Below are 70,771 nucleotides of genomic sequence, written 5' to 3'. Positions count from 1 at the left end.
TCAAGGTGCGCATGTAGGTGTGTTAAAAATTCTGGAGGCACTGGGTATTGGTCCCAGTACCTCTCGCATACAAAGCGAGCGCTCTACCATCTGAGCTACGCCCCCCCCCCCCCCCCCCCCCGAAGATTAGTGGTGCTACATACAGCCATATAGGCGACACAGACCCTTGCACTCGCAGTATTCAGCAGACAAACACTACTCGCTATGTATCCGTTAGGGTGTCTTTCAGGTTTCGTGCATTCTGTATCGAATCGTAGTTGGCCACAATGAAAGTGGCACGTATAACGTCGAAAATAGAATTCGGACACCGCTCTGAGTAAAACCAACGTGTTGTCCACCCTCTAGACTTCAATGAGGTTAAGCCGCGATACCTAAGACAGATCTGCACTCGATGACACCTCGATAAAAGCCGGTCCCCACACTTACAACTTGCTCTCCTTACGTCAGTATACATCATATCAGTCTGTGACGCTGGCTTTGCAACATCTTGCGTGCCTTTAGGTTCGCCGCGACCAACACTTACCATGCACTGCCCACAAAAAATGGAGGCGCCGCGGCTTGAACCCTGGACGTTTCACATGGCAAGCGAACGCTCTACCAACTGAGCTACGCCCCATGCACGAGCAAACTGCGCTATTCCCCATTCTTTGCGACTCAGATGCGCACGGACACGATGGTTGGTTGGTTTGTAGCGGTGAAAGGAGCAGAGTACAAAGGCGCAGGCCCGTTCATATACACAAAAGTTCCAAGTAGTTTCGATGCTCTGGTATTACAAATGCAAATTCCGTCTGTTTTTAACGTCTTAAATTGAAAGAGCCGTCACAAATTGCTCCGTTTTCACTCCTTGTCGACAATCATACAGCACCTGAGGTAACAAACACATCTCGAGCCCCATTGTGCACTCCATTATTCATGCCAACTCAGTGCCTCGCTCTTTACTACTGTGTACCAATCTTGTCGTCCAACTGCAAAACACTGGGCCACAACAAGTTTCCGCGTCTCCATTGCACTGCGCATACTACGAAACGCTCCCCAAACTTGGCACTCACCCTCGCAGCCGACTTTTCCGACTTTCCACGACGCTCACGCTAGTGACAGCATTATTTATAGTTCGACGTCGCGCCAAAGCGAATGAGCACATTTCGCAAACGGCTTAGGCCGCCCCCCTTGTGTGGCTGCTCCGTGTCTGCAGGCAGCGAGGGTCTGCAAGCTTCCTGTGTTCGCACCTATGTCACCTGTGCTTGCTTGTCAGAGACAGACTATCGCAAAACATACAACTCACTCCATGAATTGATTGCTACGGCATCTGTTATCAGCAGTCACAACTAGCAACACCAGTAGCAGCTGACTGCACGCAAAGAATAGGAATGTGCAGTGGGATTTACGTGAACTCGGCGCAAGCTTGTATCTTCCTAGACACATCTGCTGGCTGTGAATTATTCCACTTTCATATCAAGGTGCTCATGTAGGTGTGTTAAAAATTCTACAGGCACTGGGTATTGATACCAGTACCTCTCGCATACCAAGCAAGCGCTCTACCATCTGAGCTACCCCCGGCCCCCCCGAAGACTAATGGTGCTACATACAGCCATATAGACGACACAGACCCTTGCACTCCCATTATTCAGCAGACAAACACTACTCTCTATGTATCCGTTAGGGTGTCTTTCAGGTTTCGTGCATTCTGTATCGAATCGTAGTTGGCCACAATGAAAGTGGCACGTATAACGTCGAAAATAGAATTCGGACACCGCTCTGAGTAAGACCAACGTGTTGTCCACCCTCTAGACTTCAATGAGGTTAAGCCGCGATACCTAAGACAGATCTGCACTCGATGACACCTCGATAACAGCCGGTCCCCACACTTACATCTTGCTCTCCTTACGTCAGTATACATCATATCAGTCTGTGACGCTGGCTTTGCAACATCTTGCGTGCCTTTAGGTTCGCCGCGACCAACACTTACCATGCACTGACCACAAAAAATGGAGGCGCCGCGGCTTGAACCCTGGACCTTTCACAAATGCGAAGCGAACGCTCTACCAACTGAGCTACGCCCCATGCACGAGCAAACTGCGCTATTCCCCATTCTTTGCGACTCAGATGCGCACGGACACGATGGTTGGTTGGTTTGTAGCGGTGAAGGGAGCAGAGTACAAATGCGCGGACCCGTTCATATACACAAAAGTTCCAAGTAGTTTCGATGCTCTGGTATTACAAATGCAAATTCCGTCTGTTTTTAACGTCTTAAATTGAAAGAGCCGTCACAAATTGCTCCGTTTTCACTCCTTGTCGACAATCATACAGCACCTGAGGTAACAAACACAACTCGAGCCCCATTGTGCACTCCATTATTCATGCCAACTCAGTGCCTCGCTCTTTACTACTGTGTACCAATCTTGTCGTCCAACTGCAAAACACTGGGCCACAACAAGTTTCCGCGTCTCCATTGCACTGCGCATACTACGAAACGCTCCCCAAACTTGGCACTCACCCTCGCAGCCGACTTTTCCGACTTTCCACGACGCTCACGGAACGCTCACGCTGGTGACAGCATTATTTATAGTTCGACGTCGCGCCAAAGCGAATGAGCACATTTCGCCAACGGCTTAGGCCGCCCTCCTAGTGTGGCTGCTCGGTGTCTGCAGGCAGCGAGGGTCTGCAAGCTTCCTGTGTTCGCACCTATGTCACCTGTGCTTGCTTGTCAGAGACAGTCTATCGCAAAACATACAACTCACTCCATGAATTGATTGCTACGGCATCTGTTATCAGCAGTCGCAACTAGCAACACCAGTAGCAGCTGACTGCACGCAAAGAATAGGAATGTGCAGTGGGATTTACGTGGTCTCGGCGCAAGCTTGTATCTTCCTAGACACATCTGCTGGCTGTGAATTATTCCACTTGCATATCAAGGTGCTCATGTAGGTGTGTTAAAAATTCTGGAGGCACTGGGTATTGATCCCAGTTCCTCTCGCATACTAAACGAGCGCTGTACCATCTGAGCTACGCCCGCCCCCCCCCGAAGACTAATGGTGCTACATACAGCCATATAGACGACACAGACCCTTGCACTCCCATTATTCAGTAGACAAACACTACTCTCTATGTATCCGTTATGGTGTCTTTCAGGTTTCGTGCATTCTGTACCGAATCGTAGTTGGCCACAATGAAAGTGGCACGTATAACGTCGAAAATAGAATTCGGACACCGCTCTGAGTAAGACCAACGTGTTGTCCACCCTCTAGACTTCAATGAGGTTAAGCTGCGATACCTAAGACAGATCTGCACTCGATGACACCTCGATAACAGCCGGTCCCCACACTTACATCTTGCTCTCCTTACGTCAGTATACATCATATCAGTCTGTGACGCTGGCTTTGCAACATCTTGCGTGCCTTTAGGTTCGCCGCGACCAACACTTACCATGCACTGACCACAAAATATAGAGGCCCCGCGGCTTGAACCCTGGACCTTTCACATGCCAAGCGAACGCTCTACCAACTGAGCTACGCCCCATGCACGAGCAAACTGCGCTATTCCCCATTCTTTGCGACTCAGATGCGCACGGACACGATGGTTGGTTGGTTTGTAGCGGTGAAGGGAGCAGAGTACAAAGGCGCGGACCCGTTCATATACACAAAAGTTCCAAGTAGATTCGATGCTCTGGTATTACAAATGCAAATTCCGTCTGTTTTTAACGCCTTAAATTGAAAGAGCCGTCACAAATTGCTCCGTTTTCACTCCTTGTCCACAATCATACAGCACCTGAGGTAACAAACACATCTCGAGCACCATTGTGCACTCCATTATTCATGTCAACTCAGTGCCTCGCTCTTTACTACTGTGTACCAATCTTGTCGTCCAACTGCAAAACACTGGGCCACAACAAGTTTCCGCGTCTCCATTGCACTGCGCATACTACGAAACGCTCCCCAAACTTGGCACTCACCCTCGCAGCCGACTTTTCCGACTTTCCACGACGCTCTCGCAACGCTCACGCTAGTGACAGCATTATTTATAGTTCGACGACGCGCCAAAGCGAATGAGCACATTTCGCCTACGGCTTAGGCCGGCCTCCCAGTGTGGCTGCTCGGTGTCTGCAGGCAGCGAGGGTCTGCAAGCTTCCTGTGTTCGCACCTATGTCACCTGTGCTTGCTTGTCAGAGACAGACTATCGCAAAACATACAACTAACTCCATGAATTGATTGCTACGGCATCTGTTATCAGCAGTCACAACTAGCAACACCAGTAGCAGCTCACTGCACGCAAAGAATAGGAATGTGCAGTGGGATTTACGTGATCTCGGCGCAAGCTTGTATCTTCCTAGACACTTCTGCTGGCTGTGAATTATTCCACTTGCATATCAAGGTGCGCATGCAGGTGTGTTAAAAATTCTGGAGGCACTGGGTATTGATCCCAGTACCTCTCGCATACTAAGCAAGCGCTCTACCATCTGAGCTACGCCCGCCCCCCCGAAGACTAATGGTGCTACATACAGCCATATAGACGACACAGACCCTTGCACTCCCATTATTCAGCAGACAAACACTACTCTCTATGTATCCGTTAGGGTGTCTTTCAGGTTTCGTGCATTCTGTATCGAATCGTAGTTGGCCACAATGAAAGTGGCACGTATAACGTCGAAAATAGAATTCGGACACCGCTCTGAGTAAGACCAACGTGTTGTCCACCCTCTAGACTTCAATGAGGTTAAGCCGCGATACCTAAGACAGATCTGCACTCGATGACACCTCGATAACAGCCGGTCCCCACACTTACATCTTGCTCTCCTTACGTCAGTATACATCATATCAGTCTGTGACGCTGGCTTTGCAACATCTTGCGTGCCTTTAATTTCGCCGCGACCAACACTTACCATGCACTCACCACAAAAAATGGAGGCGCCGCGGCTTGAACCCTGGGCCTTTCACCTGCCAACCGAACGCTCTACCAACTGAGCTACGCCCCATGCACGAGCAAACTACGCTATTCCCCATTCTTTGCGACTCAGATGCGCACGGACACGATGGTTGGTTGGTTTGTAGCGGTGAAGGGAGCAGAGTACAAAGGCGCGGACCCGTTCATATACGCAAAAGTTCCAAGTAGTTTCGATGCTCTGGTATTACAAATGCAAATTCCGTCTGTTTTTAACGTCTTAAATTGAAAGAGCCGTCACAAATTGCTCCGTTTTCACTCCTTGTCGACAATCATACAGCACCTGAGGTAACAAACACATCTCGATCCCCATTTTGCACTCCTTTATTCATGCCAACTCAGTGCCTCGCTCTTTACTACTGTGTACCAATCTTGTCGTCCAACTGCAAAACACTGGGCCACAACAAGTTTCCGCGTCTCCAATGCACTGCGCATACTACGAAACGCTCCCCAAACTTGGCACTCACCCTCGCAGCCGACTTTTCCGACTTACCACGACGCCCTCGCAACGCTCACGCTAGTGACAGCATAATTTATAGTTCGACGACGCGCCAAAGCGAATGAGCACATTTCGCCTACGGCTTAGGCCGGCCTCCCAGTGTGGCTGCTCGGTGTCTGCAGGCAGCGAGGGTCTGCAAGCTTACTGTGTTCGCACCTATGTCACCTGTGCTTGCTTGTCAGAGACAGACTATCGCAAAACATACAACTCACTCCATGAATTGATTGCTACGGCATCTGATATCAAAAGTCACAACTAGCAACACCAGTAGCAGCTGACTGCACGCAAAGAATAGGAATGTGCAGTGGGATTTACGTGAACTCTGTGCAAGCTTGTATCTTCCTAGACACATCTGCTGGCTGTGAATTATTCCACTTGCATATCAAGCTGCGCATGTAGGTGTGTTAAAAGTTCTGGAGGCACTGGGTATTGATCCCAGTACCTCTTGCATACTAAGCAAGCGCTCTACCATCTGAGCTACGCCCGCCCCCCCGAAGACTAATGGTGCTACATACAGCCATATAGACGACACAGACCCTTGCACTCCCATTATTCAGCAGACAAACACTACTCTCTATGTATCCGTTAGGGTGTCTTTCAGGTTTCGTGCATTCTGTATCGAATCGTAGTTGGCCACAATGAAAGTGGCACGTATAACGTCGAAAATAGAATTCGGACACCGCTCTGAGTAAGACCAACGTTTTGTCCACCCTCTAGACTTCAATGAGGTTAAGCCGCGATACCTAAGACAGATCTGCACTCGATGACACCTCGATAACAGCCGGTCCCCACACTTACATCTTGCTCTCCTTACGACAGTATACATCATATCAGTCTGTGACGCTGGCTTTGCAACATCTTGCGTGCCTTTAGGTTCGCCGCGACCAACACTTACCATGCACTGACCACAAAAAATGGAGGCGCCGCGGCTTGAACCCTGGACGTTTGACATGGCAAGCGAACGCTCTACCAACTGAGCTACGCCCCATGCACGAGCAAGCTGCGGTATTCCCCATTCTTTGCGACTCAGATGCGTATGGACACGATGGTTGGTTGGTTTGTAGCGGTGAAGGGAGCAGAGTACAAAGGCGCGGACCCGTTCATATACACAAAAGTTCCAAGTAGTTTCGATGCTCTGGTATTACAAATGCAAATTCCGTCTGTTTTTAACGTCTTAAAATGAAAGAGCCGTCACAAATTGCTCCGTTTTCACTCCTTGTCGACAATCATACAGCACCTGAGGTAACAATTACATCTCGAGCCCCATTGTGCACTCCATTATTCATGCCAACTCAGTGCCTCGCTCTTTACTACTGTGAACCAATATTGTCGTCCAACTGCAAAACACTGGGCCACAACAAGTTTCCGCGTCTCCATTGCACTGCGCATACTACGAAACGCTCCCCAAACTTGGCACTCACCCTCGCAGCCGACTTTTCCGACTTTCCACGACGCTCACGCAACGCTCACGCTAGTGACAGCATTATTTATAGTTCGACGTCGCGCCAAAGCGAATGAGCACATTTCGCCTACGGCTTAGGCCGCCCTCCTAGTGTGGCTGCTCGGTGTCTGCAGGCAGCGAGGGTCTGCAAGCTTCCCGTGTTCACACCTATGTCACCTGTGCTTGCTTGTCAGAGACAGACTATCGCAAAACATACAACTCACTCCATGAATTGATTGCTACGGCATCTGTTATCAGCAGTCACAACTAGCAACACCAGTAGCAGCTGACTGCACGCAAAGAATAGGAATGTGCAGTGGGATGTACGTGAACTCGGCGCAAGCTTGTATCTTCCTAGACACTTCTGCTGGCTGTGAATTATTCCACTTGCATATCAAGGTGCGCATGTAGGTGTGTTAAAAACTCTGGAGGTACTGGGTATTGATCCCAGTACCTCTCGCATACTAAGCGAGCGCTCTACCATCTGAGCAACGCCCACCCCCCCCCCCCCCCCCCCCGAAGACTAATGGTGCTACATACAGCCATATAGACGACACAGACCCTTGCACTCCCATTATTCAGCAGACAAACACTACTCTCTATGTATCTGTTAGGGTGTCTTTCAGGTTTCGTGCATTCTGTATCGAATCGTAGTTGGCCACAATGAAAGTGGCACGTATAACGACGAAAATAGCATTCGGACACCGCTCTGAGTAAGACCAACGTGTTGTCCACCCTCTAGACTTCAATGAGGTTAAGCCGCGATACATAAGACAGATCTGCACTCGATGACACCTCGATAACAGCCGGTCCCCACACTTACATCTTGCTCTCCTTACGTCAGTATACATCATTTCAGTCTGTGACGCTGGCTTTGCAACATCTTGCGTGCCTTTAGGTTCGCCGCGACCAACACTTACCATGCACTCACCACAAAAAATGGAGGCGCCGCGGCTTCAACCCTGGACCTTTCACCAATGCGAAGCGAACGCTCTACCAACTGAGCTACGCCCCATGCACGAGCAAACTGCGTATTCCCCATTCTTTGCGACTCAGATGCGCACGGACACGATGGTTGGTTGGTTTGTAGCGGTGAAGGGAGCAGAGTACAAAGGCGCGGACCCGTTCATATACACAAAAGTTCCAAGTAGTTTCGATGCTCTGGTATTACAAATGCAAATTCCGTCTGTTTTTAACGTCTTAAATTGAAAGAGCCGTCTCAAATTGCTCCGTTTTCACTCCTTGTCGACAATCATACAGCACCTGAGGTAACAAACACATCTCGAGCCCCATTGTGCACTCCATTATTCATGCCAACTCAGTGCCTCGCTCTTTACTACTGTGTACCAATCTTGTCGTCCAACTGCAAAACACTGGGCCACAAGTTTCCGCGTCTCCATTGCACTGCGCATACTACGAAACGCTCCCCAAACTTGGCACTCACCCTCGCAGCCGACTTTTCCGACTTTCCACGACGCTCACGCTAGTGACAGCATTATTTATAGTTCGACGTCGCGCCAAAGCGAATGAGCACATTTCGCCTACGGCTTAGGCCGCCCTCCTAGTGTGGCTGCTCGGTATCTGCAGGCAGCGACTGTCTGCAAGCTTCCCGTGTTCACACCTATGTCACCTGTGCTTGCTTGTCAGAGACAGACTATCGCAAAACATACAACTCACTCCATGAATTGATTGCTACGGCATCTGTTATCAGCAGTCACAACTAGCAACACCAGTAGCAGCTGACTGCACGCAAAGAATAGGAATGTGCAGTGGGATTTACGTGAACTCGGCGCAAGCTTGTATCTTCCTAGACACTTCTGCTGGCTGTGAATTATTCCACTTGCATATCAAGGTGCGCATGTAGGTGTGTTAAAAATTCTGGAGGCACTGGGTATTGATCGCAGTACCTCTCACATACTAAGCGAGCGCTCTACCATCTGAGCAACGCCCACCCCCCCGAAGACTGATGGTGCTACATACAGCCATATAGACGACACAGACCCTTGCACTCCCATTATTCAGCAGACAAACACTACTCTCTATGTATCCGTTAGGGTGTCTTTCAGGTTTCGTGCATTCTGTATCGAATCGTAGTTGGCCACAATGAAAGTGGCACGTATAACGTCGAAAATAGCATTCGGACACCGCTCTGAGTAAGACCAACGTGTTGTCCACCCTCTAGACTTCAATGAGGTTAAGCCGCGATACCTAAGACAGATCTGCACTCGATGACACCTCGATAACAGCCGGTCCCCACACTTACATCTTGCTCTCCTTACGTCAGTATACATCATATCAGTCTGTGACGCTGGCTTTGCAACATCTTGCGTGCCTTTAGGTTCGCCGCGACCAACACTTACCATGCACTGACCACAAAAAATGGAGGCGCCGCGGCTTGAACCCTGGACCTTTCACATCGAAGCGAACGCTCTACCAACTGAGCTACGCCCCATGCACGAGCAAACTGCGCTATTCCCCATTCTTTGCGACTCAGATGCGCACGGATACGATGGTTGGTTGGTTTGTAGCGGTGAAGGGAGCAGAGTACAAAGGCGCGGACCCGTTCATATACACAAAAGTTCCAAGTAGTTTCGATGCTCTGGTATTACAAATGCAAATTCCGTCTGTTTTTAACGTCTTAAATTGAAAGAGCCGTCACAAATTGCTCCGTTTTCACTCCTTGTCGACAATCATACAGCACCTGAGGAAACAAACACATCTCGAGCCCCATTGTGCACTCCATTATTCATGCCAACTCAGTGCCTCGCTCTTTACTACTGTGTACCAATATTGTCGTCCAACTGCAAAACACTGGGCCACAACAAGTTTCCGCGTCTCCATTGCACTGCGCATACTACGAAACGCTCCCCAAACTTGGCACTCACCCTCGCAGCCGACTTTTCCGACATTCCACGACGCTCACGCAACGCTCACGCTAGTGACAGCATTATTTATAGTTCGACGTCGCGCCAAAGCGAATGAGCACATTTCGCCTACGGCTTAGGCCGCCCTCCTAGTGTGGCTGCTCGGTGTCTGCAGGCAGCGAGGGTCTGCAAGCTTCCCGTGTTCACACCTATGTCACCTGTGCTTGCTTGTCAGAGACAGACTATCGCAAAACATACAACTCACTCCATGAATTGATTGCTACGGCATCTGTTATCAGCAGTCACAACTAGCAACACCAGTAGCAGCTGACTGCACGCAAAGAATAGGAATGTGCAGTGGGATGTACGTGAACTCGGCGCAAGCTTGTATCTTCCTAGACACTTCTGCTGGCTGTGAATTATTCCACTTGCATATCAAGGTGCGCATGTAGGTGTGTTAAAAATTCTGGAGGTACTGGGTATTGATCCCAGTACCTCTCGCATACTACGCGAGCGCTCTACCATCTGAGCAACGCCCCCCCCCCCCCCCCCCCCCCCGAAGACTAATGGTGCTACATACAGCCATATAGACGACACAGACCCTTGCACTCCCATTATTCAGCAGACAAACACTACTCTCTATGTATCTGTTAGGGTGTCTTTCAGGTTTCGTGCATTCTGTATCGAATCGTAGTTGGCCACAATGAAAGTGGCACGTATAACGTCGAAAATAGCATTCGGACACCGCTCTGAGTAAGACCAACGTGTTGTCCACCCTCTAGACTTCAATGAGGTTAAGCCGCGATACCTAAGACAGATCTGCACTCGATGACACCTCGATAACAGCCGGTCCCCACACTTACATCTTGCTCTCCTTACGTCAGTATACATCATATCAGTCTGTGACGCTGGCTTTGCAACATCTTGCGTGCCTTTAGGTTCGCCGCGACCAACACTTACCATGCACTGACCACAAAAAATGGAGGCGCCGCGGCTTCAACCCTGGACCTTTCACCAATGCGAAGCGAACGCTCTACCAACTGAGCTACGCCCCATGCACGAGCAAACTGCGCTATTCCCCATTCTTTGCGACTCAGATGCGCACGGACACGATGGTTGGTTGGTTTGTAGCGGTGAAGGGAGCAGAGTACAAAGGCGCGGACCCGTTCATATACACAAAAGTTCCAAGTACTTTCGATGCTCTGGTATTACAAATGCAAATTCCGTCTGTTTTTAACGTCTTAAATTGAAAGAGCCGTCACAAATTGCTCCGTTTTCACTCCTTGTCGACAATCATACAGCACCTGAGGTAACAAACACATCTCGAGCCCCATTGTGCACTCCATTATTCATGCCAACTCAGTGCCTCGCTCTTTACTACTGTGTACCAATCTTGTCGTCCAACTGCAAAACACTGGGCCACAACAAGTTTCCGCTTCTCCATTGCACTGCGCATACTACGAAACGCTCCCCAAACTTGGCACTCACCCTCACAGCCGACTTTTCCGACTTTCCACGACGCTCACGCTAGTGACAGCATTATTTATAGTTCGACGTCGCGCCAAAGCGAATGAGCACATTTCGCCTACGGCTTAGGCCGCCCTCCTAGTGTGGCTGCTCGGTGTCTGCAGGCAGCGAGGGTCTGCAAGCTTCCCGTGTTCACACCTATGTCACCTGTGCTTGCTTGTCAGAGACAGACTATCGCAAAACATACAACTCACTCCATGAATTGATTGCTACGGCATCTGTTATCAGCAGTCACAACTAGCAACACCAGTAGCAGCTGACTGCACGCAAAGAATAGGAATGTGCAGTGGGATTTACGTGAACTCGGCGCAAGCTTGTATCTTCCTAGACACTTCTGCTGGCTGTGAATTATTCCACTTGAATATCAAGGTGCGCATGTAGGTGTGTTAAAAATTCTGGAGGCACTGGGTATTGATCACAGTACCTCTCACATACTAAGCGAGCGCTCTACCATCTGAGCAACGCCCACCTCCCCGAAGACTAATGGTGCTACATACAGCCATATAGACGACACAGACCCTTGCACTCCCATTATTCAGCAGACAAACACTACTCTCTATGTATCCGTTAGGGTGTCTTTCAGGTTTCGTGCATTCTGTATCGAATCGTAGTTGGCCACAATGAAAGTGGCACGTATAACGTCGAAAATAGAATTCGGACACCGCTCTGAGTAAGACCAACGTTTGTCCACCCTCTAGACTTCAATGAGGTTAAGCCGCGATACCTAAGACAGATCTGCACTCGATGACACCTCGATAACAGCCGGTCCCCACACTTACATCTTGCTCTCCTTACGTCAGTATACATCATATCAGTCTGTGACGCTGGCTTTGCAACATCTTGCGTGCCTTTAGGTTCGCCGCGACCAACACTTACCATGCACTGACCACAAAAAATGGAGGCGCCGTGGCTTGAACCCCGGACCTTTCACATCGAAGCGAACGCTCTACCAACTGAGCTACGACCCATGCACGAGCAAACTGCGCTATTCCCCATTCTTTGCGACTCAGATGCGCACGGACACGATGGTTGGTTGGTTTGTAGCGGTGAAGGGAGCAGAGTACAAAGGCGCGGACCCGTTCATATACACAAAAGTTCCAAGTAGTTTCGATGCTCTGGTATTACAAATGCAAATTCCGTCTGTTTTTAACGTCTTAAATTGAAAGAGCCGTCACAAATTGCTCCGTTTTCACTCCTTGTCGACAATCATACAGCACCTGAGGTAACAAACACATCTCAAGCCCAATTGTGCACTCCATTATTCATGCCAACTCAGTGCCTCGCTCTGTACTACTGTGTACCAATCTTGTCGTCCAACTGCAAAACACTGGGCCACAACAAGTTTCCGCGTCTCCATTGCACTGCGCATACTACAAACGCTCCCCAAACTTGGCACTCACCCTCGCAGCCGACTTTTCCGACTTTCCACGACGCTCACGCAACGCTCACGCTAGTGACAGCATTATTTATAGTTCGACGTCGCGCCAAAGCGAATGAGCACATTTCGCCTACGGCTTAGGCCGCCCTCCTAGTGTGGCTGCTCGGTGTCTGCAGGCAGCGAGGGTCTGCAAGCTTCCCGTGTTCACACCTATGTCACCTGTGCTTGCTTGTCAGAGACAGACTATCGCAAAACATACAACTCACTCCATGAATTGATTGCTACGGCATCTGTTATCAGCAGTCACAACTAGCAACACCAGTAGCAGCTGACTGCACGCAAAGAATAGGAATGTGCAGTGGGATGTACGTGAACTCGGCGCAAGCTTGTATCTTCCTAGACACTTCTGCTGGCTGTGAATTATTCCACTTGCATATCAAGGTGCGCATGTAGGTGTGTTAAAAATTCTGGAGGTACTGGGTATTGATCCCAGTACCTCTCGCATACTACGCGAGCGCTCTACCATCTGAGCAACGCCCACCCCCCCCCCCCCCCCCCCCCCGAAGACTAATGGTGCTACATACAGCCATATAGACGACACAGACCCTTGCACTCCCATTATTCAGCAGACAAACACTACTCTCTATGTATCTGTTAGGGTGTCTTTCAGGTTTCGTGCATTCTGTATCGAATCGTAGTTGGCCACAATGAAAGTGGCACGTATAACGTCGAAAATAGCATTCGGACACCGCTCTGAGTAAGACCAACGTGTTGTCCACCCTCTAGACTTCAATGAGGTTAAGCCGCGATACCTAAGACAGATCTGCACTCGATGACACCTCGATAACAGCCGGTCCCCACACTTACATCTTGCTCTCCTTACGTCAGTATACATCATATCAGTCTGTGACGCTGGCTTTGCAACATCTTGCGTGCCTTTAGGTTCGCCGCGACCAACACTTACCATGCACTGACCACAAAAAATGGAGGCGCCGCGGCTTCAACCCTGGACCTTTCACCAATGCGAAGCGAACGCTCTACCAACTGAGCTACGCCCCATGCACGAGCAAACTGCGCTATTCCCCATTCTTTGCGACTCAGATGCGCACGGACACGATGGTTGGGTGGTTTGTAGCGGTGAAGGGAGCAGAGTACAAAGGCGCGGACCCGTTCATATACACAAAAGTTCCAAGTACTTTCGATGCTCTGGTATTACAAATGCAAATTCCGTCTGTTTTTAACGTCTTAAATTGAAAGAGCCGTCACAAATTGCTCCGTTTTCACTCCTTGTCGACAATCATACAGCACCTGAGGTAACAAACACATCTCGAGCCCCATTGTGCACTCCATTATTCATGCCAACTCAGTGCCTCGCTCTTTACTACTGTGTACCAATCTTGTCGTCCAACTGCAAAACACTGGGCCACAACAAGTTTCCGCTTCTCCATTGCACTGCGCATACTACGAAACGCTCCCCAAACTTGGCACTCACCCTCACAGCCGACTTTTCCGACTTTCCACGACGCTCACGCTAGTGACAGCATTATTTATAGTTCGACGTCGCGCCAAAGCGAATGAGCACATTTCGCCTACGGCTTAGGCCGCCCTCCTAGTGTGGCTGCTCGGTGTCTGCAGGCAGCGAGGGTCTGCAAGCTTCCCGTGTTCACACCTATGTCACCTGTGCTTGCTTGTCAGAGACAGACTATCGCAAAACATACAACTCACTCCATGAATTGATTGCTACGGCATCTGTTATCAGCAGTCACAACTAGCAACACCAGTAGCAGCTGACTGCACGCAAAGAATAGGAATGTGCAGTGGGATTTACGTGAACTCGGCGCAAGCTTGTATCTTCCTAGACACTTCTGCTGGCTGTGAATTATTCCACTTGAATATCAAGGTGCGCATGTAGGTGTGTTAAAAATTCTGGAGGCACTGGGTATTGATCACAGTACCTCTCACATACTAAGCGAGCGCTCTACCATCTGAGCAACGCCCACCTCCCCGAAGACTAATGGTGCTACATACAGCCATATAGACGACACAGACCCTTGCACTCCCATTATTCAGCAGACAAACACTACTCTCTATGTATCCGTTAGGGTGTCTTTCAGGTTTCGTGCATTCTGTATCGAATCGTAGTTGGCCACAATGAAAGTGGCACGTATAACGTCGAAAATAGAATTCGGACACCGCTCTGAGTAAGACCAACGTTTGTCCACCCTCTAGACTTCAATGAGGTTAAGCCGCGATACCTAAGACAGATCTGCACTCGATGACACCTCGATAACAGCCGGTCCCCACACTTACATCTTGCTCTCCTTACGTCAGTATACATCATATCAGTCTGTGACGCTGGCTTTGCAACATCTTGCGTGCCTTTAGGTTCGCCGCGACCAACACTTACCATGCACTGACCACAAAAAATGGAGGCGCCGTGGCTTGAACCCCGGACCTTTCACATCGAAGCGAACGCTCTACCAACTGAGCTACGACCCATGCACGAGCAAACTGCGCTATTCCCCATTCTTTGCGACTCAGATGCGCACGGACACGATGGTTGGTTGGTTTGTAGCGGTGAAGGGAGCAGAGTACAAAGGCGCGGACCCGTTCATATACACAAAAGTTCCAAGTAGTTTCGATGCTCTGGTATTACAAATGCAAATTCCGTCTGTTTTTAACGTCTTAAATTGAAAGAGCCGTCACAAATTGCTCCGTTTTCACTCCTTGTCGACAATCATACAGCACCTGAGGTAACAAACACATCTCAAGCCCAATTGTGCACTCCATTATTCATGCCAACTCAGTGCCTCGCTCTGTACTACTGTGTACCAATCTTGTCGTCCAACTGCAAAACACTGGGCCACAACAAGTTTCCGCGTCTCCATTGCACTGCGCATACTACAAACGCTCCCCAAACTTGGCACTCACCCTCGCAGCCGACTTTTCCGACTTTCCACGACGCTCACGCAACGCTCACGCTAGTGACAGCATTATTTATAGTTCGACGTCGCGCCAAAGCGAATGAGCACATTTCGCCTACGGCTTAGGCCGCCCTCCTAGTGTGGCTGCTCGGTGTCTGCAGGCAGCGAGGGTCTGCAAGCTTCCCGTGTTCACACCTATGTCACCTGTGCTTGCTTGTCAGAGACAGACTATCGCAAAACATACAACTCACTCCATGAATTGATTGCTACGGCATCTGTTATCAGCAGTCACAACTAGCAACACCAGTAGCAGCTGACTGCACGCAAAGAATAGGAATGTGCAGTGGAATGTACGTGAACTCGGCGCAAGCTTGTATCTTCCTAGACACTTCTGCTGGCTGTGAATTATTCCACTTGCATATCAAGGTGCGCATGTAGGTGTGTTAAAAATTCTGGAGGTACTGGGTATTGATCCCAGTACCTCTCGCATACTAAGCGAGCGCTCTACCATCTGAGCAACGCCCACCCCCCCCGAAGACTAATGGTGCTACATACAGCCATATAGACGACACAGACCCTTGCACTCCCATTATTCAGCAGACAAACACTACTCTCTATGTATCTGTTAGGGTGTCTTTCAGGTTTCGTGCATTCTGTATCGAATCGTAGTTGGCCACAATGAAAGTGGCACGTATAACGTCGAAAATAGCATTCGGACACCGCTCTGAGTAAGACCAACGTGTTGTCCACCCTCTAGACTTCAATGAGGTTAAGCCGCGATACCTAAGACAGATCTGCACTCGATGACACCTCGATAACAGCCGGTCCCCACACTTACATCTTGCTCTCCTTACGTCAGTATACATCATATCAGTCTGTGACGCTGGCTTTGCAACATCTTGCGTGCCTTTAGGTTCGCCGCGACCAACACTTACCATGCACTGACTACGAAAAATGGAGGCGCCGCGGCTTCAACCCTGGACCTTTCACCAATGCGAAGCGAACGCTCTACCAACTGAGCTACGCCCCATGCACGAGCAAACTGCGCTATTCCCCATTCTTTGCGACTCAGATGCGCACGGACACGATGGTTGGTTGGTTTGTAGCGGTGAAGGGAGCAGAGTACAAAGGCGCGGACCCGTTCATATACACAAAAGTTCCAAGTAGTTTCGATGCTCTGGTATTACAAATGCAAATTCCGTCTGTTTTTAACGTCTTAAATTGAAAGAGCCGTCACAAATTGCTCCGTTTTCACTCCTTGTCGACAATCATACAGCACCTGAGGAAACAAACACATCTCGAGCCCCATTGTGCACTCCATTATTCATGCCAACTCAGTGCCTCGCTCTTTACTACTGTGTACCAATCTTGTCGTCCAACTGCAAAACGCTGGGCCACAACAAGTTTCCGCTTCTCCATTGCACTGCGCATACTACGAAACGCTCCCCAAACTTGGCACTCACCCTCGCAGCCGACATTTCCGACTTTCCACGACGCTCACGCTAGTGACAGCATTATTTATAGTTCGACGTCGCGCCAAAGCGAATGAGCACATTTCGCCTACGGCTTAGGCCGTCCTCCTAGTGTGGCTGCTCGGTGTCTGCAGGCAGCGAGGGTCTGCAAGCTTCCCGTGTTCACACCTATGTCACCTGTGCTTGCTTGTCAGAGACAGACTATCGCAAAACATACAACTCACTCCATGAATTGATTGCTACGGCATCTGTTATCAGCAGTCACAACTAGCAACACCAGTAGCAGCTGACTGAACGCAAAGAATAGGAATGTGCAGTGGGATTTACGTGAACTCGGCGCAAGCTTGTATCTTCCTAGACACTTCTGCTGGCTGTGAATTATTCCACTTGAATATCAAGGTGCGCATGTAGGTGTGTTAAAAATTCTGGAGGCACTGGGTATTGATCACAGTACCTCTCACATACTAAGCGAGCGCTCTACCATCTGAGCAACGCCCACCTCCCCGAAGACTAATGGTGCTACATACAGCCATATAGACGACACAGACCCTTGCACTCCCATTATTCAGCAGACAAACACTACTCTCTATGTATCCGTTAGGGTGTCTTTCAGGTTTCGTGCATTCTGTATCGAATCGTAGTTGGCCACAATGAAAGTGGCACGTATAACGTCGAAAATAGAATTCGGACACCGCTCTGAGTAAGACCAACGTTTGTCCACCCTCTAGACTTCAATGAGGTTAAGCCGCGATACCTAAGACAGATCTGCACTCGATGACACCTCGATAACAGCCGGTCCCCACACTTACATCTTGCTCTCCTTACGTCAGTATACATCATATCAGTCTGTGACGCTGGCTTTGCAACATCTTGCGTGCCTTTAGGTTCGCCGCGACCAACACTTACCATGCACTGACCACAAAAAATGGAGGCGCCGCGGCTTGAACCCCGGACCTTTCACATCGAAGCGAACGCTCTACCAACTGAGCTACGCCCCATGCACGAGCAAACTGCGCTATTCCCCATTCTTTGCGACTCAGATGCGCACGGACACGATGGTTGGTTGGTTTGTAGCGGTGAAGGGAGCAGAGTACAAAGGCGCGGACCCGTTCATATACACAAAAGTTCCAAGTAGTTTCGATGCTCTGGTATTACAAATGCAAATTCCGTCTGTTTTTAACGTCTTAAATTGAAAGAGCCGTCACAAATTGCTCCGTTTTCACTCCTTGTCGACAATCATACAGCACCTGAGGTAACAAACACATCTCAAGCCCAATTGTGCACTCCATTATTCATGCCAACTCAGTGCCTCGCTCTGTACTACTGTGTACCAATCTTGTCGTCCAACTGCAAAACACTGGGCCACAACAAGTTTCCGCGTCTCCATTGCACTGCGCATACTACAAACGCTCCCCAAACTTGGCACTTACCCTCGCAGCCGACTTTTCCGACTTTCCACGACGCTCACGCTAGTGACAGCATTATTTATAGTTCGACGTCGCGCCAAAGCGAATGAGCACATTTCGCCTACGGCTTAGGCCGCCCTCCTAGTGTGGCTGCTCGGTGTCTGCAGGCAGCGAGGGTCTGCAAGCTTCCCGTGTTCACACCTATGTCACCTGTGCTTGCTTGTCAGAGACAGACTATCGCAAAACATACAACTCACTCCATGAATTGATTGCTACGGCATCTGTTATCAGCAGTCACAACTAGCAACACCAGTAGCAGCTGACTGCACGCAAAGAATAGGAATGTGCAGTGGAATGTACGTGAACTCGGCGCAAGCTTGTATCTTCCTAGACACTTCTGCTGGCTGTGAATTATTCCACTTGCATATCAAGGTGCGCATGTAGGTGTGTTAAAAATTCTGGAGGTACTGGGTATTGATCCCAGTACCTCTCGCATACTAAGCGAGCGCTCTACCATCTGAGCAACGCCCACCCCCCCCGAAGACTAATGGTGCTACATACAGCCATATAGACGACACAGACCCTTGCACTCCCATTATTCAGCAGACAAACACTACTCTCTATGTATCTGTTAGGGTGTCTTTCAGGTTTCGTGCATTCTGTATCGAATCGTAGTTGGCCACAATGAAAGTGGCACGTATAACGTCGAAAATAGCATTCGGACACCGCTCTGAGTAAGACCAACGTGTTGTCCACCCTCTAGACTTCAATGAGGTTAAGCCGCGATACCTAAGACAGATCTGCACTCGATGACACCTCGATAACAGCCGGTCCCCACACTTACATCTTGCTCTCCTTACGTCAGTATACATCATATCAGTCTGTGACGCTGGCTTTGCAACATCTTGCGTGCCTTTAGGTTCGCCGCGACCAACACTTACCATGCACTGACTACGAAAAATGGAGGCGCCGCGGCTTCAACCCTGGACCTTTCACCAATGCGAAGCGAACGCTCTACCAACTGAGCTACGCCCCATGCACGAGCAAACTGCGCTATTCCCCATTCTTTGCGACTCAGATGCGCACGGACACGATGGTTGGTTGGTTTGTAGCGGTGAAGGGAGCAGAGTACAAAGGCGCGGACCCGTTCATATACACAAAAGTTCCAAGTAGTTTCGATGCTCTGGTATTACAAATGCAAATTCCGTCTGTTTTTAACGTCTTAAATTGAAAGAGCCGTCACAAATTGCTCCGTTTTCACTCCTTGTCGACAATCATACAGCACCTGAGGAAACAAACACATCTCGAGCCCCATTGTGCACTCCATTATTCATGCCAACTCAGTGCCTCGCTCTTTACTACTGTGTACCAATCTTGTCGTCCAACTGCAAAACGCTGGGCCACAACAAGTTTCCGCTTCTCCATTGCACTGCGCATACTACGAAACGCTCCCCAAACTTGGCACTCACCCTCGCAGCCGACATTTCCGACTTTCCACGACGCTCACGCTAGTGACAGCATTATTTATAGTTCGACGTCGCGCCAAAGCGAATGAGCACATTTCGCCTACGGCTTAGGCCGTCCTCCTAGTGTGGCTGCTCGGTGTCTGCAGGCAGCGAGGGTCTGCAAGCTTCCCGTGTTCACACCTATGTCACCTGTGCTTGCTTGTCAGAGACAGACTATCGCAAAACATACAACTCACTCCATGAATTGATTGCTACGGCATCTGTTATCAGCAGTCACAACTAGCAACACCAGTAGCAGCTGACTGAACGCAAAGAATAGGAATGTGCAGTGGGATTTACGTGAACTCGGCGCAAGCTTGTATCTTCCTAGACACTTCTGCTGGCTGTGAATTATTCCACTTGAATATCAAGGTGCGCATGTAGGTGTGTTAAAAATTCTGGAGGCACTGGGTATTGATCACAGTACCTCTCACATACTAAGCGAGCGCTCTACCATCTGAGCAACGCCCACCTCCCCGAAGACTAATGGTGCTACATACAGCCATATAGACGACACAGACCCTTGCACTCCCATTATTCAGCAGACAAACACTACTCTCTATGTATCCGTTAGGGTGTCTTTCAGGTTTCGTGCATTCTGTATCGAATCGTAGTTGGCCACAATGAAAGTGGCACGTATAACGTCGAAAATAGAATTCGGACACCGCTCTGAGTAAGACCAACGTTTGTCCACCCTCTAGACTTCAATGAGGTTAAGCCGCGATACCTAAGACAGATCTGCACTCGATGACACCTCGATAACAGCCGGTCCCCACACTTACATCTTGCTCTCCTTACGTCAGTATACATCATATCAGTCTGTGACGCTGGCTTTGCAACATCTTGCGTGCCTTTAGGTTCGCCGCGACCAACACTTACCATGCACTGACCACAAAAAATGGAGGCGCCGCGGCTTGAACCCCGGACCTTTCACATCGAAGCGAACGCTCTACCAACTGAGCTACGCCCCATGCACGAGCAAACTGCGCTATTCCCCATTCTTTGCGACTCAGATGCGCACGGACACGATGGTTGGTTGGTTTGTAGCGGTGAAGGGAGCAGAGTACAAAGGCGCGGACCCGTTCATATACACAAAAGTTCCAAGTAGTTTCGATGCTCTGGTATTACAAATGCAAATTCCGTCTGTTTTTAACGTCTTAAATTGAAAGAGCCGTCACAAATTGCTCCGTTTTCACTCCTTGTCGACAATCATACAGCACCTGAGGTAACAAACACATCTCAAGCCCAATTGTGCACTCCATTATTCATGCCAACTCAGTGCCTCGCTCTGTACTACTGTGTACCAATCTTGTCGTCCAACTGCAAAACACTGGGCCACAACAAGTTTCCGCGTCTCCATTGCACTGCGCATACTACAAACGCTCCCCAAACTTGGCACTTACCCTCGCAGCCGACTTTTCCGACTTTCCACGACGCTCACGCTAGTGACAGCATTATTTATAGTTCGACGTCGCGCCAAAGCGAATGAGCACATTTCGCCTACGGCTTAGGCCGCCCTCCTAGTGTGGCTGCTCGGTGTCTGCAGGCAGCGAGGGTCTGCAAGCTTCCCGTGTTCACACCTATGTCACCTGTGCTTGCTTGTCAGAGACAGACTATCGCAAAACATACAACTCACTCCATGAATTGATTGCTACGGCATCTGTTATCAGCAGTCACAACTAGCAACACCAGTAGCAGCTGACTGCACGCAAAGAATAGGAATGTGCAGTGGGATTTACGTGAACTCGGCGCAAGCTTGTATCTTCCTAGACACTTCTGCTGGCTGTGAATTATTCCACTTGCATATCAAGGTGCGCATGTAGGTGTGTTAAAAATTCTGGAGGCACTGGGTATTGATCCCAGTACCTCTCGCATACTAAGCGAGCGCTCTACCATCTGAGCAACGCCCCCCCCCCCCCCCCCCCCGAAGACTAATGGTGCTACATACAGCCATATAGACGACACAGACCCTTGCACTCCCATTATTCAGCAGACAAACACTACTCTCTATGTATCCGTTAGGGTGTCTTTCAGGTTTCGTGCATTCTGTATCGAATCGTAGTTGGCCACAATGAAAGTGGCACGTATAACGTCGAAAATAGAATTCGGACCCCGCTCTGAGTAAGACCAACGTGTTGTCCACCCTCTAGACTTCAATGAGGTTAAGCCGCGATACCTAAGACAGATCTGCACTCGATGACACCTCGGTAACAGCCGGTCCCCACACTTACATCTTGCTCTCCTTACGTCAGTATACATCATATCAGTCTGTGACGCTGGCTTTGCAACATCTTGCGTGCCTTTAGGTTCGCCGCGACCAACACTTACCATGCACTGACCACAAAAAATGGAGGCGCCGCGGCTTTAACCCTGGACCTTTCACAAATGCGAAGCGAACGCTCTACCAACTGAGCTACGCCCCATGCACGAGCAAACTGCGCTATTCCCCATTCTTTGCGACTCAGATGCGCACGGACACGATGGTTGGTTGGTTTGTAGCGGTGAAGGGAGCAGAGTACAAAGGCGCGGACCCGTTCATATACACAAAAGTTCCAAGTACTTTCGATGCTCTGGTATTACAAATGCAAATTCCGTCTGTTTTTAACGTCTTAAATTGAAAGAGCCGTCACAAATTGCTCCGTTTTCACTCCATGTCGACAATCATACAGCACCTGAGGTAACAAACACATCTCGAGCCCCATTGTGCACTCCATTATTCATGCCAACTCAGTGCCTCGCTCTTTACTACTGTGTACCAATCTTGTCGTCCAACTGCAAAACACTGGGCCACAACAAGTTTCCGCGTCTCCATTCCACTGCGCATACTACGAAACGCTCCCCAAACTTGGCACTCACCCTCGCAGCCGACTTTTCCGACTTTCCACGACGTTCACGCTAGTGACAGCATTATTTATAGTTCGACGTCGCGCCAAAGCGAATGAGCACATTTCGCCTACGGCTTAGGCCGCCCTCCTAGTGTGGCTGCTCGGGGTCTGCAGGCAGCGAGGGTCTGCAAGCTTCCCGTGTTCACACCAATGTCACCTGTGCTTGCTTGTCAGAGACAGACAATCGCAAAACATACAACTCACTCCATGAATAGATTGCTGCGGCATCTGTTATCAGCAGTCACAACTAGCAACACCAGTAGCAGCTGACTGCACGCAAAGAATAGGAATGTGCAGTGGGATGTACGTGAACTCGGCGCAAGCTTGTATCTTCCTAGACACTTCTGCTGGCTGTGAATTATTCCACTTGCATATCAAGGTGCGCATGTAGGTGAGTTAAAAATTCTGGAGGTACTGGGTATTGATCCCAGTACCTCTCGCATACTAAGCGAGCGCTCTACCATCTGAGCAACGCCCACCCCCCCCGAAGACTAATGGTGCTACATACAGCCATATAGACGACACAGGCCCTTGCACTCCCATTATTCAGCAGACAAACACTACTCTCTATGTATCTGTTAGGGTGTCTTTCAGGTTTCGTGCATTCTGTATCGAATCGTAGTTGGCCACAATGAAAGTGGCACGTATAACGTCGAAAATAGCATTCGGACACCGCTCTGAGTAAGACCAACGTGTTGTCCACCCTCTAGACTTCAATGAGGTTAAGCCGCGATACCTAAGACAGATCTGCACTCGATGACACCTCGATAACAGCCGGTCCCCACACTTACATCTTGCTCTCCTTACGTCAGTATACATCATATCAGTCTGTGACGCTGGCTTTGCAACATCTTGCGTGCCTTTAGGTTCGCCGCGACCAACACTTACCATGCACTGACTACAAAAAATGGAGGCGCCGCGGCTTCAACCCTGGACCTTTCACCAATGCGAAGCGAACGCTCTACCAACAGAGCTACGCCCCATGCACGAGCAAACTGCGCTATTCCCCATTCTTTGCGACTCAGATGCGCACGGACACGATGGTTGGTTGGTTTGTAGCGGTGAAGGGAGCAGAGTACAAAGGCGCGGACCCGTTCATATACACAAAAGTTCCAAGTACTTTCGATGCTCTGGTATTACAAATGCAAATTCCGTCTGTTTTTAACGTCTTAAATTGAAAGAGCCGTCACAAATTGCTCCGTTTTCACTCCTTGTCGACAATCATACAGCACCTGAGGAAACAAACACATCTCGAGCCCCATTGTGCACTCCATTATTCATGCCAACTCAGTGCCTCGCTCTTTACTACTGTGTACCAATCTTGTCGTCCAAGTGCAAAACGCTGGGCCACAACAAGTTTCCGCTTCTCCATTGCACTGCGCATACTACGAAACGCTCCCCAAACTTGGCACTCACCCTCGCAGCCGACTTTTCCGACTTTCCACGACGCTCACGCTAGTGACAGCATTATTTATAGTTCGACGTCGCGCCAAAGCGAATGAGCACATTTCGCCTACGGCTTAGGACGTCCTCCTAGTGTGGCTGCTCGGTGTCTGCAGGCAGCGAGGGTCTGCAAGCTTCCCGTGTTCACACCTATGTCACCTGTGCTTGCTTGTCAGAGACAGACTATCGCAAAACATACAACTCACTCCATGAATCGATTGCTACGGCATCTGTTATCAGCAGTCACAACTAGCAACACCAGTAGCAGCTGACTGCACGCAAAGAATAGGAATGTGCAGTGGGATTTACGTGAACTCGGCGCAAGCTTGTATCTTCCTAGACACATCTGCTGGCTGTGAATTATTCCACTTGCATATCAAGGTGCGCATGTAGGTGTGTTAAAAATTCTGCAGGCACTGGGTATTGATCCCAGTACCTCTCGCAAACTAAGCGAGCGCTCTACCACCTGAGCTACGCCCACCTCCCCGAAGACTAATGGTGCTACATGCAGCCATATAGACGACACAGACCCTTGCACTCCCATTATTCAGCAGACAAACACTACTCTCTATGTATCCGTTAGGGTGTCTTTCAGGTTTCGTGCATTCTGTATCGAATCGTAGTTGGCCACAATGAAAGTGGCACGTATAACGTCGAAAATGGAATTCGGACACCGCTCTGAGTAAGACCAACGTTTGTCCACCCTCTAGACTTCAATGAGGTTAAGCCGCGATACCTAAGACAGATCTGCACTCGATGACACCTCGATAACAGCCGGTCCCTACACTTACATCTTGCTCTCCTTACGTCAGTATACATCATATCAGTCTGTGACGCTGGCTTTGCAACATCTTGCGTGCCTTTAGGTTCGCCGCGACCAACACTTACCATGCACTGACCACAAAAAATGGAGGCGCCGCGGCTTGAACCCCGGACCTTTCACATCGAAGCGAACGCTCTACCAACTGAGCTACGCCCCATGCACGAACAAACTGCGCTATTCCCCATTCTTTGCGACTCAGATGCGCACGGACACGATGGTTGGTTGGTTTGTAGCGGTGAAGGGAGCAGAGTACAAAGGCGCGGACCCGTTCATATACACAAAAGTTCCAAGTAGTTTCGATGCTCTGGTATTACAAATGCAAATTCCGTCTGTTTTTAACGTCTTAAATTGAAAGAGCCGTCACAAATTGCTCCGTTTTCACTCCTTGTCGACAATCATACAGCACCTGAGGTAACAAACACATCTCAAGCCCAATTGTGCACTCCATTATTCATGCCAACTCAGTGCCTCGCTCTGTACTACTGTGTACCAATCTTGTCGTCCAACTGCAAAACACTGGGCCACAACAAGTTTCCGCGTCTCCATTGCACTGCGCATACTACAAACGCTCCCCAAACTTGGCACTCACCCTCGCAGCCGACTTTTCCGACTTTCCACGACGCTCACGCAACGCTCACGCTAGTGACAGCATTATTTATAGTTCGACGTCGCGCCAAAGCGAATGAGCACATTTCGCCTACGGCTTAGGCCGCCCTCCTAGTGTGGCTGCTCGGTGTCTGCAGGCAGCGAGGGTCTGCAAGCTTCCCGTGTTCACACCTATGTCACCTGTGCTTGCTTGTCAGAGACAGACTATCGCAAAACATACAACTCACTCCATGAATTGATTGCTACGGCATCTGTTATCAGCAGTCACAACTAGCAACACCAGTAGCAGCTGACTGCACGCAAAGAATAGGAATGTGCAGTGGGATTTACGTGAACTCGGCGCAAGCTTGTATCTTCCTAGACACTTCTGCTGGCTGTGAATTATTCCACTTGCATATCAAGGTGCGCATGTAGGTGTGTTAAAAATTCTGGAGGCACTGGGTATTGATCCCAGTACCTCTCGCATACTAAGCGAGCGCTCTACCATCTGAGCAACGCCCACCCCCCCCGAAGACTAATGGTGCTACATACAGCCATATAGACGACACAGACCCTTGCACTCCCATTATTCAGCAGACAAACACTACTCTCTATGTATCCGTTAGGGTGTCTTTCAGGTTTCGTGCATTCTGTATCGAATCGTAGTTGGCCACAATGAAAGTGGAACGTATAACGTCGAAAATAGAATTCGGACCCCGCTCTGAGTAAGACCAACGTGTTGTCCACCCTCTAGACTTCAATGAGGTTAAGCCGCGATACCTAAGACAGATCTGCACTCGATGACACCTCGGTAACAGCCGGTCCCCACACTTACATCTTGCTCTCCTTACGTCAGTATACATCATATCAGTCTGTGATGCTGGCTTTGCAACATCTTGCGTGCCTTTAGGTTCACCGCGACCAACACTTACCATGCACTGACCACAAAAAATGGAGGCGCCGCGGCTTTAACCCTGGACCTTTCACAAATGCGAAGCGAACGCTCTACCAACTGAGCTACGTCCCATGCACGAGCAAACTGCGCTATTCCCCATTCTTTGCGACTCAGATGCGCACGGACACGATGGTTGGTTGGTTTGTAGCGGTGAAGGGAGCAGAGTACAAAGGCGCGGACCCGTTCATATACACAAAAGTTCCAAGTAGTTTCGATGCTCTGGTATTACAAATGCAAATTCCGTCTGTTTTTAACGTCTTAAATTGAAAGAGCCGTCACAAATTGCTCCGTTTTCACTCCTTGTCGACAATCATACAGCACCTGAGGTAACAAACACATCTCGAGCCCCATTGTGCACTCCATTATTCATGCCAACTCAGTGCCTCGCTCTTTACTACTGTGTACCAATCTTGTCGTCCAACTGCAAAACACTGGGCCACAACAAGTTTCCGCGTCTCCATTCCACTGCGCATACTACGAAACGCTCCCCAAACTTGGCACTCACCCTCGCAGCCGACTTTTCCGACTTTCCACGACGTTCACGCTAGTGACAGCATTATTTATAGTTCGACGTCGCGCCAAAGCGAATGAGCACATTTCGCCTACGGCTTAGGCCGCCCTCCTAGTGTGGCTGCTCGGGGTCTGCAGGCAGCGAGGGTCTGCAAGCTTCCCGTGTTCACACCAATGTCACCTGTGCTTGCTTGTCAGAGACAGACTATCGCAAAACATACAACTCACTCCATGAATAGATTGCTGCGGCATCTGTTATCAGCAGTCACAACTAGCAACACCAGTAGCAGCTGACTGCACGCAAAGAATAGGAATGTGCAGTGGGATTTACGTGAACTCGGCGCAAGCTTGTATCTTCCTAGACACTTCTGCTGGCTGTGAATTATTCCACTTGCATATCAAGGTGCGCATGTAGGTGTGATAAAAATTCGGGAGGCACTGGGTATTGATCCCAGTACCTCTCGCATACGAAGCGAGCGCTCTACCATCTGAGCAACGCCCACCCGCCCGAAGACTAATGGTGCTACATACAGCCATATAGACGACACAGACCCTTGCACTCCCATTATTCAGTAGACAAACACTACTCTCTATGTATCCGTTAAGGTGTCTTTCAGGTTTCGTGCATTCTGTATCGAATCGTAGTTGGCCACAATGAAAGTGGCACGTATAACGTCGAAAATAGAATTCGGACACCGCTCTGAGTAAGACCAACGTGTTGTCCACCCTCTAGACTTCAATGAGGTTAAGCCGCGATACCTAAGACAGATCTGCACTCGATGACACCTCGATAACAGCCAGTCCCCACACTTACATTTTGCTCTCCTTACGTCAGTATACATCATATCAGACTGTGACGCTGGCTTTGCAACAACTTGCGTGCCTTTAGGTTCGCCGCGACCAACACTTACCATGCACTGACCACAAAAAATGGAGGCGCCGCGGCTTGAACCCTGGACCTTTCACATCGAAGCGAACGCTCTACCAACTGAGCTACGCCCATGCACGAGCAAACTGCGCTATTCCCCATTGTTTGCGACTCACTTCCGCACGGACACGATGGTTGGTTGGTTTGTAGCGGTGAAGGGAGCAAGGTACAAAGGCGCGGACCCGTTCATATACACAAAAGTTCCAAGTAGTTTCGATGCTCTGGTTTTACAAATGCAAATTCCGACTGTTTTTAACGTCTTAAATTGAAAGAGCCGTCACAAATTGCTCCGTTTTCACACCTTGTCGACAATCATTCAGCACCTGAGGTAACAAACACATCTCGAGCCCCATTGTGCACTCCATTATTCATGCCAACTCAGTGCCTCGCTCTTAACTACTGTGTACCAATCTTGTCGTCCAACTGCAAAACACTGGGCCACAACAAGTTTCCGCGTCTCCATTGCACTGCGGATACTACGAAACGCTCCCCAAACATGGCACTCACCCACGCAACCGACTTTTCCGACTTTCCACGACGTTCACGCTAGTGACAGCATTATTTATAGTTCGACGTCGCGCCAAAGCGAATGAGCACATTTCGCCTACGGCTTAGGCCGCCCTCCTAGTGTGGCTGCTCGGGGTCTGCAGGCAGCGAGGGTCTGCAAGCTTCCCGTGTTCACACCAATGTCACCTGTGCTTGCTTGTCAGAGACAGACAATCGCAAAACATACAACTCACTCCATGAATAGATTGCTGCGGCATCTGTTATCAGCAGTCACAACTAGCAACACCAGTAGCAGCTGACTGCACGCAAAGAATAGGAATGTGCAGTGGGATTTACGTGAACTCGGCGCAAGCTTGTATCTTCCTAGACACTTCTGCTGGCTGTGAATTATTCCACTTGCATATCAAGGTGCGCATGTAGGTGTGATAAAAATTCGGGAGGCACTGGGTATTGATCCCAGTACCTCTCGCATACGAAGCGAGCGCTCTACCATCTGAGCAACGCCCACCCGCCCGAAGACTAATGGTGCTACATACAGCCATATAGACGACACAGACCCTTGCACTCCCATTATTCAGCAGACAAACACTACTCTCTATGTATCCGTTAAGGTGTCTTTCTGGTTTCGTGCATTCTGTATCGAATCGTAGTTGGCCACAATGAAAGTGGCACGTATAACGTCGAAAATAGAATTCGGACACCGCTCTGAGTAAGACCAACGTGTTGTCCACCCTCTAGACTTCAATTAGGTTAAGCCGCGATACCTAAGACAGATCTGCACTCGATGATACCTCGATAACAGCCGGTCCCCACACTTACATCTTGCTCTCCTTACGTCAGTGTACATCATTTCAGTCTGTGACGCTGGCTTTGCAACATCTTGCGTGCCTTTAGGTTCGCCGCGACCAACACTTACCATGCACTGACCACAAAAAATGGAGGCGCCGCGGCTTGAACCCTGGACCTTTCACATGCCAAGCGAACGCTCTACCAACTGAGCTACGCCCCATGCACGAGCAAACTGCGCTATTCCCCATTCTTTGCGACTCAGATGCGCACGGACACGACGGTTGGTTTGTAGCGGTGAAGGGTACAGAGTACAAAGGCGAGGACCCGTTCATATACACAAAAGTTCCAAGTAGTTTCGATGCTCTGGTATTACAAATGCAAATTCCGTCTGTTTTTAACGTCTTAAATTGAAAGAGCCGTCACAAATTGCTCCGTTTTCACTCCTTGTCGACAATCATACAGCACCTGAGGTAACAAACACATCTCGAGACCCATTGTGCACTCCATTATTCATGCCAACTCAGTGCCTCGCTCTTTACTACTGTGTACCAATGTTGTCGTCCAACTGCAAAACACTGTGCCACAACAAGTTTCCGCGTCTCCATTGCACTGCGCATACTACGAAACGCTCCCCGTACTTGGCACTCACCCTCACAGCCGACTTTTCCGACTTTCCACGACGCTCACGCTAGTGACAGCATTATTTATAGTTCGACGTCGCGCCAAAGCGAATGAGCACATTTCGCCTACGGCTTAGGCCGCCCTCCTAGTGTGGCTGCTCGGTGTCTGCAGGCAGCGACTGTCTGCAAGCTTCCCGTGTTCACACCTATGTCACCTGTGCTTGCTTGTCAGAGACAGACTATCGCAAAACATACAACTCACTCCATGAATTGATTGCTACGGCATCTGTTATCAGCAGTCACAACTAGCAACACCAGTAGCAGCTGACTGCACGCAAAGAATAGGAATGTACAGTGGGATTTACGTGAACTCGGCGCAAGCTTGTATCTTCCTAGACACTTCTGCTGGCTGTGAATTATTCCACTTGCATATCAAGGTGCGCATGTAGGTGCGTTAAAAATTCTGGAGGCACTGGGTATTGATCCCAGTACCTCTCGCATACTAATCGAGCGCTCTACCATCTGAGCTACGACCGCCCCCCCCGAAGACTAATGGTGCTACATACAGCCATATAGACGACACAGACCCTTGCACTCCCATTATTCAGTAGACAAACACTACTCTCTATGTATCCGTTAAGGTGTCTTTCAGGTTTCGTGCATTCTGTATCGAATCGTAGTTGGCCACAATGAAAGTGGCACGTATAACGTCGAAAATAGAATTCGGACACCGCTCTGAGTAAGACCAACGTGTTGTCCACCCTCTAGACTTCAATGAGGTTAAGCCGCGATACCTAAGACAGATCTGCACTCGATGACACCTCGATAACAGCCAGTCCCCACACTTACATTTTGCTCTCCTTACGTCAGTATACATCATATCAGTCTGTGACGCTGGCTTTGCAACAACTTGCGTGCCTTTAGGTTCGCCGCGACCAACACTTACCATGCACTGACCACAAAAAATGGAGGCGCCGCGGCTTGAACCCTGGACCTTTCACATCGAAGCGAACGCTCTACCAACTGAGCTACGCCCATGCACGAGCAAACTGCGCTATTCCCCATTGTTTGCGACTCAGATCCGCACGGACACGATGGTTGGTTGGTTTGTAGCGGTGAAGGGAGCAAGGTACAAAGGCGCGGACCCGTTCATATACACAAAAGTTCCAAGTAGTTTCGATGCTCTGGTTTTACAAATGCAAATTCCGTCTGTTTTTAACGTCTTAAATTGAAAGAGCCGTCACAAATTGCTCCGTTTTCACACCTTGTCGACAATCATTCAGCACCTGAGGTAACAAACACATCTCGAGCCCCATTGTGCACTCCATTATTCATGCCAACTCAGTGCCTCGCTCTTAACTACTGTGTACCAATCTTGTCGTCCAACTGCAAAACACTGGGCCACAACAAGTTTCCGCGTCTCCATTGCACTGCGGATACTACGAAACGCTCCCCAAACATGGCACTCACCCACGCAACCGACTTTTCCGACATTTCACGACGCTCACGCAACGCTCACGCTAGTGACAGCATTATTTATAGTTCGACGTCGCGCCAAAGCGAATGAGCACATTTCGCCTACGGCTTAGGTCGCCCTCCTAGTGTGGCTGCTCGGTGTCTGCAGGCAGCGAGGGTCTGCAAGCTTCCCGTGTTCACACCTATGTCACCTGTGCTTGCTTGTCAGAGACAGACTATCGCAAAACATACAACTCACTCCATGAATTGATTGCTACGGCATCTGTTATCAGCAGTCACAACTAGCAACACCAGTAGCAGCTGACTGCACGCAAAGAATAGGAATGTGCAGTGGGATTTACGTGAACTCGGCGCAAGCTTGTATCTTCCTAGACACTTCTGCTGGCTGTGAATTATTCCACTTGCATATCAAGATGCGCATGTAGGTGTGTTAAAAATTCTGGAGGCACTGGGTATTGATCCCAGTACCTCTCGCATACTAAGCGAGCGCACTACAATCTGAGCAACGCCCACCCCCCCCCGAAGACTAATGGTGCTACATACAGCCATATAGACGACACAGACCCTTGCACTCCCATTATTCAGCAGACAAACACTACTCTCTATGTATCCGTTAGGGTGTCTTTCAGGTTTCGTGCATTCTGTATCGAATCGTAGTTGGCCACAATGAAAGTGGCACGTATAACGTCGAAAATAGAATTCGGACCCCGCTCTGAGTAAGTCCAACGTGTTGTCCACCCTCTAGACTTCAATGAGGTTAAGCCGCGATACCTAAGACAGATCTGCACTCGATGACACCTCGATAACAGCCGGTCCCCACACTTACATCTTGCTCTCCTTACGTCAGTATACATCATAACAGTCTGTGACGCTGGCTTTGCAACATCTTGCGTGCCTTTAGGTTCGCCGCGACCAACACTTACCATGCACTGACCACAAAAAATGGAGACGCCGCGGCTTGAACCCTGGACCTTTCACATGCCAAGCGAACGCTCTACCAACTGAGCTACGCCCCATGCACGAGCAAACTGCGCTATTCCCCATTCTTTGCGACTCAGATGCGCACGGACACGATGGTTGGTTGGTTTGTAGCGGTGAAGGGAGCAGAGTACAAAGGCGCGGACCCGTTCATATACACAAAATTTCCAAGTAGTTTCGATGCTCTGGTATTACAAATGCAAATTCCGTCTGTTTTTAACGTCTTAAATTGAAAGAGCCGTCACAAATTGCTCCGTTTTCACTCCTTGTCGACAATCATACAGCACCTGAGGTAACAAACACATCTCGAGCCCCATTGTGCACTCCATTATTCATGCCAACTCAGTGCCTCGCTCTTTACTACTGTGTACCAATGTTGTCGTCCAACTGCAAAACACTGTGCCACAACAAGTTTCCGCGTCTCCATTGCACTGCGCATACTACGAAACGCTCCCCGTACTTGGCAGTCACCCTCGCAGCCGACTTTTCCGACTTTCCACGACGCTCACGCTAGTGACAGCATTATTTATAGTTCGACGTCGCGCCAAAGCGAATGAGCACATTTCGCCTACGGCTTAGGCCGCCCTCCTAGTGTGGCTGCTCGGTGTCTGCAGGCAGCGACTGTCTGCAAGCTTCCCGTGTTCACACCTATGTCACCTGTGCTTGCTTGTCAGAGACAGACTATCGCAAAACATACAACTCACTCCATGAATTGATTGCTACGGCATCTGTTATCAGCAGTCACAACTAGCAACACCAGTAGCAGCTGACTGCACGCAAAGAATAGGAATGTACAGTGGGATTTACGTGAACTCGGCGCAAGCTTGTATCTTCCTAGACACTTCTGCTGGCTGTGAATTATTCCACTTGCATATCAAGGTGCGCATGTAGGTGTGTTAATAATTCTGGAGGCACTGGGTATTGATCCCAGTACCTCTCGCATACTAAGCGAGCGCTCTACCATCTGAGCAACGCCCACCCCCCCGAAGACTAATGGTGCTACATACAGCCATATAGACGACACAGACCCTTGCACTCCCATTATTCAGTAGACAAACACTACTCTGTATGTATCCGTTAAGGTGTCTTTCAGGTTTCGTGCATTCTGTATCGAATCGTAGTTGGCCACAATGAAAGTGGCACGTATAACGTCGAAAATAGAATTCGGACACCGCTCTGAGTAAGACCAACGTGTTGTCCACCCTCTAGACTTCAATGAGGTTAAGCCGCGATACCTAAGACAGATCTGCACTCGATGACACCTCGATAACAGCCAGTCCCCACACTTACATCTTGCTCTCCTTACGTCAGTATACATCATATCAGTCTGTGACGCTGGCTTTGCAACATCTTGCGTGCCTTTAGGTTCGCCGCGACCAACACTTACCATGCACTGACCACAAAAAATGGAGGCGCCGCGGCTTTAACCCTGGACCTTTCACATCGAAGCGCACGCTCTACCAACTGAGCTACGCCCCATGCACGAGCAAACTGTGCTATTCCCCATTCTTTGCGACTCAGATGCGCACGGACACGATGGTTGGTTGGTTTGTAGCGGTGAAGGGAGCAGAGTACAAAGGCGCGGACCCGTTCATATACACAAAAGTTCCAAGTAGTTTCGATGCTCTGGTATTACAAATGCAAATTCCGTCTGTTTTTAACGTCTTAAATTGAAAGAGCCGTCACAAATTGCTCCGTTTTCACTCCTTGTCGACAATCATACAGCACCTGAGGTAACAAACACATCTCGAGCCCCATTGTGCACTCCATTATTCATGCCAACTCAGTGCCTCGCTCTTTACTACTGTGTACCAATCTTGTCGTCCAACTGCAAAACACTGGGACACAACAAGTTTCCGCGTCTCCATTGCACTGCGCATACTACGAAACGCTCCCCAAACTTGGCACTCACCCTCGCAGCCGACTTTTCCGACTTTCCACGACGCTCACGCAACGCTCACGCTAGAGACAGCATTATTTAAAGTTCGACGTCGCGCCAAAGCGAATGAGCACATTTCGCCTACGGCTTAGGCCGCCCTCCTAGTGTGGCTGCTCGGTGTCTGCAGGCAGCGAGGGTCTGCAAGCTTCCTGTGTTCGCACCTATGTCACCTGTGCTTGCTTGTCAGAGACAGACTATCGCAAAACATACAACTCACTCCATGAATTGATTGCTACAGCATCTGTTATCAGCAGTCACAACTAGCAACACCAGTAGCAGCTCACTGCACGCAAAGAATAGGAATGTGCAGTGGGATTTACGTGAACTCGGCGCAAGCTTGTATCTTCCTAGACACATCTGCTGGCTGTGAATTATTCCACTTGCATATCAAGGTGCGCATGTAGGTGTGTTAAAAATTCTGGAGGCACTGGGTATTGATCCCAGTGCCTCTCGCATACTAAGCGAGCGCTCTACCATCTGAGCTACGCCCGCCCCCCTAAAGACTAATGGTGCTACATACAGCCATATAGACGACACAGACCCTTGCACTCCCATTATTCAGCAGACAAACACTACTCTCTATGTATCCATTAGGGTGTCTTTCAGGTTTCGTGCATTCTGTATCGAATCGTAGTTGGCCACAATGAAAGTGGCACGTATAACGTCGAAAATAGAATTCGGACACCGCCTTGAGTAAGACCAACGTGTTGTCCATCCTCTAGACTTCAATGACGTTAAGCCGCGATACCTAAGACAGATCTGCACTCGATGACACCTCGATAACAGCCGGTCCCCACACTTACATCTTGCTCTCCTTACGTCAGTATACATCATATCAGTCTGTGACGCTGGCTTTGCAACATCTTGCGTGCCTTTAGGTTCGCCGCGACCAACACTTACCATGCACTGACCACAAAAAATGTAGGCGCCGCAGCTTGAATCCTGGACTTTTCACATGCCAAGCGAACGCTCTACCAACTGAGCTACGCCCCATGCACGAGCAAACTGCGCTATTCCCCATTCTTTGCGACTCAGATGCGCACGGACACGATGGTTGGTTGGTTTGTAGCGGTGAAGGGAGCAGAGTACAAAGGCGCGGACCCGTTCATATACACAAAACTTCCAAGTAGTTTCGATGCTCTGGTATTACAAATGCAAATTCCGTCTGTTTTTAACGTCTTAAATTGAAAGAGCCGTCACAAATTGCTCCGTTTTCACTCCTTGTCGACAATCATACAGCACCTGAGGTAACAAACACATCTCGAGCCCCATTGTGCACTCCATTATTCATGCCAACTCAGTGCCTCGCTCTTTACTACTGTGTACCAATCTTGTCGTCCAACTGCAAAACACTGGGACACAACAAGTTTCCGCGTCTCCATTGCACTGCGCATACTACGAAACGCTCCCCAAACTTGGCACTCACCCTCGCAGCCGACTTTTCCGACTTTCCACGACGCTCACGCTAGTGACAGCATTATATATAGTTTGACGTCGCGCCAAAGCGAATGAGCACATTTCGCCTACGGCTTAGGCCGCCCTCCTAGTGTGGCTGCTCGGTGTCTGCAGGCAGCGAGGGTCTGCAAGCTTCCCGTGTTCACACCTATGTCTCCTGTGCTTGCTTGTCAGAGACAGACTATCGCAAAACATACAACTCACTCCATGAATTGATTGCTACAGCATCTGTTATCAGCAGTCACAACTAGCAACACCAGTAGCAGCTCACTGCACGCAAAGAATAGGAATGTGCAGTGGGATTTACGTGAACTCGGCGCAAGCTTGTATCTTCCTAGACACTTCTGCTGGCTGTGAATTATTCCACTTGCATATCAAGGTGCGCATGTGGGTGTGTTAAAAATTTTGGAGGCACTGGGTATTGATCCCAGTACCTCTCGCACACTAAGCGAGCGCTCTACCATCTAGAGCAACGCTCCCCCCCCCCCCAAGACTAATGGTGCTACATACAGCCATATAGACGACACAGACCCTTGCACTCCCATTATTCAGCAGACAAACACTACTCTCTATGTATCCGTTAGGGTGTCTTTCAGGTTTCATGCATTCTGTATCGAATCGTAGTTGGCCACAATGAAAGTGGCACGTATAACGTCGAAAATAGAATTCGGACACCGCTCTGAGTAAGACCAACGTGTTGTCCACCCTCTAGACTTCAATGAGGCTAAGCCGCGATACCTAAGACAGATCTGCACTCGATGACACCTCGATAACAGCCGGTCCCCACACTTACATCTTGCTCTCCTTACGTCAGTAAACATCATATCAGTCTCTGACGCTGGGTTTGCAACATCTTGCGTGCCTTTAGGTTCGCCGCGACCAACACTTACCATGCACTGACCACAAAAAATGGAGGCGCCGCGGCTTTAACCCTGGACCTTTCACATCTCAAGCGAACGCTCTACCAACTGAGCTACGCCCCATGCACGAGCAAACTGCGCTATTCCCCATTATTTGCGACTCAGATGCGCACGGACACGATGGTTGGTTGGTTTGTAGCGGTGAAGGGAGCAGAGTACAAAGGCGCGGACCCGTTCATATACACAAAAGTTCCAAGTAGTTTCGATGCTCTGGTATTACAAATGCAAATTCCGTCTGTTTTTAACGTCTTAAATTGAAAGAGCCGTCACAAATTGCTCCGTTTTCACTCCTTGTCGACAATCATACAGCACCTGAGGTAACAAACACATCTCGAGCCCCATTGTGCACTCCATTATTCATGCCAACTCAGTGCCTCGCTCTTTACTACTGTGTACCAATCTTGTCGTCCAACTGCAAAACACTGGGCCACAACAAGTTTCCGCGTCTCCATTGCACTGCGCATACTACGAAACGCTCCAACACACTTGGCACTCACCCTCGCAGCCGACTTTTCCGACTTTCCACGACGCTCACGCTAGTGACAGCATTATTTATAGTTCGACGTCGCGCCAAAGCGAATGAGCACATTTCGCCTACGGCTTAGGCCGCCCTCCTAGTGTGGCTGCTCGGTGTCTGCAGGCAGCGAGGGTCTGCAAGCTTCCCGTGTTCGCACCTATGTCACCTGTGCTTGATGTCAGAGACAGACCAGTGCAAAACATACAACTCACTCCATGAATTGATTGCTACGGCATCTGTTATCAGCAGTCACAACTAGCAACACCAGTAGCAGCTGACTGCACGCAAAGAATAGGAATGTTCAGTGGGATTTACGTGAACTCGGCGCAAGCTTGTATCTTCCTAGACACATCTGCTGGCTGTGAATTATTCCACTTGCATATCAAGGTGCGCATGTAGGTGTGTTAAAAATTCGGGAGGCACTGGGTATTGATCCTAGTACCTCTCGCATACTAAGCGAGCGCTCTACCATCTGAGTTACGCCCGCCCCCACGAAGACTAATGGTGCTACATACAGCCATATACACGACACAGACCCTTGCACTCCCATTATTCAGCAGACAAACACTACTCTCTATGTATCCGTTAGGGTGTCTTTCAGGTTTCGTGCATTCTGTATCGAATCGTAGTTGGCCACAATGAAAGTGGCACGTATAACGTCGAAAATAGAATTCGGACACCGCTCTGAGTAAGTCCAACGTGTTGTCCATCCTCTAGACTTCAATGAGGTTAAGTTGCGATACCTAAGACAGATCTGCACTCGATGACACCTCGATAACAGCCGGTCCCCACACTTACATCTTGCTCTCCTTACGTCAGTATACATCATATCAGTCTGTGACGCTGGCTTTGCAACATCTTGCGTGCCTTTAGGTTCGCCGCGACCAACACTTACCATGCACTGACCACAAAAAATGTAGGCGCCGCAGCTTGATCCCTGGACTTTTCACATGCCAAGCGAACGCTCTACCAACTGAGCTACGCCCCATGCACGAGCAAACTGCGCTATTCCCCATTCTTTGCGACTCAGATGCGCACGGACACGATGGTTGGTTGGTTTGTAGCGGTGAAGGGAGCAGAGTACAAAGGCGCGGACCCGTTCATATACACAAAACTTCCAAGTAGTTTCGATGCTCTGGTATTACAAATGCAAATTCCGTCTGTTTTTAACGTCTTAAATTGAAAGAGCCGTCACAAATTGCTCCGTTTTCACTCCTTGTCGACAATCATACAGCACCTGAGGTAACAAACACATCTCGAGCCCCATTGTGCACTCCATTATTCATGCCAACTCAGTGCCTCGCTCTTTACCACTGTGTACCAATCTTGTCGTCCAACTGCAAAACACTGGCCCACAACAAGTTTCCGCGTCTCCATTGCACTGCGCATACTACGAAACGCTCCCCAAACTTGGCACTCACCCTCGCAGCCGACTTTTCCGACTTTCCACGACGCTCACGCTAGTGACAGCATTATTTATAGTTCGACGTCGCGCCAAAGCGAATGAGCAAATCTCGCCTACGGCTTAGGCCGCCCTCCTAGTGTGGCTGCTCGGTGTCTGCAGGCAGCGAGGATCTGCAAGCTTCCCGTGTTCGCACCTATGTCACTTGTGCTTGCTTGTCAGAGACAGACTAGCGCAAAACATACAACTCACTCCATGAATTGATTGCTACGGCATCTGTTATGAGCAGTCACAACTAGCAACACCAGTAGCAGCTGACTGCACGCAAAGAATAGGAATGTGCAGTGGGATTTACGTGAACTCGGCGCAAGCTTGTATCTTCCTAGACACATCTGCTGGCTGTGAATTATTCCACTTGCATATCAAGGTGCACATGTAGGTGTGTTAAAAATTCTGGAGGCACTGGGTATTGATCCCAGTACCTCTCGCATACTAAGCGAGCGCTCTACCATCTGAGCTACGCCCGCCCCCACGAAGACTGATGGTGCTACATACAGCCATATAGACGACACAGACCCTTGCACTCCCATTATTCAGCAGACAGACACTACTCTCTATGTATCCGTTAGGGTGTCTTTCAGGTTTCATGCATTCTGTATCGAATCGTAGTTGGCCACAATGAAAGTGGCACGTATAACGTCGAAAATAGAATTCGGACACCGCTCTGAGTAAGACCAACGTGTTGTCCACCCTCTAGACTTCAATGAGGCTAAGCCGCGATACCTAAGACAGATCTGCACTCGATGACACCTCGATAACAGCCGGTCCCCACACTTACATCTTGCTCTCCTTACGTCAGTAAACATCATATCAGTCTCTGACGCTGGCTTTGCAACATCTTGCGTGCCTTTAGGTTCGCCGCGACCAACACTTACCATGCACTGACCACAAAAAATGGAGGCGCCGCGGCTTTAACCCTGGACCTTTCACATGCCAAGCGAACGCTCTACCAACTGAGCTACGCTCCATGCACGAGCAAACTGCGCTATTCCCCATTCTTTGCGACTCAGATGCGCACGGACACGATGGTTGGTTGGTTTGTAGCGGTGAAGGGAGCAGAGTACAAAGGCGCGGACCCGTTCATATACACAAAAGTTCCAAGTAGTTTCGATGCTCTGGTATTACAAATGCAAATTCCGTCTGTTTTTAACGTCTTAAATTGAAAGAGCCGTCACAAATTGCTCCGTTTTCACTCCTTGTCGACAATCATACAGCACCTGAGGTAACAAACACATCTCGAGCCCCATTGTGCACTCCATTATTCATGCCAACTCAGTGCCTCGCTCTTTACTACTGTGTACCAATCTTGTCGTCCAACTGCAAAACACTGGGCCACAACAAGTTTCCGCGTCTCCATTGCACTGCGCATACTACGAAACGCTCCCCAAACTTGGCACTCACCCTCGCAGCCGACTTTTCCGACTTTCCACGACGCTCACGCAACGCTCACGCTAGTGACAGCATTATTTATAGTACGACGTCGCGCCAAAGCGAATGAGCACATTTCGCCTACGGCTTAGGCCGCCCTCCTAGTGTGGCTGCTCGGTGTCTGCAGGCAGCGAGGGTCTGCAAGCTTCCCGTGTTCGCACCTATGTCACCTGTGCTTGCTTGTCAGAGACAGACTATCGCAAAACATACAACTCACTCCATCAATTGATTGCTACGGCATCTGTTATCAGCAGTCACAACTAGCAACACCAGTAGCAGCTGACTGCACGCAAAGAATAGGAATGTTCAGTGGGATTTACGAGAACTCGGCGCAAGCTTGTATCCTCCTAGACACATCTGCTGGCTGTGAATTATTCCACTAGCATATCAAGGTGCGCATGTAGGTGTGTTAAAATTTCTGGAGGCACTGGGTATTGATCCCAGTACCTCTCGCATACTAAGCGAGCGCTCTACCATCTGAGCTACGCCCGCCCCCCCCGAAGACTAACGGTGCTACATACAGCCATATAGACGACACAGACCCTTGCACTCCCATTATTCAGCAGACAAACACTACTCTCTATGTATCCGATAGGGTGTCTTTCAGGTTTCGTGCATTCTGTATCGAATCGTAGTTGGCCACAATGAAAGTGGCACGTATAACGTCGAAAATAGAATTCGGACACCGCTCTGAGTAAGTCCAACGTGTTGTCCATCCTCTAGACTTCAATGAGGTTAAGCCGCGATACCTATGACAGATCTGCACTCGATGACACCTCGATAACAGCCGGTCCCCACACTTACATCTTGCTCTCCTTACGTCAGTATACACCATATCAGTCTGTGACGCTGGCTTTGCAACATCTTGCGTGCCTTTAGGTTCGCCGCGACCAACACTTACCATGCACTGACCACAAAAAATGGAGGCGCCGCGGCTTGAACCCTGGACCTTTCACATGCCAAGCGAACGCTCTACCAACTGAGCTACGCCCCATGCACGAGCAAATTGCGCTATTCCCCATTCTTTGCGACTCAGATGCGCACGGACACGATGGTTGGTTGGTTTGTAGCGGTGAAGGGAGCAGAGTACAAAGGCGCGGACCCGTTCATATACACAAAAGTTCCAAGTAGTTTCGATGCTCTGGAATTACAAATGCAAATTCCGTCTGTTTTTAACGTCTTAAATTGAAAGAGCCGTCACAAATTGCTCCGTTTTCACTCCTTGTCGACAATCATACAGCACCTGAGGTAACAAACACATCTCGAGCCCCATTGTGCACTCCATTATTCATGCCAACTCAGTGCCTCGCTCTTTACTACTGTGTACCGATCTTGTCGTCCAACTGCAAAACACTGGGCCACAACAAGTTTCCGCGTCTCCATTGCACTGCGCATACTACGAAACGCTCCTCAAACTTGGCACTCACCCTCGCAGCCGACTTTTCGGACTTTCCACGACGCTCACGCTAGTGACAGCATTATTTATAGTTCGACGTCGCGCCAAAGCGAATGAGCACATTTCGCCTACGGCTTAGGCCGCCCTCCTAGTGTGGCTGCTCCGTGTCTGCAGGCAGCGAGGGTCTGCAAGCTTCCTGTGTTCGCACCTATGTCACCTGTGCTTGCTTGTCAGAGACAGACTATCGCAAAACATACAACTCACTCCATGAATTGATTGCTACGGCATCTGTTATCAGCAGTCACAACTAGCAACACCAGTAGCAGCTGACTGCACGCAAAGAATAGGAATGTGCTGTCGGATTTACGTGAACTCGGCGCAAGCTTGTATCTTCCTAGACACATCTGCTGGCTGTGAATTATTCCACTTGCATATCAAGGTGCGCATGTAGGTGTGTTAAAAATTCTGGAGGCACTGGGTATTGATCCCAGTACCTCTCGCATACTAAGCGAGCGCTCTACCATCTAGAGCAACGCTCACCCCCCCCCCCCCCCCCCCCGAAGACTAATGGTGCTACATACAGCCATATAGACGACACAGACCCTTGCACTCCCATTATTCAGCAGACAAACACTACTCTCTATGTATCCGTTAGGGTGTCTTTCAGGTTTCGTGCATTCTGTATCGAATCGTAGTTGGCCACAATGAAAGTGGCACGTATAACGTCGAAAATAGAATTCGGACACAGCCTTGAGTAAGACCAACGTGTTGTCCACCCTCTAGACTTCAATGAGGTTAAGCCGCGATACCTAAGACAGATCTGCACTCGATGACACCTCGATAACAGCCGGTCCCCACACTTACATCTTGCTCTCCTTACGTCAGTATACATCATATCAGTCTGTGACGCTGGCTTTGCAACATCTTGCGTGCCTTTAGGTTCGCCGCGACCAACACTTACCTTGCACTGACCACAAAAAATGGAGGCGCCGCGGCTTGAACCCTGGACCTTTCACAAATGCGAAGCGAACGCTCTACCAACTGAGCTACGCCCCATGCACGAGCAAACTGCGCTATTCCCCATTCTTTGCGACTCAGATGCGCACGGACACGATGGTTGGTTGGTTTGTAGCGGTGAAGGGAGCAGAGTACAAAGGCGCGGACCCGTTCATATACACAAAAGTTCCAAGTAGTTTCGATGCTCTGGTATTACAAATGCAAATTCCGTCTGTTTTTAACGTCTTAAATTGAAAGAGCCGTCACAAATTGCTCCGTTTTCACTCGTTGTCGACAATCATACAGCACCTGAGGTAACAAACACATCTCGAGCCCCATTGTGCACTCCATTATTCATGCCAACTCAGTGCCTCGCTCTTTACTACTGTGTACCAATCTTGTCGTCCAACTGCAAAACACTGGGCCACAACAAGTTTCCGCGTCTCCATTGCACTGCGCATACTACGAAACGCTCCCCAAACTTGGCACTCACCCTCGCAGCCGACTTCTCCGACTTTCCACGACGCTCACGCAACGCTCACGCTGGTGACAGCATTATTTATAGTTCGACGTCGCGCCAAAGCGAATGAGCACATTTCGCCTACGGCTTAGGCCGCCCTCCTAGTGTGGCTGCTCGGTGTCTGCAGGCAGCGAGGGTCTGCAAGCTTCCCGTGTTCGCAGCTATGTCACCTGTGCTTGCTTGTCAGAGACAGACCATCGCAAAACATACAACTCACTCTATGAATTGATTGCTACGGCATCTGTTATCAGCAGTCACAACTAGCAACACCAGTAGCAGCTGACTGCACGCAAAGAATAGGAATGTGCAGTGGGATTTACGTGAACTCGGCGCAAGCTTGTATCTTCCTAGACACATCTGCTGGCTGTGAATTATTCCACTTGCATATCAAGGTGCGCATGTAGGTGTGTTAAAAATTCTGGAGGCACTGGGTATTGATCCCAGTACCTCTCGCATACTAAGCGAGCGCTCTACCATCTGAGCTACGCCCGCCTCCCCGAAGACTAACGGTGCTACATACAGCCATATAGACGATACAGACCCTTGCACTCCCATTATTCAGCAGACAAACACTACTCTCTATGTATCCGTTAGGGTGTCTTTCAGGTTTCGTGCATTCTGTATCGAATCGTAGTTGGCCACAATGAAAGTGGCACGTATAACGTCGAAAATAGAATTCGGACACCGCTCTGAGTAAGTCCAACGTGTTGTTTATCCTCTAGACTTCAATGAGGATAAGCCGCGATACCTAAGACAGATCTGCACTCGATGACACCTCGATTACAGCCGGTCCCCACACTTACATCTTGCTCTCCTTACGTCAGTATACATCATATCAGTCTGTGACGCTGGCTTTGCAACATCTTGCGTGCCTTTAGGTTCGCCGCGACCAACACTTACCATGCACTGACCACAAAAAATTGAGGCGCCGCGGCTTGAACCCTGGACCTTCCACATGCCAAGCGAACGCTCTACCAACTGAGCTACGCCCCATGCACGAGAAAACTGCGCTATTCCCCATTGTTTGCGACTCAGATGCGCACGGACACGATGGTTGGTTGGTTTGTAGCGGTGAAGGGAGCAGAGTACAAAGGCGCGGACCCGTTCATATACACAAAAGTTCCAAGTAGTTTCGATGCTCTGGTATTACAAATGCAAATTCCGTCTGTTTTTAAGGTCTTAAATTGAAAGAGCCGTCACAAATTGCTCCGTTTTCACTCCTTGTCGACAAACATACAGCACCTGAGGTAACAAACACATCTCGAGCCCCATTGTGCACTCCATTATTCATGCCAACTCAGTGCCTCGCTCTTTACTACTGTGTACCAATCTTGTCGTCCAACTGCAAAACACTGGGCCACAACAAGTTTCCGCGTCTCCATTGCACTGCGCATACTACGAAACGCTCCCCAAACTTGGCACTCACCCTCGCAGCCGACTTTTCCGACTTTCCACGACGCTCACGCAACGCTCACGCTAGTGACAGCATTATTTATAGTACGACGTCGCGCCAAAGCGAATGAGCACATTTCGCCTACGGCTTAGGCCGCCCTCCTAGTGTGGCTGCTCGGTGTCTGCAGGCAGCGAGGGTCTGCAAGCTTCCCGTGTTCGCACCTATGTCACCTGTGCTTGCTTGTCAGAGACAGACTATCGCAAAACATACAACTCACTCCATCAATTGATTGCTACGGCATCTGTTATCAGCAGTCACAACTAGCAACACCAGTAGCAGCTGACTGCACGCAAAGAATAGGAATGTTCAGTGGGATTTACGAGAACTCGGCGCAAGCTTGTATCCTCCTAGACACATCTGCTGGCTGTGAATTATTCCACTAGCATATCAAGTTGCGCATGTAGGTGTGTTAAAATTTCTGGAGGCACTGGGTATTGATCCCAGTACCTCTCGCATACTAAGCGAGCGCTCTACCATCTGAGCTACGCCCGCCCCCCCGAAGACTAACGGTGCTACATACAGCCATATAGACGACACAGACCCTTGCACTCCCATTATTCAGCAGACAAACACTACTCTCTATGTATCCGATAGGGTGTCTTTCAGGTTTCGTGCATTCTGTATCGAATCGTAGTTGGCCACAATGAAAGTGGCACGTATAACGTCGAAAATAGAATTCGGACACCGCTCTGAGTAAGTCCAACGTGTTGTCCATCCTCTAGACTTCAATGAGGTTAAGCCGCGATACCTATGACAGATCTGCACTCGATGACACCTCGATAACAGCCGGTCCCCACACTTACATCTTGCTCTCCTTACGTCAGTATACACCATATCAGTCTGTGACGCTGGCTTTGCAACATCTTGCGTGCCTTTAGGTTCGCCGCGACCAACACTTACCATGCACTGACCACAAAAAATGGAGGCGCCGCGGCTTGAACCCTGGACCTTTCCCATGCCAAGCGAACGCTCTACCAACTGAGCTACGCCCCATGCACGAGCAAATTGCGCTATTCCCCATTCTTTGCGACTCAGATGCGCACGGACACGATGGTTGGTTGGTTTGTAGCGGTGAAGGGAGCAGAGTACAAAGGCGCGGACCCGTTCATATACACAAAAGTTCCAAGTAGTTTCGATGCTCTGGAATTACAAATGCAAATTCCGTCTGTTTTTAACGTCTTAAATTGAAAGAGCCGTCACAAATTGCTCCGTTTTCACTCCTTGTCGACAATCATACAGCACCTGAGGTAACAAACACATCTCGAGCCCCATTGTGCACTCCATTATTCATGCCAACTCAGTGCCTCGCTCTTTACTACTGTGTACCGATCTTGTCGTCCAACTGCAAAACACTGGGCCACAACAAGTTTCCGCGTCTCCATTGCACTGCGCATACTACGAAACGCTCCTCAAACTTGGCACTCACCCTCGCAGCCGACTTTTCGGACTTTCCACGACGCTCACGCTAGTTACAGCATTATTTATAGTTCGACGTCGCGCCAAAGCGAATGAGCACATTTCGCCAACGGCTTAGGCCGCCCTCCTAGTGTGGCTGCTCCGTGTCTGCAGGCAGCGAGGGTCTGCAAGCTTCCTGTGTTCGCACCTATGTCACCTGTGCTTGCTTGTCAGAGACAGACTATCGCAAAACATACAACTCACTCCATGAATTGATTGCTACGGCATCTGTTATCAGCAGTCACAACTAGCAACACCAGTAGCAGCTGACTGCACGCAAAGAATAGGAATGTGCTGTCGGATTTACGTGAACTCGGCGCAAGCTTGTATCTTCCTAGACACATCTGCTGGCTGTGAATTATTCCACTTGCATATCAAGGTGCGCATGTAGGTGTGTTAAAAATTCTGGAGGCAGTGGGTATTGATCCCAGTACCTCTCGCATACTAAGCGAGCGCTCTACCATCTAGAGCAACGCTCACCCCCCCCGAAGACTAATGGTGCTACATACAGCCATATAGACGACACAGACCCTTGCACTCCCATTATTCAGCAGACAAACACTACTCTCTATGTATCCGTTAGGGTGTCTTTCAGGTTTCGTGCATTCTGTATCGAATCGTAGTTGGCCACAATGAAAGTGGCACGTATAACGTCGAAAATAGAATTCGGACACCGCTCAGAGTAAGACCAACGTGTTATCCACACTCTAGGATTCAATGAGGTTAAGCCGCGATACCTAAGACAGATCTGCACTCGATGACACCTCGATAACAGCCGGTCCCCACACTTACATCTTGCTCTCCTTACGTCAGTATACATCATATCAGTCTGTGACGCTGGCTTTGCAACATCTTGCGTGCCTTTAGGTTCGCCGCGACCAACACTTACCATGCACTGACCACAAAAAATTGAGGCGCCGCGGCTTGAACCCTGGACCTTTCACATGCCAAGCGAACGGTCTACCAACTGAGCTACGCCCCATGCACGAGCAAACTGCCCTATTCATCATTCTTTGCGACTCAGATGCGCACGTACACGATGGTTGGTTGGTTTGTAGCGGTGAAGGGAGCAGAGTACAAAGGCGCGGACCCGTTCATATACACAAAAGTTCCAAGTAGTTTCGATGCTCTGGTATTACAAATGCAAATTCCGTCTGTTTTTAACGTCTTAAATTGAAAGAGCCGTCACAAATTGCTCCGTTTTCACTCCTTGTCGACAATCATACAGCACCTGAGGTAACAAACACATCTCGAGCCCCATTGTACACTCCATTATTCATGCCAACTCAGTGCCTCGCTCTTTACTACTGTGTACCAATCTTGTCGTCCAACTGCAAAACACTGGGCCACAACAAGTATCCGCGTCTCCATTGCACTGCGTATACTACGAAACGCTCCCCAAACTTGGCACTCACCCTCGCAGCCGACTTTTCCGACTTTCCACGACGCTCACGCTAGTGACAGCATTATTTATAGTTCGACGTCGCGCCAAAGCGAATGAGCACATTTCGCCAACGGCTTAGGCCGCCCTCCTAGTGTGGCTGCTCGGTGTCTGCAGGCAGCGAGGGTCTGCAAGCTTCCCGTGTTCGCACCTATGTCACCTGTGCTTGCTTGTCAGAGACAGACTATCGCAAAACATACAACTCACTCCATGAATTGATTGCTACGGCGTCTGTTATCAGCAGTTACAACTAGCAACACCAGTAGCAGCTGACTGCACGCAAAGAATAGGAATGTGCAGTGGGATTTACGTGAACTCGGCGCAAGCTTGTATCTTCCTAGACACATCTGCTGGCTGTGAATTATTCCACTTGCATATCAAGGTGCGCATGTAGGTGTGTTAAAAATTCTGGAGGCAGTGGGTATTGATCCCAGTACCTCTCGCATACTAAGCGAGCGCTCTACCATCTAGAGCAACGCTCACCCTCCCCCCCCCCCCCCCCCCCCCGAAGACTAATGGTGCTACATACAGCCATATAGACGACACAGACCCTTGCACTCCCATTATTCAGCAGACAAACACTACTCTCTATGTATCCGTTAGGGTGTCTTTCAGGTTTCGTGCATTCTGTATCGAATCGTAGTTGGCCACAATGAAAGTGGCACGTATAACGTCGAAAATAGAATTCGGACACAGCCTTGAGTAAGACCAACGTGTTGTCCACCCTCTAGACTTCAATGAGGTTAAGCCGCGATACCTAAGACAGATCTGCACTCGATGACACCTCGATAACAGCCGGTCCCCACACTTACATCTTGCTCTCCTTACGTCAGTATACATCATATCAGTCTGTGACGCTGGCTTTGCAACATCTTGCGTGCCTTTAGGTTCGCCGCGACCAACACTTACCTTGCACTGACCACAAAAAATGGAGGCGCCGCGGCTTGAACCCTGGACCTTTCACAAATGCGAAGCGAACGCTCTACCAACTGAGCTACGCCCCATGCACGAGCAAACTGCGCTATTCCCCATTCTTTGCGACTCAGATGCGCACGGACACGATGGTTGGTTGGTTTGTAGCGGTGAAGGGAGCAGAGTACAAAGGCGCGGACCCGTTCATATACACAAAAGTTCCAAGTAGTTTCGATGCTCTGGTATTACAAATGCAAATTCCGTCTGTTTTTAACGTCTTAAATTGAAAGAGCCGTCACAAATTGCTCCGTTTTCACTCCTTGTCGACAATCATACAGCACCTGAGGTAACAAACACATCTCGAGCCCCATTGTGCACTCCATTATTCATGCCAACTCAGTGCCTCGCTCTTTACTACTGTGTACCAATCTTGTCGTCCAACTGCAAAACACTGGGCCACAACAAGTTTCCGCGTCTCCATTGCACTGCGCATACTACGAAACGCTCCCCAAACTTGGCACTCACCCTCGCAGCCGACTTCTCCGACTTTCCACGACGCTCACGCAACGCTCACGCTGGTGACAGCATTATTTATAGTTCGACGTCGCGCCAAAGCGAATGAGCACATTTCGCCTACGGCTTAGGCCGCCCTCCTAGTGTGGCTGCTCGGTGTCTGCAGGCAGCGAGGGTCTGCAAGCTTCCCGTGTTCGCAGCTATGTCACCTGTGCTTGCTTGTCAGAGACAGACCATCGCAAAACATACAACTCACTCTATGAATTGATTGCTACGGCATCTGTTATCAGCAGTCACAACTAGCAACACCAGTAGCAGCTGACTGCACGCAAAGAATAGGAATGTGCAGTGGGATTTACGTGAACTCGGCGCAAGCTTGTATCTTCCTAGACACATCTGCTGGCTGTGAATTATTCCACTTGCATATCAAGGTGCGCATGTAGGTGTGTTAAAAATTCTGGAGGCACTGGGTATTGATCCCAGTACCTCTCGCATACTAAGCGAGCGCTCTACCATCTGAGCTACGCCCACCCCCCCGAAGACTAACGGTGCTACATACAGCCATATAGACGATACAGACCCTTGCACTCCCATTATTCAACAGACAAACACTACTCTCTATGTATCCGTTAGGGTGTCTTTCAGGTTTCGTGCATTCTGTATCGAATCGTAGTTGGCCACAATGAAAGTGGCACGTATAACGTCGAAAATAGAATTCGGACACCGCTCTGAGTAAGTCCAACGTGTTGTTTATCCTCTAGACTTCAATGAGGATAAGCCGCGATACCTAAGACAGATCTGCACTCGATGACACCTCGATTACAGCCGGTCCCCACACTTACATCTTGCTCTCCTTACGTCAGTATACATCATATCAGTCTGTGACGCTGGCTTTGCAACATCTTGCGTGCCTTTAGGTTCGCCGCGACCAACACTTACCATGCACTGACCACAAAAAATTGAGGCGCCGCGGCTTGAACCCTGGACCTTCCACATGCCAAGCGAACGCTCTACCAACTGAGCTACGCCCCATGCACGAGAAAACTGCGCTATTCCCCATTGTTTGCGACTCAGATGCGCACGGACACGATGGTTGGTTGGTTTGTAGCGGTGAAGGGAGCAGAGTACAAAGGCGCGGACCCGTTCATATACACAAAAGTTCCAAGTAGTTTCGATGCTCTGGTATTACAAATGCAAATTCCATCAGTTTTTAAGGTCTTAAATTGAAAGAGCCGTCACAAATTGCTCCGTTTTCACTCCTTGTCGACAAACATACAGCACCTGAGGTAACAAACACATCTCGAGCCCCATTGTGCACTCCATTATTCATGCCAACTCAGTGCCTCGCTCTTTACTACTGTGTACCAATCTTGTCGTCCAACTGCAAAACACTGGGCCACAACAAGTTTCCGCGTCTCCATTGCACTGCGCATACTACGAAACGCTCCCCAAACTTGGCACTCACCCTCGCAGCCGACTTTTCCGACTTTCCACGACGCTCACGCAACGCTCACGCTAGTGACAGCATTATTTATAGTACGACGTCGCGCCAAAGCGAATGAGCACATTTCGCCAACGGCTTAGGCCGCCCTCCTAGTGTGGCTGCTCCGTGTCTGCAGGCAGCGAGGGTCTGCAAGCTTCCTGTGTTCGCACCTATGTCACCTGTGCTTGCTTGTCAGAGACAGACTATCGCAAAACATACAACTCACTCCATGAATTGATTGCTGCGGCATCTGTTATCAGCAGTCACAACTAGCAACACCAGTAGCAGCTGACTGCACGCAAAGAATAGGAATGTGCAGTGGGATTTACGTGAACTCGGCGCAAGCTTGTATCTTCCTAGACACATCTGCTGGCTGTGAATTATTCCACTTGCATATCAAGGTGCGCATGTAGGTGTGTTAAAAATTCTGGAGGCAGTGGGTATTGATCCCAGTACCTCTCGCATACTAAGCGAGCGCTCTACCATCTGAGCAACGCCCACCCCTCCGAAGACTAATGGTGCTACATACAGCCATATAGACGACACAGACCCTTGCACTCCCATTATTCAGCAGACAAACACTACTCTCTATGTATCCGTTAGGGTGTCTTTCAGGTTTCGTGCATTCTGTATCGAATCGTAGTTGGCCACAATAAAAGTGGCACGTATAACGTCGTAAATAGAATTCGGACACCGCTCTGAGTAAGACCAACGTGTTGTCCACCCTCTAGACTTCAATGAGGTTAAGCCGCGATACCTAAGACAGATCTGCACTCGATGACACCTCGATAACAGCCGGTCCCCACACTTACGTCTTGCTCTCCTTACGTCAGTATACATCATATCAGTCTGTGACGCTGGCTTTGCAACATCTTGCGTGCCTTTAGGTTCGCCGCGACCAACACTTACCATGCACTGATTACAAAAAATGGAGGCGCCGCGGCTTGAACCCTGGACCTTTCACATGCCAAGCGAACGCTCTACCAACTGAGTTACGCCCCATGCACGAGCAAACTGCGCTATTCCCCATTCTTTGCGACTCAGATGCGCACGGACACGATGGTTGGTTGGTTTGTAGCGGTGAAGGGAGCAGAGTACAAAGGCGCGGACCCGTTCATATACACAAAAGTTCCAAGTAGTTTCGATGCTCTGGTATTACAAATGCAAATTCCGTCTGTTTTTAACGTCTTAAATTGAAAGAGCCGTCACAAATTGCTCCGTTTTCACTCCTTGTCGACAATCATACAGCACCTGAGGTAACAAACACATCTCGAGCCCCATTGTGCACTCCATTATTCATGCCAACTCAGTGCCTCGCTCTTTACTACTGTGTACCAATCTTGTCGTCCAACTGCAAAACACTGGGCCACAACAAGTTTCCGCGTCTCCATTGCACTGCGCATACTACGAAACGCTCCCCAAACTTGGCGCTCACCCTCGCAGCCGACTTTTCCGACTTTCCACGACGCTCACGCTAGTGACAGCATTATTTATAGTTCGACGTCGCGCCAAAGCGAATGAGCACATTTCGCCTACGGCTTAGGCCACCCTCCTAGTGTGGCTGCTCGGTGTCTGCAGGCAGCGAGGGTCTGCAAGCTTCCCGTGTTCGCACCTATGTCACCTGTGCTTGCTTGTCAGAGACAGACTATCGCAAAACATACAACTCACTCCATGAATTGATTGCTACGGCATCTGTTTTCAGCAGTCACAACTAGCAACACCAGTAGCAGCTGACTGCACGCAAAGAATAGGAATGTGCAGTGGGATTTACGTGGTCTCGGCGCAAGCTTGTATCTTCCTAGACACTTCTGCTGGCTGTGAATTATTCCACTTGCATATCAAGGTGCGCATGTATGTTTTTATAAAAATTCTGGCGGCACTGGGTATTGATCCCAGTACCGATCGCATACTAAGCAAGTGCTCTGCCATCTGAGCTACGCCCGCCCCCCGAAGACTAATTTTTTTTTTTTTTTTTTTTTTTTTTTTTTATACTGCAATATACAGCGAGCATTTATGAGACACTTATTGGGGGGCAGACGTAACATGAATGGATAAAAGAAGAGGTATTTCCTTCATCTTGAACGTAGATTTATACTTCACTTCTTCATTACCCCTAAAATAGTACATTTAGTGTTAGACTGTGCGCTTTAACCAACACCTATTCGTTCGAATAAAATGATCAACATGTTTCCATACATTTTCCTGTGGTCTGCATATTGCTGAATGTTGCTGTACTCCATTTGCATAAAAAGCTTGAATTCCGTTTCGTCGTCACCACCTATTTTATTGATAATGTAATGGACAAACTGCCCCATTAACCAGTGTATTGCATTATTTTTGGTTTTCGGGTAATATTTAGTTTCAGGTCTGGAAAGCACCATAGGAGTAATGGAATTGGGTGACGTTCGTTGCAGTAGTGCAAGACTTTTCCTGAGCCAATGCCAATTGTTGAGATTTCCAGCACACGTAAATCTATGAATCACAGTGTCAACTAGGTTACATTTCTGACATAAGGGGGTTTCAGCTTTCCCAATTTTATAAAGCCGCTCGTTGGTGCTGACAATATTATTGACGGCTTTGTACCATGCCGTTACCACATCTGAATTGAGCCCGTTAAAACTAATATTCTCCCAAATTGCATCCCAGTTGTGACTCATATATTTCGTGGCAATTTTATTTTGTCCTTCATATTGTTGTCTTTGTCTCATGATATCTCTGGCTGTAATGTGCAGTGAAGTTCTGAGTTTCTCGTTAACATAGCTCAATTCTGTGTATAAGATCCTAACGTATCGCAGTCGGGGGTTAATTTTTTGTACGTCTGCCGGTGGTTGAAGGCTTTCTGGTTGGACACATTTAAACAATTGTGTAGTAATACTGCCGGGGTTGGCGTGAAATATGTTTAAAGACCTTTTTATGAAAAGCGCAGAAGCTTTATTGCGTATGTCCACCAGTCCGAGGCCTCCATTTCTAGGATGTAAAGTCGCAGTTCTCAGGTTAACCCTGAAGATTTCCCCCTTCCATAAGAAATTTGCAACCCTCGACATTATTTTCTGAGCTATCAACTTCGGCAAGGGAAAAACTTGTGCCATATAGAATGCCTTTGAGAGAATGCATAAGTTAATGAACCTGACCCTCTGAACCTGGTTCATAAGTCGTTGTGAGTTCTCAATAAGTCCCCCTTGAATCTTTGTTAAAACCTCTTTCCAATTGAGGGCTGTCATCCTCATTGGACATGCCGTCAGGATTGTCCCCAGGGTTTTATGTGTGGTAACTGACTTCGCCCAATCGATTTGTATCCGTTCAAGACCCCGCATTCCCAGGATTGTACTTTTATTTTCGTTTGTTGTCGCACCCGATGCGTGGCAGTAGTTTTGAAGAATGGCCCCTAGTCGAATTACATCATCTTGCCCTCTTATGACGACACCAACATCGTCAGCATAGGCTCTCACTACAGTTTTCCTGCCAGTTATAGTTATGCCCTTTAACCTTTCATGAACACTTCTTAAAAAGGGCTCTAACGACACAACAAACAAAAACATAGATAATGGACTTCCCTGTGGGATGCCACGGTTTATTTGAATTTGCCGCGTCAGCTGACAGTTGACAGCTAATTTAGCGTTCAGACCAGTAGCAACGTTTTTTATAACATTAACTGTTTTGTGGACGAGTCCCATTTTTGTCAGTACCTCAAATAGGAAGCGGTGATTCACCGAGTCGAAAGCCTTAGTAAAATCTATAAAAAGTAAAGCACATTTGATATTAGAAACCGATGCTAAGGCGATGATGTCTCTATATTCAGAAATCGTATTAAAAATACTTCTATTTGCTGCACATGACTGATGTTGACTAATTAATTTGTCGGTCAGAGGGGAAAGTCTCTTTTTTAAAATCCTGCATACTATTTTGTAGTCAGAGTTTAAAAGTGAAATAGGGCGGTAATTGTTTAAACTTTTCGTCCCTTTGTTTTTCGGTAGAAGTACAATTTTGCTGTCTTTAAAATATGCAGGTATCGTCTGCTCGTTAAAAATCTCATTGACAATGCATGTAAATGTGTCACCAATTAAAAACCAGAACTTTCTGTAAAATTCTACAGGGAGTCCGTCGGGTCCAGCAGATTTATTCATCGGGGACTTGGTTATTGTCTCACGAACCTCTTCGTTACTGACTTCAGAAAGGATTTCGTCGTTTTCAGAACTTGTCAACTGTGGGGATAAAACACTGAGAAACTCTTGCAGAGACCCCTCGTGAGGTGGGCTGGAGGAATATAATGCATAGTAGTACTGGTATACTGCATTTAGAATCTCCTTCTGAGACATCAGTGTTGTCCCATTGGGGGTTTTAAGTTCACTAATAACAGTGCGTCGCCTATTCTTTGCATGCCGAAGCAGATGATATAAGGATGTTGTTTCATCATCTACCACCGACTTCGCCTTTGACTTCAGTTTTAAACCTTCCATCTGTTGTCGTTTAATGGCGAGTAATTTCGCTTTGGTGTGTCTGATGTCTTGTAATCTAATGGTTGACACGTTTGCCTGTTCATAGAGGTCTCGCAACAAACTGTAATAAAATTCCATACTGTTTTTTAACTCCCACGCTCTTTCTCTGCTGTATCTGATACACACTTTTCTCAGTCTCGGCTTTGCAACCTTAAGCCACCAGTCTAATACTGTGGGGTGCCTCTCGATCGATCGCAGACATAAGGTCCACGCATCCGATACCGCGTCTGCCAAATCTTGCTCTTTTAAGAGAGAGACATTTAGCTGCCACTGGTTCCTAAAAATCTGAATCGGCTGTGGAGCTAAATTAATGCACGCCTTCATACTGCAGTGGTCACTAAAATATACAGGTACGATTTCTGAATTTAGTAGACATCTTTCCAAGTTTTGGGAAACATAGATTCTGTCTATTCTACTGCGCGAAGTCTGTGTTATATACGTATATTCAACCTTCGTTGGATATTTTAGTTCCCATGCGTCCTTTAGTTTTAGGTCGATTACTAGGCGTTTAAGTTCAAAAGAACCGTTAAAATGTGGTTGTTGATCTTTACGATTTAACACGCAGTTAAAATCACCGCCCATTATAAAACTGTTTGGGTTTCGACGTAATAAATATATAAGTTCCTCTTTATAAAATGCTGCCCTGTCCTGTCTATTACTATTTCCTGAGGGCGCGTATAAGTTAATCAATGTGGTACCTAAAACGTTAATACTAATTGCCCTTCCAGATTCCAACCGCTCCACTTGAGATACGGGAATCCCTTCCCTGAGCAGAACCGCTGTTCCTGTATGTGTGTCACAAGATACGTTAACAATTGCGGTGTATCCTGGTATTACAAATTCCGTCGTTACAACCTCCTGTAGCAAAGCGATATCGGTTCCAGAGTCATACAAAAATTCCTTGAGAGCAGCTAGCTTTAATGAGGTTCGAATTTTATTTATATTGATCGTTGTGATAGAGTATGCTTGCATCCCTAACTTGCTATTGGCCACGGACAAAGTTGGTAAAAAAAAAAAAAAAAAAAAAAAAAAAAAAAAAAAAAAAAAAAACTGTTCTACTTTTGGTATGCTGAAATCCGGTTTAGAACTACAGTCATTCAGAACTTGGTAGCAGTCCTAGTAACACGGTCGCTAAACGTTAGTTTGTCTGCCATTGTCATCCCGCGCCTTAGTACTGAGGGGCTGTTCTACATTGAGTGTGTCAGGAGGCTCATCTGGAGCACCTTCTCTGACAATTTCATATCGTATATTTTTCTGTGATTTTACGTCCGACTTGTCCGCTTTTTGTTTGGCTTGGGTGCGAGAAACAGTAAGATTCGGTTGTGGTTTTAGCGTACGGCGGTGGACGCCCTGAAAACCCTGACCTGATTTTGTTGTGGCAACACTCGACGCGGCCGCTTCAGCAGCAGTGTCTAGAGAGACCTGGTTTGTAAACACTGCCTGCTGTTTACATGCTACCTTCGGTTGATGTGACGCTTGCGACGGTGTTTGCTTATTTTCCGGTTCAGGAGTAAACACTTTCACTTGTTTACACTCTGGTGCCGGTTGCTGTGCTGTTGCGGTGTCGCGGTGTTGTTGTTCTACCGCTTCCGCGAACTTCCCGTCGGTAAACAGCTGATTATCGCTGTTTACAGCTGGGCAAGTTGTCACTGCTTGGGGGACTTCTACTTTCTCGCTGTCGGCAGCTGCCGTTGCATTTTCTGGCAGTGAGCGAGATGTATCAGAAACTGCAATTAAATCTACTTGCATTTCGTCTTGGGGCACATGCAGATTTTCATCGCCAGCTTTCTGTTTACGTACAGCAGGAGATTGTCGGGAGGTGTCATCATCAGAATGATCATCTGTATGTTCAAGTGGTCGTTTCTTGGTTAGTACGTCTAACTCACGGGCAGAGGAATCACAATTGAAGCGTGTTACCAGGGGTGGAAAATCACTGCCTTTAACAGCAATAGTTCCAGTACTAAGTACAGGATCCGAACCCTCACCCTGTTTGGCCGTGTTATCGGTTGCCAAAACTTCGCTCAAGGTCATCTTGCGGCGTTGGACTAAATTTGTTTTTAGTACAAAGACACGACGGGGACAGTCCTGCCTTAAATGACCCGATTCATTGCATATATGGCACGTAGGGGTTTGACCAGTATAAATCACGTGTGCTTTATGCCCGTCAACAGTTATATGAGACGGGATATTCGTCTTTACTTCCATCTCTACCGAACGAATACCATTGAAGCTCTGAATTTTAAATTGCTTCGACCAACGTTCGTTAACTATATCCTTTACCTCACCATATTGAGACAGGGCAACCTTGATTTTCTCATTATCTATCTCGATAGGTAAATTTAACACCCGCACAGATCTATAAAGAGCATCAGCTCTCCTGATAGCCACTTTACTTGTAGAGCCGTCTCTATGCAAAAATTCGACATGATACCCGAATTTTCCAATAATTTTATCGACCGAAACGGGATCCAAAAACTTTACGAAAACACAGTAGTTGTCAGTATCTAGCTGAGTGGTATGCACCATATCAGAATTTATGCCAAGTACCTGATCAAGCCAATCATGAATTTCCAGAGCAGTCGGCTGAACACGTCGTGTTTCCTTAGCGAAGGCAAAAACCAGCGTATTCTTCCTCACAGTTGTAGCCATGGTATGCAGTAATCAAGGGGAGATTCCGGTAATTACCGAAAACTCCACAAACAACAAATAATCGTCGGTAGAAAACACAAAAACAGAACAAAGGAGGCAGAAAAAACACGAGTTACACACGAAGAAAATCACAAAACTCAAAAACACCGAAACGCAAAGGTAAACACCGGCGAAACACTGACTACACGCAGCAACGGTGACACGTCCGTACGAGTCGGCAGCTAGAGCCAGAATGTGGTGCTACATACAGCCATATAGACGACACAGACCCTTGCACTCCCATTATTCAGCAGACGAACACTACTCGCTATGTATCCGTTAGGGTGTCTTTCAGGTTTCGTGCATTCTGTATCGAATCGTAGTTGGCCACAATGATAGTGGCACATATAACGTCGAAAATAGAATTCGGACACCGCTCTGATTAAGACCAACGTGTTGTCCACCCTCTAGACTTCAATGAGGTTAAGCCGCGATACCTAAGAAAGATCTGCACTCGATGACACCTCGATAACAGCCGGTCCCCACACTTACAACTTGCTCTCCTTACGTCAGTATACATCATATCCGTCTGTGACGCTGGCTTTGCAACATCTTGCGTGCCTTTAGGTTCGCCGCGACCAACACTTACCATGCACTGCCCACAAAAATGGAGGCGCCGCGGCTTGAACCCTGGACGTTTCACATGCCAAGCGAACGCTCTACCAACTGAGCTACGCCCCATGAGCGAGCAAACTTCGCTATTCCCCATTCTTTGCGACTCAGATGCGCACGGACACGATGGTTGGTTGGTTTGTAGCGGTGAAGGGAGCAGAGTACAAAGGCGCGGACCCGTTCATATACACAAAAGTTCCAAGTAGTTTCGATGCTCTGGTATTACAAATGCAAATTCCGTCTCTTTTTAACGTCTTAAATTGAAAAAGCCGTTACAAATTGCTCCGTTTTCACTCCTTGTCGACAATCATACAGCACCTGAGGTAACAAACACATCTCGAGCCCCATTGTGCACTCCATTATTCATGCCAACTCAGTGCCTCGCTCTTTACTACTGTGTACCAATCTTGTCGTCCAACTGCAAAACACTGGGCCACAACAAGTTTCCGCGTCTCCATTGCACTGCGCATACTACGAAACGCTCCCCAAACTTGGCACTCACCCTCGCAGCCGTCTTTTCCGACTTTCCACGACGCTCATGCAACGCTCACGCTAGTGACAGCATTATTTATAGTTCGACGTCGCGCCAAAGCTAATGAGCACAATTCGCCTACGGCTTAGGCCGCCCTCCTAGTGTGGCTGCTCGGTGTCTGCAGGCAGCGAGGGTCTGCAAGCTTCCTGTGTTCGCACCTATGTCACCTGTGCTTGCTTGTCAGAGACAGACTATCGCAAAACATACAACTCACTCCATGAATTGATTGCTACGGCATCTGTTATCAGCAGTCACAACTAGCAACACCAGTAGCAGCTGACTGCACGCAAAGAATGGGAATGTGCAGTGGGATTTACGTGAACTCGGCGCAAGCTTGTATCTTCCTAGACACATCTGCTGGCTGTGAATTATTCCACTTGCATATCAAGGTGCGCATGTAGGTGTGTTAAAAATTCTGGAGGCACTGGGTATTGATCCCAGTACCTCTCGCATACTAAGCGAGCGCTCTACCATCTGAGCTACGCCCGCCCCATCGAAGAGTAATGGTGCTACATACAGCCATATAGACGACACAGACCCTTGCACTCCCATTATTCAGCAGACAAACACTACTCTCTATGTATCCGTTAGGGTGTCTTTCAGGTTTCGTGCATTCTGTACCGAATCGTAGTTGGCCACAATGATAGTGGCACGTATAACGTAGAAAATAGAATTCGGACACCGCTCTGAGTAAGACCAACGTGTTGTACACCCTCTAGACTTCAATGAGGTTAAGCTGCGATACCTAAGACAGATCTGCACTCGATGACACCTCGATAACAGCCGGTCCCCACACTTACATCTTGCTCTCCTTACGTCAGTATACATCATATCAGTCTGTGACGCTGGCTTTGCAACATCTTGCGTGCCTTTAGGTTCGCCGCGACCAACACTTACCATGCACTGACCAAAAAAAATGGAAGTGCCGCGGCTTGAACCCTGGACCTTTCACATGCCAAGCGAATGCTCTACCAACTGAGCTACGCCCCATGCACAAGCAAACTGCGCTATTCACCATTGTTTGCGACTCAGATGCGAACGGACACGATGGTTGGTTGGTTTGTAGCGGTGAAGGGAGCAGAGTACAAAGGCGCGGACCCGTTCATATACACAAAACTTCCAAGTAGTTTCGATGCTCTGGTATTACAAATGCAAATTCCGTCTGTTTTTAACGTCTTAAATTGAAAGAGCCGTCACAAATTGCTCCGTTTTCACTCCTTGTCGACAATCATACAGCACCTGAGGTAACAAACACATCTCGAGCCCCATTGTGCACTCCATTATTCATGCCAACTCAGAGCCTCGCTCATTACTACTGTGTACCAATCTTGTCGTCCAACTGCAAAACACTGGGCCACAACAAGTTTCCGCGTCTCCATTGCACTGCGCATACTACGAAACGCTCCCCAAACTTGGCACTCACCCTCGCAGCCGACTTTTCCGACTTTCCACGACGCTCACGCTAGTGACAGCATTATTTATAGTTCGACGTCGCGCCAAAGCGAATGAGCACATTTCGCCAACGTCTTAGGCCGCCCTCCTAGTGTGGCTGCTCCGAGTCTGCAGGCAGCGAGGGTCTGCAAGCTTATTGTGTTCGCACCTATGTCACCTGTGCCTGCTTGTCAGAGACAGACTATCGCAAAACATACAACTCACTCCATGAATTGATTGCTACGGCATCTGTTTTCAGCAGTCACAACTAGCAACACCAGTAGCAGCTGACTGCACGCAAAGAATAGGAATGTGCAGTGGGATTTACGTGAACTCGGCGCAAGCTTGTATCTTCCTAGACACATCTGCTGGCTGTGAATTATTCCACTTGCATATCAAGGTGCGCATGTAGGTGTGTTAAAAATTCTGGAGGCACTGGGTATTGATCCCAGTACCTCTCGCATACTAAGCAAGTGCTCTACCATCTGAGCTACGCCCGCCCGAAGACTAATGGTGCTACATACAGCCATATAGACGACACAGACCTTTGCACTCCCATTATTCAGCAGACGAACACTACTCGCTATGTATCCGTTAGGGTGTCTTTCAGGTTTCGTGCATTCTGTATCGAATCGTAGTTGGCCACAATGAAAGTGGCACGTATAACGTCGAAAATAGAATTCGGACACCGCTCTGAGTAAGACCAACGTGTTGTCCACCCTGTAGACTTTAATGAGGTTAAGCCGCGATACCTAAGACAGATCTGCACTCGATGACACCTCGATAACAGCCGGTCCCCACACTTACATCTTGCTCTCCTTACGTCAGTATACATCATATCAGTCTGTGACGCTGGCTTTGCAACATCTTGCGTGCCTTTAGGTTCGCCGCGACCAACACTTACCATGCACTGCCCACAAAAATGGAGGCGCCGCGGCTTGAACCCTGCACCTTTCACATGCCAAGCGAACGCTCTACCAACTGAGCTACGCCCCATGCACGAGCAAACTGCGCTATTCCCCATTCTTTGCGACTCAGATGCGCACGGACACGATGGTTGGTTGGTTTGTAGCGGTGAAGGGAGCAGAGTACAAAGGCGCGGACCCGTTCATATACACAAAAGTTCCAAGTAGTTTCGATGCTCTGGTATTACAAATGCAAATTCCGTCTGTTTTTAACGTCTTAAATTGAAAGAGCCGTCACAAATTGCTCCGTTTTCACTCCTTGTCGACAATCATACAGCACCTGAGGTAACAAACACATCTCGAGCCCCATTGTGCACTCCATCATTAATGCCAACTCAGTGCCTCGCTCTTTACTACTGTGTACCAATCTTGTCGTCCAACTGCAAAACACTGGGCCACAACAAGTTTCCGCGTCTCCATTGCACTGCGCATACTACGAAACGCTCCCCAAACTTGGCACTCACCCTCGCAGACGACTTTTCCGACTTTCCACGACGCTCATGCAACGCTCACGCTAGTGACAGCATTATTTATAGTTCGACGTTGCGCCAAAGCTAATGAGCACATTTCGCCTACTGCTTAGGCCGCTCTCCTAGTGTGGCTGCTCGGTGTCTGCAGGCAGCGAGGGTCTGCAAGCTTCCTGTGTTCGCACCTATGTCACCTGTGCTTGCTTGTCAGAGACAGACTATCGCAAAACATACAACTCACTCCATGAATTGATTGCTACGGCATCTGTTATCAGCAGTCACAACTAGCAACACCAGTAGCAGCTGACTGCACGCAAAGAATGGGAATGTGCAGTGGGATTTACGTGAACTCGGCGCAAGCTTGTATCTTCCTAGACACATCTGCTGGCTGTGAATTATTCCACATGCATATCAAGGTGCGCATGTAGGTGTGTTAAAAATTCTGGAGGCACTGGGTATTAATCCCAGTACCTCTCGCATACTAAGCGAGCGCTCTACCATCTGAGCTACGCCCGCCCCCCCGAAGAGTAATGGTGCTACATACAGCCATATAGACGACACAGACCCTTGCACTCCCATTATTCAGCAGACAAACACTACTCTCTATGTATCCGTTAGGGTGTCTTTCAGGTTTCGTGCATTCTGTACCGAATCGTAGTTGGCCACAATGATAGTGGCACGTATAACGTAGAAAATAGAATTCGGACACCGCTCTGAGTAAGACCAACGTGTTGTACACCCTCTAGACTTCAATGAGGTTAAGCTGCGATACCTAAGACAGATCTGCACTCGATGACACCTCGATAACAGCCGGTCCCCACACTTACATCTTGCTCTCCTTACGTCAGTATACATCATATCAGTCTGTGACGCTGGCTTTGCAACATCTTGCGTGCCTTTAGGTTCGCCGCGACCAACACTTACCATGCACTGACCAAAAAAAATGGAAGTGCCGCGGCTTGAACCCTGGACCTTTCACATGCCAAGCGAATGCTCTACCAACTGAGCTACGCCCCATGCACAAGCAAACTGCGCTATTCACCATTGTTTGCGACTCAGATGCGCACGGACTCGATGGTTGGTTGGTTTGTAGCGGTGAAGGGAGCAGAGTACAAAGGCGCGGACCCGTTCATATACACAAAACTTCCAAGTAGTTTCGATGCTCTGGTATTACAAATGCAAATTCCGTCTGTTTTTAACGTCTTAAATGGAAAGAGCCGTCACAAATTGCTCCGTTTTCACTCCTTGTCGACAATCATACAGCACCTGAGGTAACAAACACATCTCGAGCCCCATTGTGCACTCCATTATTCATGCCAACTCAGAGCCTCGCTCATTACTACTGTGTACCAATCTTGTCGTCCAACTGCAAAACACTGGGCCACAACAAGTTTCCGCGTCTCCATTGCACTGCGCATACTACGAAACGCTCCCCAAACTTGGCACTCACCCTCGCAGCCGACTTTTCCGACTTTCCACGACGCTCACGCTAGTGACAGCATTATTTATAGTTCGACGTCGCGCCAAAGCGAATGAGCACATTTCGCCAACGTCTTAGGCCGCCCTCCTAGTGTGGCTGCTCCGAGTCTGCAGGCAGCGAGGGTCTGCAAGCTTATTGTGTTCGCACCTATGTCACCTGTGCCTGCTTGTCAGAGACAGACTATCGCAAAACATACAACTCACTCCATGAATTGATTGCTACGGCATCTGTTTTCAGCAGTCACAACTAGCAACACCAGTAGCAGCTGACTGCACGCAAAGAATAGGAATGTGCAGTGGGATTTACGTGAACTCGGCGCAAGCTTGTATCTTCCTAGACACATCTGCTGGCTGTGAATTATTCCACTTGCATATCAAGGTGCGCATGTAGGTGTGTTAAAAATTCTGGAGGCACTGGGTATTGATCCCAGTACATCTCGCATACTAAGCAAGTGCTCTACCATCTGAGCTACGCCCGCCCGAAGACTAATGGTGCTACATACAGCCATATAGACGACACAGACCTTTGCACTCCCATTATTCAGCAGACGAACACTACTCGCTATGTATCCGTTAGGGTGTCTTTCAGGTTTCGTGCATTCTGTATCGAATCGTAGTTGGCCACAATGAAAGTGGCACGTATAACGTCGAAAATAGAATTCGGACACCGCTCTGAGTAAGACCAACGTGTTGTCCACCCTGTAGACTTTAATGAGGTTAAGCCGCGATACCTAAGACAGATCTGCACTCGATGACACCTCGATAACAGCCGGTCCCCACACTTACATCTTGTTCTCCTTACGTCAGTATACATCATATCAGTCTGTGACGCTGGCTTTGCAACATCTTGCGTGCCTTTAGGTTCGCCGCGACCAACACTTACCATGCACTGCCCACAAAAATGGAGGCGCCGCGGCTTGAACCCTGGACCTTTCACATGCCAAGCGAACGCTCTACCAACTGAGCTACGCCCCATGCACGAGCAAACTGCGCTATTCCCCATTCTTTGCGACTCAGATGCGCACGGACACGATGGTTGGTTGGTTTGTAGCGGTGAAGGGAGCAGAGTACAAAGGCGCGGACCCGTTCATATACACAAAAGTTCCAAGTAGTTTCGATGCTCTGGTATTACAAATGCAAATTCCGTCTGTTTTTAACGTCTTAAATTGAAAGAGCCGTCACAAATTGCTCCGTTTTCACTCCTTGTCGACAATCATACAGCACCTGAGGTAACAAACACATCTCGAGCCCCATTGTGCACTCCATCATTAATGCCAACTCAGTGCCTCGCTCTTTACTACTGTGTACCAATCTTGTCGTCCAACTGCAAAACACTGGGCCACAACAAGTTTCCGCGTCTCCATTGCACTGCGCATTCTACGAAACGCTCCCCAAACTTGGCACTCACCCTCGCAGACGACTTTTCCGACTTTCCACGACGCTCATGCAACGCTCACGCTAGTGACAGCATTATTTATAGTTCGACGTCGCGCCAAAGCTAAAGAGCACATTTCGCCTACTGCTTAGGCCGCTCTCCTAGTGTGGCTGCTCGGTGTCTGCAGGCAGCGAGGGTCTGCAAGCTTCCTGTGTTCGCACCTATGTCACCTGTGCTTGCTTGTCAGAGACAGACTATCGCAAAACATACAACTCACTCCATGAATTGATTGCTACGGCATCTGTTATCAGCAGTCACAACTAGCAACACCAGTAGCAGCTGACTGCACGCAAAGAATGGGAATGTGCAGTGGGATTTACGTGAACTCGGCGCAAGCTTGTATCTTCCTAGACACATCTGCTGGCTGTGAATTATTCCACATGCATATCAAGGTGCGCATGTAGGTGTGTTAAAAATTCTGGAGGCACTGGGTATTAATCCCAGTACCTCTCGCATACTAAGCGAGCGCTCTACCATCTGAGCTACGCCCTCCCCCCCGAAGAGTAATGGTGCTACATACAGCCATATAGACGACACAGACCCTTGCACTCCCATTATTCAGCAGACAAACACTACTCTCTATGTATCCGTTAGGGTGTCTTTCAGGTTTCGTGCATTCTGTACCGAATCGTAGTTGGCCACAATGATAGTGGCACGTATAACGTAGAAAATAGAATTCGGACACCGCTCTGAGTAAGACCAACGTGTTGTACACCCTCTAGACTTCAATGAGGTTAAGCTGCGATACCTAAGACAGATCTGCACTCGATGACACCTCGATAACAGCCGGTCCCCACACTTACATCTTGCTCTCCTTACGTCAGTATACATCATATCAGTCTGTGACGCTGGCTTTGCAACATCTTGCGTGCCTTTAGGTTCGCCGCGACCAACACTTACCATGCACTGACCAAAAAAAATGGAAGTGCCGCGGCTTGAACCCTGGACCTTTCACATGCCAAGCGAATGCTCTACCAACTGAGCTACGCCCCATGCACAAGCAAACTGCGCTATTCACCATTGTTTGCGACTCAGATGCGCACGGACTCGATGGTTGGTTGGTTTGTAGCGGTGAAGGGAGCAGAGTACAAAGGCGCGGACCCGTTCATATACACAAAACTTCCAAGTAGTTTCGATGCTCTGGTATTACAAATGCAAATTCCGTCTGTTTTTAACGTCTTAAATGGAAAGAGCCGTCACAAATTGCTCCGTTTTCACTCCTTGTCGACAATCATACAGCACGTGAGGTAACAAACACATCTCGAGCCCCATTGTGCACTCCATTATTCATGCCAACTCAGAGCCTCGCTCATTACTACTGTGTACCAATCTTGTCGTCCAACTGCAAAACACTGGGCCACAACAAGTTTCCGCGTCTCCATTGCACTGCGCATACTACGAAACGCTCCCCAAACTTGGCACTCACCCTCGCAGCCGACTTTTCCGACTTTCCACGACGCTCACGCTAGTGACAGCATTATTTATAGTTCGACGTCGCGCCAAAGCGAATGAGCACATTTCGCCAACGTCTTAGGCCGCCCTCCTAGTGTGGCTGCTCCGAGTCTGCAGGCAGCGAGGGTCTGCAAGCTTATTGTGTTCGCACCTATGTCACCTGTGCCTGCTTGTCAGAGACAGACTATCGCAAAACATACAACTCACTCCATGAATTGATTGCTACGGCATCTGTTTTCAGCAGTCACAACTAGCAACACCAGTAGCAGCTGACTGCACGCAAAGAATAGGAATGTGCAGTGGGATTTACGTGAACTCGGCGCAAGCTTGTATCTTCCTAGACACATCTGCTGGCTGTGAATTATTCCACTTGCATGTCAAGGTGCGCATGTAGGTGTGTTAAAAATTCTGGAGGCACTGGGTATTGATCCCAGTACCTCTCGCATACTAAGCAAGTGCTCTACCATCTGAGCTACGCCCGCCCGAAGACTAATGGTGCTACATACAGCCATATAGACGACACAGACCTTTGCACTCCCATTATTCAGCAGACGAACACTACTCGCTATGTATCCGTTAGGGTGTCTTTCAGGTTTCGTGCATTCTGTATCGAATCGTAGTTGGCCACAATGAAAGTGGCACGTATAACGTCGAAAATAGAATTCGGACACCGCTCTGAGTAAGACCAACGTGTTGTCCACCCTGTAGACTTTAATGAGTTTAAGCCGCGATACCTAAGACAGATCTGCACTCGATGACACCTCGATAACAGCCGGTCCCCACACTTACATCTTGCTCTCCTTACGTCAGTATACATCATATCAGTCTGTGACGCTGGCTTTGCAACATCTTGCGTGCCTTTAGGTTCGCCGCGTCCAACACTTACCATGCACTGACCACAAAAAATGGAGACGCCGCGGCTTGAACCCTGGACCTTTCACATGCCAAGCGAACGCTCTACCAACTTTTTTTTTTTTTAATTATCAGATTGACTTGGTATATTTCACGAGAATTCAGACAACCATAGTCAAATCATCATTTAATATTAGCTGCAAAAAGAAAATCAACAAATTAGGTGAAACACAAATAAAACATTTCTTCTGAAGGGGAAAACCAACCCGTTACCCCACCCGTATGAATTTTGGGTGTATATATATACATGCAAAAGAGAGAGAGAAAAAAAAAATTACGAAAAAATACAACAAGGGAGGGGACTCGAGCTCAGGGAAGAAACAGGAATTACAGGGGAACTTAACCAACACCTTGACGGTTAAACACAAGAAAAAGCATATTCGCAAAAAGCGTTCGGTATTGTGGTAACCGCTGCCATTTCCAATGCGCAGTTGACAAATAATGGTGAAAAACGCGGGGATCTGGGTCATTACCTCCTTCAATGACGTAATGGACATAGTAACCCAAGAGCCAGACAATCGTGTTCGTTTTCGTCTGAGGAAAATAAGAGATGTCCGGATGTAAGAAGATGTCGTCTGGGAATGCGGTTTCAGGCCCTCTAGTAAGAGAAGCTAATTGACGGCGGACCCAGAGCCAATGATCCCGTCCGCAAGCAACTAGCCTGTGAAGTAAGGTGTCAGTTTGATGACATTCCTCACACTGATCAGTCAGACGAAGGCCAGTACGAAAAAGACGATCACCAGTAGGTATCAGACGGTAAATGACCTTATACCACGTTGAAACAATCTCCATCGGCAAAATGGGAAGACTAAGATGAGACCAGACCGTTTTCCATGACGTTGATGGGGAAGCAAGTTCAACAGAAGAAGGGAAACATGCTGTACCCCAACGGATTTGTAGCATGTTGGTAGTAATATGCGTCATAGAAAGTATATCAGCACCCAGAATACCGACAAGTACAAAGTATTCACGAATGTGCCGCAATTTAGGATTAATCCGTCCAACATCAACAGGAGGGGTCAGACTGGCCGGCCGGAGGCGGGAAAGTAAACGAGAGGTGACTGAATGCGGAGCCCGCGTACAGGTTAAAACATTGCGGCGGGCAAATAAGATGGACGTCTTCACTTTGATATCTGAAAGACCCAATCCTCCAAGCTTCCGAGGCCTGGCCACAACTTCATACCGGACACGGAAGACATGGCGGCGCCACAGAAATCGACTAGACAGCTGTTTCAGCCTGCGGGCCATCATCGCGGGAAGCGGGAAGACCTGCGCAACGTAGTATATTTTACTGAAGACATAGGTCTCTAAAACCCGTGCCTTGTGAAGGAGGCTAAGGGAACGGCGGTCATGTTCAAGGATCGCCCCGTGAACACGACTCGTAACCTCACGCCAATTTAGTGCCGCCATTTTGATCGGATTACGATCCACTATGATCCCCAAGGTCTTATGGCGATCGACAACCGTCGCCTAATGAATGACGACATGATCAAAGCCTCTCAACGGCAGGAACGTGCATTTGCGATCATTAATGCGAGCACCAGCAAGACCACAAAATGAATCCAAGGTATCCTTAAGCCGCGGTATGTCCTCGGCATGTCGTACTAAAACCATGACGTCATCGGCGTATGCACGGACTGCAAAAATTTCCCCCAATATATTCCAGCCACGTAAGTGCATGGTGAGATGGCGAAGTAAGGGCTCTAAGGATAGAACAAAAAGTGACATGGATAAGGTGCTTCCCTGGGGTAACCCCCGTCTGATCGATATCCGGGGGGTAGGGTGACCGTTCACAATCCCCGAGACACTGATACCGGTAAAAAGATTAGTTAAGACTTGTCGAGCAGCATTATTAAAGCCGACAGCGGTGAGCACTCTCGATAAAAAATCATGGCTGACGTGATCGAACGCTTTTTGGAAATCAAGAAAAAGCAAAGCCCCTGGGATATTAGCGGCAGCCGCCACCGAGATTACATCGCGACATTCGAGAACGGAAGTCAGTATCGTGCGTCCAGGCACACAGCTTTGGTGGGCGGCAATAATGGTATCGAGCAGCTTAGAGAGACGGATATTAATTGCTCGAGCGACAAGTTTATAATCAAAGTTAAGGAGAGTAATAGGACGGAGTGAATCAATTGCAGGTCGACCTGTGGATTTCGGGAGGAGGACCATTCTGCCTTCCTGAAAAGGAGCAAGAAGTGAGACTCCCCGCATCACTTCATTTACCATTGACGTTAAGGTGTCACCAATGAGCGGCCAAAATTGAACATAGAACTCCTTAGGAATACCATCTAATCCAGGCGACTTGCGGGACTGCGATCCTGCAACAACATCATATATGTCATCCTTCTGAAAGGGACGCAGAAAGGCGTCGTTTAATTGAGGAGTGACGACGCGAGGCAGCAAGGAGGTAAAGTCGTCAAGAGAGGTTTCCGCCGGGACATGAGTATCGTACAGATCAGTAAAATAGGTGTAAACGAAGTCAGAAATGTCACGGTGAGAGGTGAACACGCGGCCGTCAGCGGTTGTGAGGGAGGCAAGGCACCCACGTTTCCGGCGCGACCGTAAACGGACTAGATGGTAGAGTGACGTCAGTTCCTCTTGTAGAAGGGAACGTGGTTGAGACCTCGTCCGCAGGCCCTCCATTTGAATGCGTTTGAGCTGCAGCAATTTGGCTTTGATGCGCTGTATATCAGTAACCCGAAGGGGAGCATGCGTAGCACTATCGTACAGTTGACGTAAGACAGAATAGTAAAATTCTTGCGTTCGTCGATCTTCTGCCACCTTCGCAGCCCCAAAACGCATGAGAGCCCTACGGATGTGTGGTTTTGCATACAGTATCCACCATGCCACGATAGACGGGTACCGGTCCATAGTACGAGAACAACGAGTCCAAATGTCCTCCAGGACGATACCAAGGGAGGTATCTTGCAAATACGCGATATTGAGCATCCAAGGAGGACGAAACAATTTTACCGGTTGTCGCTCGTAATTAAACGTAACGGCTACAGCGCAATGATCAGTAAAACAGTCTGGTATCACATCAACAGCCAGAAGTTGCCCACACAAGGAATCGGAAAGGTAAAAGCGATCGAGGCGACTGCTAGACGTGGGCGTAAAGTAGGTATGTCGCACAAGTGTAGGATAGCGAAAAATCCACACGTCACGCAGGTGCAAGGAGCGCACAAGGTCGTCGAGTTCTTTACTGAAATTAAAATTAGGAGACTGATCTACCGGCCGTAGAACACAATTGAAGTCCCCACCTAAAATTATCTTTGTCGGGGATTTACGAAGCAGGTAAATGACTTCTTCTTCATAGAAACTCGAGTGTGCGGTAGTACAACCCGAACCAGAAGGGGCATAAAGAAGGAGTAAACTGAGATCATAAAACGTGCACCCGATCCCCCTTCCACTGTCGAGTACTTCGAAATTCATCAACGGAATGCCTTCTCTATAAAACAAGGCAGTGCCCGTAGAAAGTTCGGAAGCGACATTAAAAAACGTCGAGAACCCAGGAATGGAAAACTGGTCGAATAGGACTTCCTGTAAAAAAACAACATCTGCCCCAGACTGATAGATAAACTGTCGCAAAGCGGCGAGCCGAAGCTCAGAACATATTCTGTTTATATTCAGAGAAAGAAATGTATATGCTTGCATGGAACTTCAACCTAGAAAGAAAAACAAAGATCGGTAGAGAGCCGTCAGCTGACGGAGCAGCATACAAGTAATCATACCAGAAACAAGCGCTGAACCACAGAGAGAAAAACTACGAAACAGAACCCTCATCTTCCCACTGCTTTTTCTTCGGCCGTGACGTGGCTCTCCGTGGCTGTTTACGGATTCGACTGCGGCTCCGCGGTGCCGACGCTGCAGCGTTCGGCTGCGTAGGAGCATCATGTAGACATTCCGTGTCAGATTACGAGAGAGAGGCCTCTACATCCCATTCGTCCGCAGACATGGGT

General features: G+C 48.7%; 2 non-coding genes across 2 annotated transcripts; both read right to left on the bottom strand.

Annotated features, from left to right (window-relative positions):
• Window positions 1-44,003: 44,003 nt before the first annotated feature.
• On the bottom strand, window positions 44,004-44,076 carry Trnaa-ggc (transfer RNA alanine (anticodon GGC)). The gene has a single exon. It is a non-coding gene; the product is annotated as a tRNA-Ala (tRNA).
• Window positions 44,077-49,816: 5,740 nt separating this feature from the next.
• On the bottom strand, window positions 49,817-49,889 carry Trnaa-ggc (transfer RNA alanine (anticodon GGC)). Its single transcript has one exon. It is a non-coding gene; the product is annotated as a tRNA-Ala (tRNA).
• Window positions 49,890-70,771: the final 20,882 nt, after the last annotated feature.

The sequence above is a fragment of the Schistocerca gregaria genome, chromosome 10 (genome assembly GCF_023897955.1).
Source record: "Schistocerca gregaria isolate iqSchGreg1 chromosome 10, iqSchGreg1.2, whole genome shotgun sequence".
In the NCBI taxonomy this organism is placed as follows: domain Eukaryota; kingdom Metazoa; phylum Arthropoda; class Insecta; order Orthoptera; family Acrididae; genus Schistocerca; species Schistocerca gregaria.
The sequence above is the reverse complement of the archived record's forward strand: the minus strand, read 5'-3'. Positions and strand labels throughout refer to the sequence as shown.